Source organism: Megalops cyprinoides, chromosome 7 (assembly GCF_013368585.1).
Source record: "Megalops cyprinoides isolate fMegCyp1 chromosome 7, fMegCyp1.pri, whole genome shotgun sequence".
In the NCBI taxonomy this organism is placed as follows: domain Eukaryota; kingdom Metazoa; phylum Chordata; class Actinopteri; order Elopiformes; family Megalopidae; genus Megalops; species Megalops cyprinoides.
The window spans coordinates 14,709,598-14,781,686 of NC_050589.1; the positions used below are offsets into that span (position 1 = coordinate 14,709,598).

Sequence of the window (72,089 nt, forward strand, 5' to 3'; positions counted from 1 at the left end):
AATAAATCTTTGAATTTATTTGACTAATAGGATCCTTGCTATGTGAAACGTTACTTTACTTTTAAATGGACTGGTTTGCAATTATTAATAACACACTGGCATAGCTAGCTATTGTGTCAATATGTTTGATGCACAAATTATCCATGGAATGAAAATAATATTTTTGCTTACAAGGTAATATTACAACACTAATTATGATTTGAACAGCAAAGCTTGAAAAATGTCTTGCGATTTTTAAATTAATTTAATCTAGTATATAATACTTCACCTATTTTGCATTTTCAAGTAACTGAATGAGACTCATTTTAAACTCTGCATTCATACATATTTAACATTTATGGATATTTCATGTAAGCATTTCTTCAAAGAATACTGTAGAAGATTTCTTCAATACTATGCATTGTATGCTATCAATAAAGGCATTGATAAAATTACTGAACTTTGGTTCACTATGTTTTATTTTCTATGTAAAAATAACTCTGACTCTCGGTGTTGTGTCTACTTCACTGTCAACAAACCGTACTAATCCACATATTTGATTTATATATTTGAAACTGTTATTGTAGCGTAAACCTACACTCCAAGGCAACCGCGATGCTGACACAAGAGAAGTACAAAGCACATTTTCTGTGCTCAAACTAAAGCATGTGTACAAGTGATTGCTCTGAAATATTTGTGGAAATGTATGGAATTATAATTCCACAACTTTGAATTTGTTGCTAGAAAAAAATTTAAATTAATCCCTTGCATTATAGGTTGACTATATTGAATATTTGAATTGCTACATGAGACCTATCCTGACACCTGACACCTATATTTCTATCCTGGTAGCCAATATAGTATTTTTGTCCAAACACATTTTAAAAACTACTATGCTCTAAAATACAAAAGACTTGCAGTACATATTTCAGGATGCTCCTGAGAACACATTCGTTTACGTCAGTTTTATAAATGGATTCTCTGGCCTTGCAGGGAAACTGCCTCCAATTCATATGGAATGAACAGAGTCACCATGACTGGCAAGGACGTAAGTTACAATGCACAAGGTATTTGAGCAGCCCATGTAAATGCGCGTTTCAAGATCATTTCAAGACTACAGTGCCTCTCGCAAGAAGAGAGTGAATGAATGTAAGTGAAAACAGTCAAATCCAGCAGAGGCAATCTACATTGAGATTGCGTTCACCTTCTCCTTTAACTGAAAGGAATTTTGGTAGAATCTTTGTGTTAGTTAATCTACTTCAATCTTTGACATACAGGTAAAATCTCAACAAGGGCCACAAAAAGAGCCTGTTCACCGGCAAAGGTGTTTGGATGAACGCAAAAACATGAAGAAAATATTGTTGCCAAAAAATTCATATAGGATGAGGAACCAACCAAAGCCAAGAACACTAGATAGCATTACAGAGCGAGAGAGCTAATCCAGAAGTCTATATGAAGCATGTACATGTACTTATTCGGGTCAAGTATGACATTTCAGTTGGATAGAACAGTAAACAATGATCCCAAAATCATAAGCGAAGAGAAAAGAGATTAAAGAACAATATAAAACTGCTTCAAGATTGGTCTTCGAGGACACTGACAATGTATGATCACAGGTCCCGACATCATTCAAAGCCTGGTACTGCCTGGACGTCTCAAACTTGGGAACTTTTTATACACAACACTGTCCCTGAAGTTCCCATTTCAGAATGTCAGCTGGGAGAGGCATAATAGCTGCTCTTTTCTGGTAACCAGCCTTTTTTATGCCTTGGTTTCCTTGAATCAGTCAAGTCGACAAAGATGAGGAAGTATGCGATTTTTTTTCTACGATCGGTGTTTGAGAAGCGTTAAAACCAAGCGAGTATTTCGAATTCACACAGCGGAATTGCCTTCGTTTCGGTTCCTTATTTCACCTCATTGGCAATGTTATCTCACCTGGCACAACGTTCTTTATTTTCATGCCCTGCATGGGTATGCCATCACGGACTGCAAAAGCACCAAGGATCTACAAGAAACAAACAGATATATATATGTTTTATCCCTGCAGGAATGCTGAAGAAAAATGAATACAGTCAATATATGGAAATGTATTAAAACATTTTTAAAGCCCAAGTATAAGAGAAGGGGAAAACATTTTCTAGAGATGTCAAATTACACAGGCCATGTCATTCATACCTGCTCCATTGTGGCGGTTTTCGGAATTCCTGTAATGGAGATCGTGTTCGAGACCTTCTCCTTCACAGATGCACTTCTGTAATCTTGATCCTTTGTTAGAAAATTCATATAAGAATATAAAATTAATCAACAGGGTTTTAGTCTGCTAAAAACTTATTGTTCTACAACATATTACATAATGCATTACGAGTTAAGCACTTTACTATAAAAAAAAGGACAGAAATTTACACTAAAGATGCTAGTTTGTCCACAAACTTTGTTTATAAACATCAGGATGACCTACCTGAGCAGCAGGGTCATTGAATCTCTGGGCTGGAACTGGCTTGGGTTCTTTTGGAGCTTTTTCTGTTCCTTGTGGATCCCTACACTCATACTCATAGGCACGACCTGAGCCTGTCCTGTAATCAATGTCCCTGTAGTCCTGGTCTCTACAGTCGCTACCGCTGCTCTCTAGGAACTCCTCCTGCCCTCCCTCTTGTCCCAATTTGGGCATTGGGTCTTTCTGCTCTCCATAGGGAGCTCGATCCTCTCCACCGCCATGTTCTTGGGCTGCCTGGCCTTTCCCTTGGAGAGAATCCGGACCTCGTAGGTAGGGAGGCCTGCCTCGGAGTGACGCATTCAGGTTGTGTTTTGGGTCCCGGTCCCTGGACCAGCGCTTTGACTCGTTCTCTCGGCTCGGGGCATTTAGCGGCGGGGGCTCCGTGTGCAGACGCGGGGGTTCCTGAGAACCTTTGCGGCCAAACGGGGCTAAATCCCGTCCATGGAAGTGATCTGGGGGTCCGTTCCTCTCCCAGCTGTGGGAGTCTAAAGGCTCTCTTCCTGGACGAGGAAAGCCGAACGCCCCTTCTTTATCCCCAGGGAACTCCGCTGGAGGTCTGTCTCTTCCCGGGAATTCGGCAAGCTCCCCAGAGGCACCTTCTCTGCCTCTGGCTGCGGGGAATCTCTCCCTGCCCTTTTGGAAAGGAGGACCTCCCTTCATATGCGGCACAAAAGGCCCTCGTTCCCTCATGTCACGGCCATGCCACTCATCAGAATGCGGCCTCTCTTCTCTGCCCCGGAAACCCATAGGCGGTTCCCTTTGTTCTGGAAATTCCATTTCTCTGAAGTTCCCTTCACCTGCCCTGAAATTGGGTCTATTCATGCCCCCAAAATCTGGGGGTAAATCAGGTCTCCCCCTGACATCCATCGGAACCCCATCATTGTCTCCGAAGTTCAGGGGTGACCTCTCTCTTTCCCTGAACTCAGAGGAGGGTCGCATACGGTTTCTGAAGTCCATATCAGACTCAAATCTTCCCCTGGAATTCAGTGGAGCTGCACCTCTCCTATCAAAGTCCATGATATCTCGCTGTCTTGGTGGCATATCCATGTTCATCCCATCTATGTCATCCATGCCCATAGGAGGTCTTTCCCTCTCATGCATGTCTCTAAACCCCTCATCTCTACCCAGAAGGTCTACTGGAAGCCGTCTCCTAGAATCCATGGGAGGGTCATTGAACCCAGGCATATCCATGCGAAACCTTTCCCGTTCCCTCATACCCATGAAGCCCTCTTCCGGCTCTCTCAGACCTCTCTGATTCATGTCCCTTCCACCAACATCTAAAGGGTGCCTGCCAGGCCCCATAAAGTCTGAAGGGCCTGGCGGCTTGTTGCGCATTTCCTTTTCATATTGCCTTCTCATACCCACATCCGCCTCATCTCCTGGTCTGAAGAAGTTCCTGTGTGGCTCTCTTCCTCGTATGTCTAAAGGCTCCATTTCCCTGGCTCTCACGTCTGCGGGACGATCAAATCGCCTCATGTCCATAGGGGGCCGGTCAGGAGGCCTGTGACCCATAGGCTTTGCATCTCTCCCTCTGAATTCAGGGACAGGACCTTCTCTGCCTTCAAACATCTCCCCACTGCAAGAAAACAACCACCGTTATGCATAAGTCAACATAAAAGCCAATATCTGCTCTCCCCGTATTCAGGTCATTCATTACAAGCATGCTTGTGCTTGTTCAGCCAATGAGGGGTCTTACCGAAAGGGGGGCCCTCCACGTGGGCCTGGTCGAGGACCGTCCCACATGATTGCCTCTCTACCAGGAAGTCACCTACACCGGCAGGTTGCTTCTATGACCTAGGTATCTGAAAGAGTATGGAGCAATAAAAACAACCTTAGATCAAGTAGTTTGCACAACAGACGAGCAGTATAAAGACACATCATGAGTAAGACTAAATTACATTACATTAATTTAGCAGATGCTCTTATCCAGAGCGACTGCCAGCACAAAAGAACAGAAGAGTATCCATTAAAGCTGAAATGAGCAACAGCGTCAGATCAGGCTAACAACACTCCCAGTCCAGTGGGGACCATAACACTATTCAAGCCCTGCAAGTTAACTTGTCCAACCTGACTAAACAAGGGATGCAAAGTATATTACCATACATCAATCACTAGATCACAGAGTCCAAAACATAATGCGACACTACATCTACAATAAACAGGAAGTAATACAAGTAGCAGTTGTTAGGAGGCAGGGATTAAGGTGGAACTGAGATGCAATCTGAAGAGGTGGGTCTTCAGTCTGCGTCGGAAGATGGCCAGTGATTCTGCTGCCCTGCCCCCCAAGAGGAGTTCATTGCACCACTGAGGGACCAGTACAGACAGGGATCGCGTCCGAGAGGAGCGACCCCGTCGGGAAGGGACAGTCAGTTGCCCCATGGTCGCAGAGCGCAGCGATTTTGGCGGAACATACGGTTTGAAGACTGTAGGTATGAGAGGGCTGGCCCATTCACTGCCGTGAATGCCAGCACGAAGGTTTTCACCTTTGATGCGAACGTTAACAGAAAGCCAACGAACAGACAGCAAGCCAAAATAACAGACTCCACAGTGCAGCACAATCATTTATCACTAAATATTCCATCCTGGAAGTATACATGACAGGGGTACCACTGTTAAATTGGCCAATCGAATGCTTGGATTGTCATTCTTTGCTCACGTTATCCGAGTGTATGTACAAAGTGGCTTGCTACAATGACAACTGTAATACAGTGTGTCGCAGTGCATTATGTCGGCGTACTACTAGAGGTTGTTACCTAGCATGCAACTGACAGTGCACAAGCTAAAAATATGCAGTCAAATCAAACTGTTGTCCGTAAAACATTGACGATTGCTAGCAAAAAAGACAGGTGGCCTGCCTTGGACTAGCTAGCAGCGAGCCAGCTAACATGTTAGCAAGCTAGCTCGTAGGCCATTGCCCTTTACGTTGACCCAACCTTACCTAGCCCAAAACGTAGCCGCAAACTAGCTTGTTGCTCGCTATATAGCTAGCTAAGCCTCCCATTTCTTTTACCCTTTTAGAGGCTGAATACATTAACTCCCCTATCACACAGTGATATTCGTGGTATTAAATTTTACAAATTTCCGGGAAAATATCGATTGCAATTAACATCACGGAATTGCTTACAAGTCGGCTGTGCATTTGGTTAGCTACCTCGCACCAACCTCATTATCTTTCTGCATCTTTAGCTGGTTATATTAGGTTTGAGATAGCTAAAAACGGATTTAAAATAATATTTAATATACTCTGAAACTTTGTTCAGAATACACGATTTCAATTAACAAACGTATAACGAACGTACCTTTTCCTTTCTTCAAACACCCAGCCTTTTCCTCTAATCAAAAATGGAGTGCTGATTTAAAAAAAATCAAAAATGGAGGGCGGCGGAAATCCGGTGTGTCACTTCCAGGGAAGTGGGTGCTGGAGACTGTAGTTCAGTACTGTCTCAATTTCCGAACTGCTCGCCGTGTAACCCGAGCCAGATCAGAATACGCTGTTACGTTGTTCTTTACATTTTAGTTCACTTTCTGGCAAAGTCACATGAGACGTGAGCCAGTGAGAAACAGTGAATGTTTAATGTCAGCTAACTCCATGATTCATTATCGTTCATTGTTCAGCATTCATTCCTTTCAGCACTATACTAGTTGTAAAGAAATAATAATCTGCAATAATTCATATAGTTACAGTTCAGTAAACTCTCTGACTAACCACACAACAACTATGATGTTATTACTAAAACTAGGAGATCTACGTCTTTTACAACTAGCAATGACAACATAGCCACTACTACTAATACAACTACTACTACTACTACTAATAATAATAATAATAATAATAATATACAAAGGCCAAGGATCTTGAGACTGAGATCAAAAGGATGTGGGGAATGTCCACAGAGATTATAGCAGTAGTTATACGAGCTCTAGGACTTGAAAAAAAAAGGCTTGGAAATTTTTATCGGATTCCAAGCAAAATCAACATCCAAGAAGTACAGAAGATAACTCTCCTAGGAGTAGTGCATATTTTGCAGACAGTGATCTCCATTACGTGAAAGACAATCTTTCCTATAGCATCCAAGGACCATTGTTTGGACCCGGTTCTATAAATGTATTAAAAGATGTAAGAAAGAAAGTAGTAGTAATAATAATAATAATAATAATAATAAATAATAATGTAATTCCTTTTAAATAGGTAATTTTCATGCGTGAAGGATAATGAAAGGTGAGAAATTTGACTGAATCAGCACACAAACATTTAAATGAAGAAACTTTTATTACCATCAAATTGATCAGTTCAGTCAGGGAATACATAGCTTACAAATGAGAAACAGGGTCCAAGGGTCCCAGAGACAAGTACATTTATAACACATAAATAAATACATGAAGAAATGAATACATTTGATTACATGTATGACTTAATAAAGTGTATGCATTTAATAAAATTGCTTTACAAAGTAGTAAAACACAGTCATTTCCTATGGTCATAACTGTGTATGAGCACTGTAAAATTAGGTTTTAATCAATAACATAACTTAGAAAATATTGCATTTTTTTCTCCCAGCCACGATTAACTTTTTGTTCATGTCTACAATCTCTATGAACACATATACTATGAGCCTAAGCAGGCAAATATTAACTAAAACAGAAACTGAATATTCACAAAGTTTTTCCCCTTTGTTACCAACTTGCTCCAGCACATCAGACAACTTTGACTGAAAACAGCAAATGTATGGCAAAATCATACAACAGAGAACAAAGAATGACTGTGGACAAGAATTTTGTAGAAGAATCTGGGTCCCTTAGACTGCACAAAGTAAATGGATGGATGGAAATTAAAAAGTAGCCTTTTAATTTGTCTTGAGATGGACAGCCTTGCATACAGTTGTTTGGCTGCTCTTGAGAATGCATTGTGGGAAATTATAGAAAGTGAGTATAGACAAGAGCCAAGAGCATAGCTAATGTGACCTGAATGTGAGAGATCATCTGGACAGACACTGTCCTCTGGTTTAAGGGACCATGGCAACATTAGTAGCTATGCTCTGGAAATGAATAGGCTCATGTGTGCTAAAGAGTACAATAAGCAGCATCACAGTTTCATAGCAATAAGAATATTGCTCAAATCATATGATAATAGTAGACTTTGGCACCACCTAAATAATGTTTTTTCCCGTTTCTTTTTCATTAAAAAAAAGGGAACTGGAGAAAAGACAATATTATCTATGTAATCATTGATGTCATTTAGGTGAGAACAAACTTGAATTGCAAATTAATAAATGCATAAATAGCTACAAATTAAACAATCAGAACATAGAACACATTCAGGGTATCATATCGGTTGAATCTCACAAGCCAAGACAAATAACCAAATATATATATATACTTTTTTTTACAACAGAAAGTGTGAACAAAGAAGACAAGGAAACGAAGATGGCTTTCAGTATCATTATTCACATGGTAGTCAGCTAGTGTGCGACAGCAAGATTAAAGGAATGCATTTTCCTTTTGTAAATTGCGTTATTTTCTCAGGAGTAAGATCAAAGGAGCTGCTAATAAAGATCTAAAAATGTGTGAGAATGATTGACTTTCGGGATAAGCAGGTTTTGGGTTTCAGGAGGCACAGAGAACAGAATACACGCTCAACACATTGAGTTGAAAGCGTTGTACCGAGGAGAGGAGAGAGACATCTGCTGGATAAGGATTTGCAGGTTTGGCAACACCCATCCAATGTGGCATAGCATTTACACTATGTTGCTGTGGCTTTGCAGCAACGTCTGTGTTTTTAATCACTGCAGTTATCCTCTCTTAATTGGAGTGCCACACATTAAAGTAGAGAGGTATTGTAGGATGCAACAAAAAAGCATAAAAGTCTCGAATGACAAAGGATGACTTCATATTTTGAATGTGTAACTTTGAATGAGTTTTTAATTGATACTGTCCCAGGATATGGGCCGTATGTTTTACAAATAATTCTCAAATCATCAATCCACGAAGAAGGATGTGTGAAATACATTCTAAGGAATGTTTTGCATGCTACCTAGAAATAAGGAGTATTTTTCTGTGGAAAAGTCTAAAAAACAAGACAAAATATTTTACATGCAAGGACAGGGAGAGGAGAGCTTTTGTCCTTATTAGCATGAGCATTAAACCTTGCTCACAGATAGCAATGGAAAAAGTTAAAACACCTAATGTGAAAGTGCTGTACCAATAGATATTCCATAATTGAAACATTTATTGATAAATTGCTCTGTTGACATTGCATAAAGACATGATCACGTGGATGTGTAGTTATATTAGAAATAATTTCTCTGGCACCATGAAAAAATACAAAAAATTGCAACACTTGTGTCAATTTTATCTACGTATCTACTATGTGATGGACGTGTAAGGCAAGAAGTAAGTTTAAATCCTTATCCATCAGATGCTTAATAACAATGTGAAATCAACAAGAAAGGTCACAGCACATGCCATTTTGGCTACTTCTACAGAAGTTTCTATTTACAGCAGTTTGACACTAAGAGCCATGTGTGTTTTCCCAAGGAGCCCTCAGCACAGACGTGCCTGGAGATGGTAAAGCTCAGCAGGTAAACAGCTGTACCACAGGGCAAAACATCAAAAGCACACACTATGAAGTAACCATTGTCAAGCCCATGAGAGAAGAAATACCAATATACGAAATAAATATGTCTGAAAAAGAAAAAATCTCCTTCTCTCTCTCCTTTTTAGTGAAAGACTGTATATCACAGTGGGGTATGTGAGGACAATATTGAAGTTTCCATATGGAGCTGGTCCTGTGAAATGGTAATCCCTGTTCTGGGTAAATATTAATGCAAAACCTCCAGTTCTGTGGGCACGTCAGGATTTTCTGGCTAATATTGCTATTGTTTTTCATGTAATTTCATTCATTTGTTATGGGTAGTTTGCGTTGATCACATGTATAAGTATTATACATTATTGCACACCAACTTTTATTTGATCTGGGTGGAAAATTAGCATAAAACAGAGAAAAATACAAGACCTGGGCAAACTGTATTTTTTCCTCAAACTGCATGTAAAGAACAATTTCACAAGGAAACACCATATGACTTTGTTATCTAAGTGACAGGATTACCATTAAAATAGATTAGCAATGGAAAGTTGTGAAAAATAACAGGATCCTTCCTCATGTATAAAGTGTGCGTTGGGATGGGAATTTCAAAAATAAGGTATTCAGAGAACAGTGTGTATTTTCCATTTAATATTGGGATGCATATCAAATTAAACATGAGACAGATGAGAGCATTAATTCATGCTTGGGCAAATGACACATTCAAGAGAGACCAATTAAAGATCAGACCACAGCTCAGGAAAGAACACAGGCTCTGTGAGATCATACTGTACTAACGCTGCAAGTGAGGAGTTAAGCAGATTCAGCATCACCATGCTAGCAGCTAATATACAGGAAGCAGGGATGTGTTGGCAAAGCGGAAGGGTGGGCTGGAGGGTGCTGGGTGTTTAACCATTCTGCTCATCCCGGGCTTCTGTGGCTGATTGGAGGGGCACGGGGGCCTCTCCGTTACACCGTGATGAGGGGTCCTCCATCTCAGGCTCATCGTTTGCCTTTGAGCTGGCAGCTGGCTCAATGGGAGGGTCTGTGCCAGCTGCAGTGCTTTGAGAGGCCTCGGCAGGGGGCCCGGGGGCATCGCTCGGAGTCACGGGGCCGCCCGGCGCCGCAGACGAGGGGCTGGCAGCCGCCGAATCACTCTGTTCTGGGGCTCTCAGCCTCTTCATGATTGTCGTGACCCTTACCGCTTTCTGCAGGTGACAATCAGAGAACACACATTGGGCCGTGGCAAGGGATGAGTGCAGGTAACACAAAAGTCGATAACACCAAATGAGACAAGGATGTGTCTAGACATTTTAAAACAACTTTATGTATTTATACAATCTACTGTCTATGTCACCCACATCAACCAGCATGTCTTTTGTGAGGCCACTTTGTAATTTTATAAATTCTGAATTGCTTCCCACGCATACAGACCTGCAGTGATCCACCTAGCCTATTGCCTAAACCAGAGCACCACTCTGTCCTCTGCCAATTTCTGTGAAACACACGATGTGGGGGCTGGGGGGAATGGGGCATTTATGAATTGATTTCCTCCTTAAGGCATGCTATCCAGAACACTGCCTTTCAGAGTCTGTACTGCACCATTTCTCAGCAGGCAGCTCATTTGATTTTTGCCAGCAGAGGGTGCAAGTGCATATGCAATAAAGCATTTTACTTCTCTGCATAAAAAAATGTAGAAGAGAGAGAAAACAATAAGGAAAAACCAATCACCTTCCACTTGGCCTTGGCAAAGTTCTTTTCAATTTGTGCGCAGACACCGTCCTTGATGTTCTTGTCAGAAGCTGCATTTCCAGATATCCTGAAGTAAGAGAATTAAGCCTGTTTTAAATGGAAGGACAACCTAAAACATGCATGCTATTGAAAATAAAGACGGAAACATGCAAGGATAACATGTTATGACAACTCCTGTCCTTATAATGCCAAGCATACAATGAAAGACTTTAGCTATCCTTAGATTCTACAACCCAACACATACCAAAGAGTGGTAAATGTTAGGCTCCAGCCTGGCAACTGGGAAGGTACACATACTGTGTAATTTATTCCCCTACTCTTAAAGACTACATTTGTCACTAAATAGGAGCCAGGTCAGAAAGTAGGAGCTGAGAGGATTAAAACATGATCTTTTAGCTGTGAGCACAATTCACCATGTATATTTCAGATAGGTAATTGATGTTAGTAAAGATCATAACAAGCAAAGATGATTTTAAAATTTTAATTGTATACCTCTATAAAAAAGAGAGAGCAAGAATGACCATTTTATCAGTGTGACAATTAATTGTGCAATATGAAAGTGCATGCCTGTAATGATATCACTGAGCACCTTAGTTAAGGTTCCATGTAAAATTTTTCAGACACCATATACGAACACCTGTTTCCAATATACTACAAGAACAAAGAGCCCATCCAGGACGTATTGCTTGTGACGAATATGCTTGTGTGTAAAAACCTTAACACATCCAAATGCAAAAGTCAGCAATCATACTGCAACATATGTGGAGTGCTAAGTGACAGTTAATACACAACTTATTCACCTAATAGACAGATGAAGCTACTGAGCAATGTCCCTCCAACTCAGCTCTTCTTGCGTGTGGTCCTTATATGACTCAGCAGCACTGATGTCAAACAGACTGTCCTGCTCCTTCCACAGCTGAACAATCTCCACTGATCTGACTAAGGGCAGCAGTTTAGCATGGGAGCAGGGCTCATGACTGCCTCAGTAAATATCCAGCTGTATAAATGGATAATAGGTAACAATTGTAACCTATGTAAGTCACTCTGGATAAGAGCATCTGCTAAAAGACAATAATGTAATATAATGATCTAAGTACATGTCCTATGAGGCTCACAGCTAAACAAGGTTCTCCACACTAGGCTGAGTCTGTGTGCTATGAGGCTCAGCCACCTCCCTTTGTGGTCTTTCTCTTTATTTTGATCAGCTTGTCATTTGTCACGATGATCCTTGCTGTTAGCTCGTGAGACGTTCACCTTGTAAGGACCTAACGCTTCACAATTATGTCAGGGACAGATTGTTTTTAATTATTGAGTCAGAGCATTTCAGATGCACTAGATTTTGTCGGGATGGTCAAGAGCTCGCAAGGACAATTATGAGCAGGATGCTTACTGCTGACTGACCACACACATGAATGTCCACAATTCACTTCTATTTCAAACAATGGTCGAGAGGTTGTATGGTGAGGAAAAATCATGGCTTGATGGTACAGTATAAGCTCAGAATAAGGACATGGACATTTGCAGAAACAAATTAGACGGGTAGGAATGATCCGAAGGGTTAAAACTTGTCCGAAGGGTTAAAACTTTGTGATAAGGTTATGTCCTGTTTATAACCTCCATTAAATACAACATTATAAAATGTATTGCTATAGTTATAACTGCATGATTTTAAAGGAAAAGCAGGGGTGATAGGGAACAGACTGACCATGAACAAACATGGGTTGATGGATGCGTTTTGAGGAATGATTGAATCTACTGTGTTTTTCAGGAATGATTCACAGCTTTAAGCCATAAATATTTCAGTACCACTCATGGTTGATGGCTTCCTGTGCAGTAAGCCTCTGGTCCTGGTCCACTTCCATTAGACATGCCACCAGCCCTTTCGCTACAAAACAACCAACACGGAAACTGTGACACAGGAGCAACTTTGAACTACATTTAACTTTTAGCAGCTGAGACATTAGGGTTTCTCAGGTTGATGATGTCAGGAGATGCACTCTGCAGCTGAACAGATCATGTAAAAGGTGAACCTGTGTGTCACAATCATTTACATGCATCTACTGTCCCACCTATTTAGCAGTCTCTGTGCACTACCTGAGTCAGAAATGTCATCCCAATATGGAGAGTCAAACTCATAGTCTCCCGACAGGATTTTCCGGAAGAGGTTCTTGTCGTGGTTCTCGTAGTCATCATCGTCAGTTTCATCATAAAATGGGGGGTTTCCTGACAGCCTGGACACAGAGAAAAGGCAGGTGAGTGTGGCTACCTTTGTATTGTGCTTATCCTCAATTCAGCCTCTTGCCACACTGCGTCTTCAGTGAGCATAACAACCTCAAATGCATGGAGAGCCTGTTCTACATTTAACACATTAAATCTATTTAAACTCTTCAGGGATAATGACTGACTTCTGCTTATTAACCAAGAGATACTCACAGTATGTACATGATGACCCCAATGGCCCAACAATCGACTGGCCTTCCATACCTCTGCCTTCCAACCACCTCAGGAGCTAGGGGATGAGAAACAGGTTCCCGGACATCAATCACCACCACTATGAACCAACCTCCTCACACCTGCTGTAAGCACACCTCCCTCCCATCCCTGCTGTAAGTCTGACCCCCTAATTCTTTCCCCGCCCCCAGCTATAAGGTTCTCCCCAATTCCTTGGGCAGCAGTGTAGAATAGTGGTAAAGGAGGAGAACTTGTAACCAAAAGGTTCCTAGTTAGTTGAGGCACTGCTGCTATACCCTTGGGCAAGGTGCTTAACCCACAACTGCCTCAGTAAATATCCACCTGCATATATGGATAATATGTGAAACTGTAACCGTTAGTGGCTCTGGATAAGAGTGTCTGCTAAATAATAATAATGTAATGTAATCAAAGCCCTTCCTGCAGCAGACATTTTAACTCCGCTCACCCAGGTACTCAGGGGTTCCACAGGGCTCTTTGATGAGTCCATTCTCAAGCTTGGCCAGGTGGAAATCACTTATCACAATTTTGGAGTGCTTCAGACGGTTGTAGTATACCAGGTTCTCCAGCTGAAGGAAACAGCAAGACATGTAACACCTTACTTTTCCTGTCCAGTAATATAATAGACAGTCTTCCTGGTGTGACAACAACACATATTCAAGCACGGCTAATACAACAAGATCAAATGCATGTATCCAAGCAAAAGACATGGGACAGGGGTAGTTTTGAGTAAAGCGTGTCTTTATTCCAAGAAATTTAGGGTGCGTTAGCCTTAATGACTGCTTCAATGCAAAGTGGAGAACTGTCTACTAATTTCTGTTAGAAGGCTGGCGATACTGTCCTTCACTCATTTAAAGCATTAGTAAGCCCCAACACTGAAGAGGTCCTTTTTGGCCTTGTGTTGTTTTTGTTCTCAAATGCATCTCAAAAATATTCTGTTGGGTTGAGGTTGGGACTTTGTGCTGGCCACTGAAAAGATTCAATGTTATTTTCTTCAAAACACATGTAGTCCCACCCATTTTCCTATAATGACATAGTATGTCAAATGACTTTTGGTAAGACAGTGCACTTTCAAAAGAAGCTATTCCAGCAAGCTCATTTTAAAATGATGCATTCAGACTATTCACACAATACAAGTGGTTTTTGTTCTGGGTTTTTCAATGAAATTCTATCAATCACCACCAGAGAGCACATAGTGTCCAGTACCTTGAGGTTCCTGTGGACAATGCGCAGGGAGTGTAGGTAGGCTACTGCTTCCATCACCTGTCGGATAACATTGCTGGTGTCTCGCTCCGAGTAGTAGCCCTGATCAAGGATCCAGTCAAAGACCTCTCTGCCTGTAGCACTGTGGGGTAAACATTACTGCATGACTTCCTTTCATTGACTGATGCTTACACAATAAAGTGGCCTTTATTGTCCAAGAGCAAAAGAACCATAACTAAATTTTCTATAAGTAACAATCTTTCAATAATAAAGAACATAAGTGAAACTGGGAAATCACTTTCTTTTATGATTTTGTGCTGAATTTAGCTCTGTGTTTTCATGCTCTGACCTAGTAATCAGTAGTCATGTACTGAAGACCATTTTCTGTGACATATTTCTGCAATGAGACATTTTTCCTGTTATTGTAAGTAAATAGACTCACAATTCTATATTCAGAGTGTGTGACATTTTAAAGTATGTGAAATGAACTGCAAGGCACATAAAAACAAACAGATGAGAATCTTGGATGTCTGTAAATGAATAATAAAAAGCATTGTTGCAGGCATATTGGTCAGGCCTCAAGCTACATCATCACATTTGTTTCCCACAAATGTATAACAAAGACTCAAGGAGGCTGTACAAGGAGAGAACATTTTTTTCAAAGCCTGTGACAAGAGGCAGACTTACAGTTCAAGAAAGAGGAAGTACTCTTTCCTGGTCTCATAGACATCCACCAGCTGGAGAATATTAGGGTGCTTCACCCTGAGAGCGAGAAATGAAAGGCAGAAAGAGAGGGAGAGAGACAGAGAGAATGAATAGGTTAGTGGAGCAGATATGGTATGTTCTGTATCTACAGAGGCATTATTTACATGTCCATTAACTCACCACCACAGTCAATATTGAATGTAATGCAAATCAGTTAATATAAATGTGATTAATTAGAGTGCATTTTTTGTTGAGCCACTGCATCTCTGTAAAGGTTACCCATAATTCAATGCAGTGTTTGTTCTTCATCAGGGATTTGTTTCACTTTTAGGTTACCAACCACATTTTATGTAAGTATAATGTTGCCTTTGAGTTAACATTATCAACATGTATAGTATATCAAATAGTATGTCATAAGTCTGATTTTATTTTTTGTTATGTGAAAATACAGGCGTTCAATACAATTTGACTGCTGTAAATCTCCATTCAAATCTATATATGAACATATGAATTCAAAAAATCAGAATTTGTAACATGTACAACATGAAAATTTTGGATAATAATCTAATTTTGTTAATAATATTATATATTATATTTTAGGTCATTAGAAACCTGGAAATGAAAATATAGTTAAAATCCTAAAACAGGCTACATCTTGTGCCCTTGTTTTTGAGCACTTTTTGCCAATACATGAGATTTCTGAGAAATCTGACAAGGCTAAATCTAGCTAAAGCTAAGAAGGCTAAAAGTAGCTTTACACACGCAGAGTAAAATTTACTACAAAAATTTCTCCATCCAAAAGCATTCATTTAGTGATAAATGTATATCAAAGACATGCCACTTGATACAAATATGCAATAAAAGCTGCTGCTTAACTGTGGATCACTTAGTGTATAGCTATTGACATGTACTGAAATGTATTACTTTGGAAAACATTAATTTCAAAATTTCCTTTTATATTTTATATTTTCAACAATTTTAGTTAGACTTTTTTTCATCTTAGAAATGATAAAAATCAAAGCCAATTTCATGTCATCAGAATATGCATGGTATACCTTAACCATGATAGCTTTGTAACTGGCTAAGGATAAGAATGTGTGTCAAAAATAATACATAAATAAATACAAATCTAACAGCAATATAATACAACAATCAACATACTGTATCACATATTGGCATACACAATGTTTTCCATAAGAGTACAAACCTGCCATTTTTTTAAGGATTTTACAAGAGTTAACATGGCTCAATTTTGATTGTTGAAAAGCACACAATCGCCATATTGTCTGTCACACACTTGTTATCTGCAGTAGAGAAGATGGAGATAGAATCTGACCCTTTGAGCTGGGAAGGACTTCTAACAATCCCCATGTAATCAGTGAAGTATTGAGGTTTAGTTCACTCTTTTACATCTTTATGAGAAAATCTGCTACCTCACCTCGTGCTGAAAATTTCAATTTGCTTTTTTCTTTTGTATTTCTAGCTGCCAGTAATAGATTCTCTGGCAAAGTCTAAGCATGCTAATAGGAAAGCAAGACTTTATGAAAAAAGATGCAAGTGCTTGTGTTAGTAAGCATACTTCAAAGAAATCAGAAAAATGCTGTGATATCAAAATTATATGAGAAAATTTCACCCATTGTAACTATGGAAAGATCCATGCCTTTGCATTAAAACTTTGCTAGAGTAAAGCTCTTTTTTCTGGAGATGTATAACCAGGTTTTTTTTATAAAGTATTTAATGGGGTTTTATCATTTAAAATTAAGTACATTGGTAAACAGACACTGACTCATACAAGAACAGTGTGGCAATAAAGTCAGATTTTGAATCCATTTTAGAATAAAATATTAGTTACAAAAACTTTATTAAAAAATATACATTGTCTACATTAGAAAATGTAATGTGTCAGATCAGTAAAAAATTACTTTAAAAGAAATGTCTGGAATTGCTGCTATCCATAATGAACCGTTTACGATAATATTCTAATCAACGTAAATTAGAACAAATAAATTAAGAATTAAATTAAAGTAAATTAAGAATTTACCAGTTACTCCAAACTGGGCCTAACTGGACTAAAGACATCTATTTAATGTGATTCAGCAAATGCAAAGGAATTTGTCTTTGAATTTTCCAGATCAAATAGGTTTCTTATTTTCCACTCAAGTCATACAAGTTTGATGGAATTATGTTATTCTGTGAAATCCTACTCAGTGGAATTAATCTTATTAAGTTATATATTTGTTTTCATTATGATCTTCCTGCTTTACACACATTTTGATGAAATAATGTCACCTGACACAACTACTGAACAACAATTGCAAATTTGACCCATCTTTGTTTAAATTTGTGGATTTACCTAAACCTTCAATTAGCACCCAAGCTGGGTTTTGGTATCAATATAAGGATATGAACGACAGAGGTAATGTCATTTAATGCTTACACTAAAATATAGTAACATGATTAATGATCATTTCCATATGTTCATATGATGTTCATACGATGTGTTTTCATTTCATGTTCATATGAAGTTTTATATTAAAATGTTCTCCACATTGATGAATATAAAATATTGTTTATTTTAATATACACTCACATTTTTAAAATGAGGATCTCATTCTTGGCAGCTTTCCGTACTTTTCTTCCATCCTTTTTCAGGAATTTTTTACAAGTATACATTTTCAGCGTATTCTTGTCCTTAGCCCGGAAAATCTCACAGAACTCCTCCCTATGCAGGAAACACAAACAGAGTGTTGAATCACACATGCATTCAATATAGCAAAAATACATGCATGCCAGGTATAATTTACAAAAAATTATAACAATATAAGGACCACACAAAGTACTCACGACTTGACAATTTGTCCCAGGTCATACTTGTCAGTCACCTCTGAGGGATTGTTATAATCCTTCTTCTCTCCGAGTGTTAAACAGCCGAATGGCATGGCCACCCCTGCCCTACCACAAAAGAGTATCAAACCATTAAAAAACATGACCACTCCTGCCCTGAACAGACGAGAGAACAGTAAACTGTTACCCACCAACAGATACACACACAAACCACCACAACATCACACATAGATAGCGACATAGCTTGACAGCTTAATTATTGCTCTACCTCACTTATTATTGAGCAGCCCTGTAAGTCTACTTTGTTAGGGCACTACCAAATGAAACTACCATACCATAATATGCCATAACATACCGTATGGCACAATACATTAAGGATCTATGTTCAGTAACTGCTAGCACTTTGCAAGCAGAACCCCCAAATCTCGCCACTTATGGTTAAAAGCTTAATGAATAATCTACCAAGGGAGTCTTATAGGAGTTGCTGGGGCCCAGCATTCATTTGTATGTAATTCGCAACAAAATGACAGGGATTCATTTGGCTCAAGGCATCAGAAGCACTTTACTAGTCTCTCTAAGCTCTCAAGCTAGCCTGTCTCCAGCGGATGAAGGAAGAGAAGCAAGCTGGAAGAGGGGTGGGGGGCAGCAATGAATTCCTACTCCTACAGTGGCACTTGCGGTGGAAATACATGAAGCATTTCAAATTAGGGAAGAAACAATTACAGAGGAAAAAATCCAAGGGAAGGAGACAAACAACACCACTTTATGCACTTTCCATTGCATTTATGTGCACAATAACAATGTTCTAATTTCTCTTAATGGCATATGGAATCAAAAACTTCTCTTTTATTGCTGAGGGGTGCTATTTCTGTAACTGGTCCCATTAGAGTTTGTGGGTTTAGTCTGGCAGGGCACAGAGAGAAGCTGACTGCTGGCTGTGCTCCCTACACAGAATTAATCTGTCTCTTCTGTCTGGGTTTATCGATGAAATTGTGCTGCGTTTCCTGGTAATGACACTCCCTTACGGAACAGCTCATACGTGTCTGCTTCGCAGCCCGGGCTAATGCTGCTCTGTGTACACCAAAGTGGAACCAGCCCTCAGCATGAGACCGAGGTCTGTTGGTAAGTATGTGCATTTTTTTAACTTCAACGCTCTTCAGAAGGAACAACTGAGAAGCTATCAAAGTCACTGCTATGCCATCCCCCACCCACTCTTCCTGCAGCTGGGTAGATAGCTGGTGGTGACCACCATCAAATTGCTAGGTAGCTAGCTGGCTAGCTATGTAATGCAGCTACAGTAGCTTAATAAACGTAATTATATATAATTATGAATAATTTTAAACCTAATAAAATAATCATTAATAGCATAATTAATAACATACCATTTGAAATTAGGTGATCATTTTCTTTCTTTTGTATCCTTTGATAAATGCCGAGATAATTATATGCTCATCTAACCGTGATTCAGTTCATGCTTAGGTTAAAAAAAACTGCACAGTTGTTTCCTGAAACCCTCACTGAAATATATATAATTTCCAGCTCATAATACAGTAACATTCAGTTTTGTAGATCACCTTTTGCCCGTATCCACTTCCAGTTCAACAAAGAGTTAAATGAAAACAGACATAGGTACCAAAACAACTGAGAAAGACATGGATAATCTGTTGGAGGTTGGGGCCACCAGGAGAATTGTCTACATTCAGTCATGATTATTTTTTTTCTGCTTCTTTGGAGAAATGATGCAAAAGGCTTTTTTCTTTTATCCAGTGAGAATAGCTAGGCCACTAGGTTCCTGGCTGATCATGGTATACAGTGGTCCTTCAGTTACAAAAGCAAGCAAGTAATTAGGACAGTCTCTGTTCCATTGGGACAGGCAACATCCCACTGTTGTTATCCTTCCATGTAAAATCTGGTCATTCATCACCGGACTGTTTCATAAACACATCTACCTTGACATTAATGTAAGAGATTATAAACTATCCAAGGATGATATATTCAATAGAACCATGAAAAAACAGCTCAGAATTGATTTTCTCCAATTAACCAGACATTTCAAACACAAAAAAGAAACCCCTGGTTGTGCTCAAGAATTTTTTCCTCATTCGGAACTGAGTCAGTGCTTTATACGACAGTTGCAGCAGTGACCTTTTCTTGCGCTCTCTCTCTCTCTCTGTAAAACACTGCTGTTCTGAAAATCTGTGGTGCAAAAAAAAAACCTTACAGCAGCTGCATTTTAATGAACCAAGAGCTGGCAAACAGTACTATGAGAGAAACAGTTTGAAAAAAGACCAATCTTCAGCATATAGTTCTTTGAGATAAAAGGTCTTGCATCTGGTTCTGTATCATTCAGCCTGCTGCCAACTGCCAATTGGGACAGAAAGTGAAGAAACATATCCATTGACTCACTTGATAGATGGCTTAATGTTTATGACTTTATCAGGAGCAGCCAAGGTGAAATTCATATTAATTAAGGTAACAAAAGTGCTCCAACTAAAAATAAAAACATTAAATAAAAAATGTTCTGTATTCAGAACTCTCAGAAGTCCTTCCAAAGTCATCTTAAAGTCCTTTTATGTTTTTGGCATGTGTTACTTCCTCTTGAATGTAAACTAAGGAAGGTTCAAACATGCATTGTAGGCCCAGCAGGGAAAGGAACAGACATCACTGATCATGCCTGCAAGAAATATGTATGGATGTGTCCCCTCGAAATAACAGTTACAGAGAGAGGTCTGGACTGTTACTGCAGCTATGCTGTTTCATGCAGGCCCCTGTAGAAGGCAGCTGCAGTGCTTGTTATAACTGATGACTTCAAGTACTGTGACACGGACCAATAAAACAATAATATATAAGATTATCGGCAGTAATTGACAATTATGAATTAGATTTGATGATTATGAATTAGATTAAATCTAATGAATTAGATTTAACTTCCCAACACTTGGTAAAATTAATGTAGGGATCCTTCTGTGGGATATCTGGGATTAGGCAACAAAATCTTGTACTAAAATTAATAATATTCTAATATATGTAACATATGTTATAATGGTAGTTAATACAATATTCATAAGGTGTCATGGAAAGAGACTGCCAATGAAGTGGGCAAAAGGTTTCATTGTTGTTCATGTCATTGACATTGTAATGTTTGCTGAAGTACACACTGGACACAGCTTCGCTGACAAGAGCGTGTTGCTAACTGCCATTTCTGTTTTCTCTTAAATCCCCTTCCCTCTTTCCTCAAAATATGATGTTTCAAAGACACATAAACATCGTTCTCTTGTGAGATAAACACCTCTGGTCATTACTCTTTTTTTTCCAGAGCGATCCAAAAGGTCTGTTTTTCACACAGTTAAAAGCGGAGGCCATGCTGTATGTCTTTTCGCAGCAGCTGAATAGCAGTGACAGGGTCACAAACAAGGGAGCGGGAATAAAATGGTATTGATGGAGGCGAATACAGTGCACAAAATGAAGATACGGATTTAATCTACTGCTTGTACCCGTATCGCTCTGTCAGGGCCATGTGAAATAAAGGGTTTCTGGACAGGATGCTACAGCCCTGTACATGACCTATGTCACCCCAGTAGACACCCCTCAATTCTTCAGATGGGATTTTTTTTTATTGAATCTACAAGAGTACGCTGTGTGAGTGAGTGACTGCTGAATGAACACAGATTCCCTGTGGAAGTGGCAAGAAGGCCACTTTTCTTTTGAAAGCCTATTCAACTGCAGTGTCAATAAGAACCAACAACCGACAAGGAAGAAACCAAGACCAAATGTTAGGAGATGGGCTTTAGCAAATGAAGGAAATAAAGGCTTTTCTTGATGATGTCATATTTCATATACGTATCTGTAAAATTGCATGACAAAAGCAAATTGAAAAGTGGGTTATGAAGAGCTTTCCATTTAAAATAGCAAATTTATGGAAATGCAATGTATAGATACATGGAACAGATTTCTATGAACAAATATATATGTGTAACAAAATCACATTAAAATATACTCTAAATATACAATTACTGTCACCAACAGCATCAACAACTGCTAAAATATATGCATATGATAATCTCATATGATATTTCATATGAGATATTATGTCATATATAATTGGAATTGGATTGCATTCATTTACATCTGCATCTACAATATCTGTTTTATTATCCTCTCAGATGCTAATAGGCATATGTATGACAATTACAACATAATTGCATGTTTACAGACTGATACAGATATTGGCTGGTGAATCAGCTATTGTTTCCTGGTGTGGGGACTGCTCTCTGAAGCTATCATCAGTGGTTTTGTCAAAGGTCTTCCCCTGTGCCACTAAAGTTAAGTGGAGTAAGTGCTTTAATCCCAAAAAAATCCCATCCATTTATAGAATACGACACAGTATTCAACATCCTTTAGATGTCCTCTCTTAAACCTTAATTAAAATAGCAGTTTAGCCTTTATCTATTGTTATTTGTCTGACCCTTATTACTTTAATTAGAACGTCACTGACGAGACATCTTCATAAACATCCAATCTGGCTCCATTCAATCCAATGTCATAGCACTACAGTGTCACTGGACACCAATTAACCAGTGTCACAATTAAGCAAAGACCACGACTTATCGTTACGTAACAAGGGACTACATAAAGAGCGGCCACAGACAGACTGACCCTATGACACAAATGACAGGAGTGGGCTGAAAGTAAGAGGGGCACAGGCTGTATAAAGGCCACAAAGAGGGTCTGATAAGTGTTCAGTGTGTAAGAAAGAGTAACAGGAGGTAAGTGAGGACTTAATGAGTGTGTAGTGTGTGAGAGCCAATAACAAAAGGTAAAAGGGGAAATAAGTGAGCAGTGTTTGGGAGAGGGTAATAGAGGGGGTACAAGGAACTTAATGAGTGTGTAGTGTGTGAGAGCTAGTAACAGGAGGTAGAAGGGGACTTGAGTGTACAGTGTTTGAGAGAGGATGATAGTGGGGGTAATAGGGAATTTAAATAGTGTGTAATATGGGAAAGGGGATATGACACAGGTCAAAAGGGACACTGGTAGGCGTGCAATGCATGAGAGGGGGTGAGAGTTGATTGGAAGATCATGTCCTTTTATCAGCAGCACCAGAAATGTGCTAATGTAGGTTCCCTGCTGTGTATCACTGCCAGAATGCAGAAGTCCTTGCTGTAAGTTTGCTAGTAGCGAGGAAGAAGAGGGTATGTTGGAATGTATGGGACTTGTTCTGAATCTCCTCCCTCCCTCCTCCTTTCTTATCAAGGCCCCCCACCCCCCTCATCCCAGCAGAGAAGTCGCTGCTAAGGGTGTGACCTAAATTCACCAATGGTCAAAATTATGGCATTTTCTGCTAATAAACTGCAAAATATCCAACACAATACCAGCAAACACAATAAAGAAAGCTCAACTGGATGCCTCTAAAGAAGGATAAAGGCAGATTTTTATTGCCAATGCAGATGCCATCCTGATAAGGAAGTTGAATGCATAAATAATATATGGTACAGCGAATCAAGTGCAAGTTGGGCAAACACATTATTTCTCCTCAACTGCTGCTGATCCAGTCTCATTTGGTCCACTGTCCCTACTGTTGGTTCATCCAAATAAATAAGAATGAGTGATCCCACAATCAAGTCATCTTCTTGAACACATCCTCTGTGTCAGCTTCTTTGCAGCTGAGGAGTATACCTAACAAACATGACGAAGGACGTTACCAAAAATGCAGCACATTAACTTCACAGAGGCTGCTCTCCATCCATACATGAATCTGTCTTTCTACAGCATTGCCTCAGCAATCCCATTTTCAAACTTGCAATATCTCCTAAAATTACCCATTGGGACATAGAAAAAAAAACATGCATGCATTATCGTGTTTCATTATCGTTTCCAAAAATGATATTTTTAATAAACTCACAAAAAAAGGGGAGGGATGGGTTCCATACCATTTGTTTAAGCAGCTTTTTTTGTTGCTGTTGATCCTGAAAGCTTGCAGGGTTCCAATTAAAATGCTTTCTAAGGGTGGTTTTAGCCAATAAGAGCAGAGAGACAGTTTTTCAAGATGATTCACTCTGGGACAATAATGAGTAGAAGGAGAAAAATAATAACCACAGAGTACAAACAGGTGGTGGAGTGAGGAAAATGAGATGGCTTATCCATACAAGGAATCAATCATCAGAACAAGCTGCCAGCCATTAGAATTAAGACAGAGAGAACGGAGGGATGGTGCGGGGCACAATGGGACTTATTATTGAACAATTGAGTCTCAGGAGATCCTCCTGTGGTGCATATCAGATGCAATCAGTGCACCCCAGTACCCCTCAGCACTGTAGGTATAGTAACTAACTCAACACACGCTCTCAGTTGTCTGCGTAAAAAAATTAAAATCCTTACCATACTCTGTTTCAAACTATGAGCCCTGTGTGGGTTTGATTTAGATAAACTCTGCTTCTGCATGATGAAACAGTTTAAATTATCAGTAAAGCCAGTAGAGCCAAATAGAATACAACAGAAGAAAAGAGGACTATATTGCTGCTAGGGAGCAGAACTGGTTTTGCTGCATTTACTAAAATACAAGACGTTGAAATGCATGTACAAAAATACATGGAAAACACTGGACAAATGCTTTCAGTCTAGGTGTCATGTGAAAATGCTGCAAAAGTACAGCGGAAAGCATGTGTGATTCTATATAGCTCCAATAATGCAGGCCATTTAGATGCATGTGTAAATGCTGCCCAGTTAGCGCAACTAGACAGGTACCAGACCAGTACATGTAATATTACCCATAATGTTTGCATATAAAATGCTAACTTAGAGTTGACGGCAAGATGGCTAGATGATGCTATAGGATGAATATGATAAAGTTCAGGCTATCCATACAAATCACGAAAGAAGAATTGTTACAGGCACTGGAAGACTTGCGATGATGCAATGAACTTGAGGTCAAACAGCAATGTATACGTTGGTTGCTGTTGTGCTGTTGTGGTTGTTCTATCCAGCAAAGTCACAGCTTGTTTTTTCTCCTCTGTTGCCGAGAATGGAAGTTGTTGTTGTTCATTCAATTTGGTGGTATAAACCATGTTCAAACAAGCTATACCAGTCTCAATACTCAGGATAATAGAACAACCCCATCTAGTCAAAGCAGCAAGCAAAGGTCAGAGTAAAGAGGCACAGGGACAAATAATCTGCAGAATGATTTGGCTGCCTTCGCATATTAAGGTAAAGCTTGGCATATCTTGCCCTCTGCACTTTATCTCCCCCATTTCCTCACTCTCACCCCTCTAAAAACTATTCACAGGTGTGCTTTAAATCGGCTATGAATTAAAGTACAGGGGGGAGTAAGAGCGCTAGACAGCTTTATGAGACAAATCTGAGGTGTCAGATTCGTCAGCTTCTCAGACACTGAGAATCCCTCCTCCCCCCTGCAGCTGAATGCCAGAGCTGCACAGCTACCTCACTTTTGCATCTATAATCTCCTGACAGCTTAGCGAGCAGCAACTTACTATTCATATTCCATATTCAAGATGGTTGTGTAACTAAAATAACCTGATGCCTGTGGGGCTTTGCTGCATTTTATAGCATGCCTATATTCCTACCTTCCTGTATTCATTCTTTTTTTCCACGTAAGATAAGTAGTTAACATACAAAAACTGAGCAACAACTCACATGTTGCATGCAGGACACTGTAATACAGGCACTTGTACCCAGGTGGTTAAGGCAAAATGAGAAATATTTTTCATGTCACAACATTCCGGTAACAATCTTGTCCACGTTGCTGCTGTCATGACTGCTGTCATGGCTAGAACATACCACATGTTTGTCCATTTTCAGGCACGGTAGTATTTCTCTGTTCAGGTGTTAAATTTTACACCTTGTGTCACTCTACTTATACTTTGCAATTATGGTGTCAGGTGGCTTAGTAGTTTCTTTCTGATTGAACACTGCCACTGATCTTCCTCAGTAACAAGCTTTGGACACAAAATTACCTCTGAGATATGTTTTAACATTGAAATCACAAGGAATTATACATGGGCATTGCAATTCACCATGGGGGTTGAGCACTTATAGGAACATCTGCCTTAATTTGGAACACAATTGGGAATATCTGAGGCCCATTTACACGTATAGAATCCTCATTCCTCAATAAAACACTGAAAGGAGCAGTAGGATTATTCTGCCTGGATACCTACAGCTAGCTTATGTAGTTTTTTTTCCTGCTGCTATCTACTCGCACTGTTTCATCATCTGTGCTTTCATGCTCGATGCATAATTTGGTTATTGAAGAGTTTGGTTGAACATGTGCTGAGCTGTATCTTATGCAATGAGAAGCAAAGATTAACAAATTAGTAACAGAGCAGGTTTAAATATCAGGGATACCAACAGCAGACAAGGAAATTTGACAAGCACAAAATCAAAAAAAAAAAAAAAACATTTTTTTTGTATTTCCTATGATATTCCAATATTTAGTCATAGATTTGTGGGTTAAAACATGTTTCATTGTTTATAACTGACAATTACCTTTGATATGAGAGTGATAGCTGATGTAGTTTCAGAAGTCACTCAGCAAAGGCAATAAAATGTCTTTTTTTTGTCCAGTGAAGATTGAATTAGACTAGCCATCCTCAACTGTCTGTAAATGGAGACACATGTATATATGATCTCATTGTATTTCAATTCTATGGAGATTCTTAAGTAACTGACCTTTTAATAGTATTGCTCAAAACTGGCATGGTGTATTACTGGCCTGCACAGATAAGTAATAGCATGCTCAGGTTTAATGTTAGCCGTCCGCTAATTGAAGAGTCAATCAGATTGCTGAAAGGAAGATGAAGAAAGTGCAACAAGAGGACAAGTCATAAATCCAGCAAAGCACATGGGCAATGCTGAGAGACGGTTCCAAAAATATAATCAAGCAAATGATGATGAATGTTTTCCATTACCCTGGAGATAGGTCATTGACAATGACTGTAAAGTTTACCTCAGAGAACTTACTTCAGGTTTTTTGACTGCTATCTGTTTCTGCAAGACTGTTTCTGACACACAGTGACCTCAACAACAATAATTGGTGAAATACTTTCTGAAGGCAGTCAATGTTAAGTGTGAGCACAGGGAAATTAAAAGTCTGTACTTATGTGTTCAAACAGTGGTATTGGAAAGGAAAAAAACACAAATGAATCTGCACCTTGGCTGAACAGTAGTACTATGAACGCTGTCTGCAGGACTGTTTTGCACTTGTTTGTACAACTATTATATTATATTAGCAGCTATTACAGATAGCTTCTACAGTTAAGCAAGCTGAGAGTTGAATTAGGTATGTTTTAATACTTTACATGACAAAACACTCATGATATAATAATAACACCAATAATATATATAACAGTCACTTCAATGTAAAGAACTCGTGTCCCCTTTATCTTTGAACTAAAGCTCAGTGTTCTTTGTCATAAGAAAATTTTAAAAAGTCATACTGTGTGGTGCAGAGAAAGATGGTTCCAAAAATTCCAAAATAGCAGCCTTTTGCTGCTATGGGTACACTAAAGACCGACCCCTGTGAATACAGTTTCACAAGGCAGTCAAATCACGTTAGTGTAGATATTAACACATTATGCACTATCCTACTTCATCTTATCGGGTTTTTTCACATGTTAAAAACCTTAATTTAACATGGAAACCCACAAATAAGAGTTTTTTCTCTCTTCTGTCTTTATTAAGGGTTCAATCATTCTGAACAAATTCTTAAGATACAGTATATAGAGCTAATCAGTGCATAGTCAGTCAAGTGTGAGCTGGTGTTGTCAAGAATAAGAATAAGCTGTAAAACTGTAAGCTCAAAAAAAAAAAAAAACACGGTTAGAAATGAGAATTAAAGAAAATCTTACACCCTATTTATGCACAGTTGTGTCACCTCAGTGCTGTATACAGTATAAGTACAGTAAGTCAGACTTTAGGAATGAGTCGTTTTGGGATTTAGTTAACGACAGAGGGAGGCAGCTGCAGGTGCAAAAAAGAAAGAGCACACATACAAGCACAGCACCACTGCTGCAGTACTGCACCCAGCATCCTCCCTCCCAGCTCCGGAGGGAGTGTGAGTCAGAACCCAGGTACACTCTGTAGGTGGGATAAAAATCAAATCAAACTCAGCAAACACGGAGGCAAATATGTACATTCCATACCACTGTAAACACATCGTAATGTGAGTTACAGTGTAAAACAAGCTAATTTTCCTATTGCTATCAAATAACAATTTTTTTAGCCAACAAATTGCAGTATGAATTATATTACTATCACTGACTCCCACCATGTCTGAACAGTTTGTATAAGCACTGAGGAAAAAGGGGAAAGTATGAACACAACCTCTGAAGAGGGCTGCATGGCTGAAAGGAGCAGAAATATCTTTTCTGATCATAATTGTGAAGTTTTCCCCCACTGAGTTGTAATTGCTCTCATTTGAGAGGCAACATTCATGTATGTGTGCCTAGTGTGTGTAAATAGTGTGAGTGTGTGTGTGTGTGTATGTGTGTGTGCGTGTGCGTGTGTGTGTATGGGGTGTGTACATGCAAATGTTTAAATTAAATAATGTCTGCTTGTGTAAATGCAAGATGTGCGCCTACCTTTTCCTGTGTGTGTTCTTGTGTGTGAATGCCTGTGTGTTTTGGGTCCCGTTGTGTCTCATTTCTCTGGAAGCTTCCTGCAGAGTTTACAGTGGCTCCCCAGTTTTATGTGACAGGAGATTTTGAAGTCTCCAACGCTGTCTGCCTTTCTCTCCCTCTGCAGAGATCTGTTTCCATCCAGAAATCCTGGAGGAGTTGCTCCCAAGGTGCCGACTGTCTCTCACCTGTGTGGATTTGAAACAGCCTTTTCCCCGTGTGCTGTCTTAGCCTGCCTATTCCTCTCCTCATCTTCTCACCAGCACCTGATGAATCTCAACCACAAAGCTCCCTACTGATCGACACATCAAAGTGAGAGCTCAGGCTTTCATTATTTACTTCCCACCCTACTGTAAAAAAAAAAATAGACTTTTGCCTTTGAGTCAACATAAACTGTGGAAATGACATCTTACAACAGACACTGAATCCTCTGGACCAGTTTGACCCCTGGTTAATTCGTGGATTTATTGCATTCACTGACTGAAAGGTACCAGAAAGGTCAATATAGAATGTCAGCTCACTACAGGTGCACTGGGTAAATTTGGCACAGACCTGCACCCAACCTGAAATATTTTGATAACTGAAGAAATAATTTAACTTTGTTCCACATCACTCCCACCCATAATACTTAGCATTAATTAAGCACAGAAGATGACTCAACAGTTTGTAAATATATATTTTACAGTGCTTACATTTTTCACCATGATAACTGTATATCAGTAGGCAACTGCATATAACTGCTTGTAATGGCAGAAGAAAAACTAATTCTTGTGCTTTTGTTCTTCCTGTTTAGATGCAACACAGCAAATGCCACTGACTGCATGCAGATCCAGCATCTGATCTGAATATTTCTTCCCTTTCCAGCATGAATTGTCAATGACACGTGAATAAGACCATGCTAGAGCAAGAAGTCAGCAAAGGAATTTCTTCTGGCAGTATTTTATACGGGACAAACATGGCCACTTTGGCCATGTGGCCACTATTTTGAGGACAAGCCTATTGTATCTGTGTTTGGCAAATATCAGCTCCAATCAGTTTGCTGAGGAGATGCCTATGGCTCCCCTCAGGGCTAGCTGACCTACAGCTAAGTCACGTCTGTGGAAATGTAGCTGAAACTGTAGCACAAGTCCACACATAAGCACAAGTAGTGCCACATGTAAAATAGTCATTTTTCTTATTATGGCGATTTCTCAAAGAATAAGTTAAATAATTATGTAATTTACAGATACTATCAACATAAATGCAATTGTTGATTTTGTGATGTGTATCCTAAAAATAAATTACAGATATGACAACAGAAATAATGGATAGAGGATGAAATAAGTTAGTTTGACAAAATCATTTAGTGAAACTCATTTATCTCCATCTTTCAGCTTATCATTTATGACAGTAAGTTCTTTTAATATCAGGCTGTTACATGTTACAACATTTGAACTTCTCATCGAGGGAAATGTATTATAGTGTTAATTACATATTTAGACTTGCACAATAAAAATCATTATGCCCTTGTGTGCACACTGTAAAATAGTTAAGTGGTTGCTTTTTTGTTTATTTCCTTTTTTCATTATCTAAACATACCCCACATATAATTATTTATATTGCTCAATTTGTCATATGATTATGCTTTCCTTTGCTGTTGTCCGATGAATGTTGATGTTGTTGTGATGTCAAATTAAAATGAGAAATTAAAATGTATGATGATTTCATCTGTAGGCATGCCTACCATTAACGTACTTATGCAAATCTGATGCCCTTTTATTTGTTCCAGCTGTTGTTGAAGATTTTTTTTTTCAATTCCTGAGAATGCAAGGCCACATTACCTTTCTCGGTGCATACAGACTTTCTCATTGTCTCTCCTCACCTTCCTCTGCCTCACCATTCCACTAGTTGCCTCTTCAAATGTGTCTGTTCCAAGGTTTAAAGCCTTTAATATCTGAAGTTTGTGGAGTCCTGAATGTAAAGTGCACTAACAGACCCATCAAAATGGAGTAAACATGTGCTGCTTCAAGCCCAAAGACTGAAGTCCTCATCAAGCTGAAATCCCATTCCAGAGCAGATTATTGGCCACTGTGCATGCTGACACTTCACTCAGACATATTTCTGCACGCGAGAAAGTGACAAATGCTATACCGCCACATAACGATACCTCCCCTGGTGATACATTGTCCTATAATCCCATTATTTTCAGCTACACAGCTTTTGTACAGATACTGAAGGGGTGGCTGAGTGATCATTTTTCAACATGATTTAATAACCAAATCAGCTGAGGCAAACAGTGCCTCTACGGTTTATCTCTGTTGGAAACACTAATCAGGAGAGATAACATCAATTAACAGTGGTACAGCTGAAGGGAAGATTGCTTAAAGCAAGATAAACATCCAAGATATGTATTTTTCAACTGTAGATTGTTGAAATAAGATCTGATATTGGTCGGGAGTAGCCACCGAGTTGCATGGATATATTCCTTGCATAATGCAGGAATCAGATGTCGAAAGCTGAACTGCATACACTAGCCTGTAGCCTTAAAGCAAATGCTCCTAACCTTTCCCTCAAGACCACATAATGTTGCAGTTGTTGAATATTCTATGACCCCAAAGTGGGGCAAACAAGATAGACATTTGCTTATAACTCTTTTGCATTGTAACTTATGAATAAAGATGAGAACACTATAACTATTCATATAAAGCCAGTCAATAAAATGGAAATGCATTTCAAACCAGGCTAACAACAAAGAATAAGCAACAAGCAACATTATAACTGTACTTAACATTACCCTTCAATTCTCCATATTTTTAAAGTGTATCTATCTCATATAGCTATGGACCCTGATTTTAAACTTGGAATCCCCAAAGGACTCCCGTCCCTGGAGTAGGTCATTAATATTAATGTCTTACAGTGACATGAATTTCTGGTACAGGGTGACAAGGTGCCACTGAGGAGGGCTCCTCTTTTTAAGTGTAGTATTCAAGCATTAAAATCTGTCATCTTTTTAATGCTTTAACTTCAATCAATCTCTTGTACCCCTTGTTTGCAGTGAGATGACTCTTTTCATCAGTTAAGCAGATCATAATTAAAGCTCATCCTCATCAGAAGAAATCAAAGCCATCTGGACCACTGCCACAAATTTCATCTTTAAGCTTTCCTTTGCATTTCCTTTTTTAAAATTGAGAAGATCTCCTCTTGCACTGTATGCAAACTCGCACTGGGAACTCAGCTTGGCAGATGGTGTCCAGTATTACAGCACTCTAAGCAGAATGCTCCAGTATAAGAGGTCAGAGTTGAGGACTCAGTAAGAGTCAATCTTGAGTGTTTGGGACAACACCAGTGGCTCAGTGCTGAATTCTCCAGTGTGATGTGCTGGGTGCTCTGTGACTACGAACAAATACAGGATTATCTCTGTTTTGTATTGCATTTCTTAAAGATGTTAACAAAGATCATTTTATTTGTAATGAGTAAGAAAAGTTACATCGCTTCTTGACTGAATAGTTTCTGTGTGCACAAAGGCACACCCTCTGTCAAATGTACATCCTCAGAATCTTTTCTGTGAAGATACTTCCCTAAGAGTACAACAGGTCTGAATCAGTGGGACTTGGACTGCAATGCCTTGATCTCCTCTTCATGCTGAACAAGAATTGCCCATCACTGATCCTTACACCTCTCACAGTGGATTACAGATTCAGTCATGTTAAAGGCCGCACACCGGACAACTGTACCCCTCAGGGGTGCTGAGTAAGGACTGTCAGGTGTTGAGAAGTTAACACCTCTCCTTCCTTTAGCTTACTTTCTCATGTCCCCAGCATCCATACCCACCCGCCACTCGCTGTCTCACCCCCGCTGTTCTTGCCGTAACAAAAGCTGGATAAGGGAAGCGGGCTCCAGGAGAGACTCGCTCTGTTATGATAGGGATGCAAATCGTATTTTTTGCTTGGCAACCAGAAGGCTGCAGAAACAAAGAGGCTTAGAGAGCTGGTGAGCTGAGAGCGGCATCGAGAGCCATCTCCCTTAATCCGACCTGTCACTTTGTAGGGCAGGTAAAGCAGGTACACACCCCCCCTTTGACCTCAGAGAGTCTATTTTCAGCACCCAACTGGCACAAGGTGGGCCCAGGGCCTCGGAGGCCACCATCATCACATAAGATAAGATAAGAGAGCTGTATTATCATTGCCCAGGACAATGAAATTATAGTTGTAGAGGCCTAGAGACGTCTAATAAGTCCATTTACATCACCACTTGCTGCACACCACTTCATTTAGATTTGGTGATATCACCGGAGAAATGTTATGTGTGGCTTTGCACACTGCATACTGCATTTTAATACAAAATTCACAGGAACCACATGATGTATTTTCTTTTATGAAAATATATTTATAATGATGGAAACCAAGCTGAGTGGTACATAGGCTCAGGGTTAATCCTGTTTACTATGAGAAAAAAATTACAAGAAAGATATAATAAATGCAGACAAATACAAGGACAATGACAAAAGGAATATGAAAATATGTATTAAAATGATGTTTGTGCATTGATTATGAAATCACATGCAATTCCTTTTACCCATCATAAAATTACAACTGTCACTTTGAACAATGCATCTATAGCAGAAGATGAGTTTATTTACTGTAATATAAAAAGTGGTATATCAGCCTTCCCTCATGTTGACTCCAAAGATGTAAAGTCACCATTTAAATGAGAGATAAAACATTACTTTTTTTAAGGAGCTGTCAGTGGCAGTGTTGTTTATTCTGACTTCATCTTCCTCTCGCATTGAAAAATTGTTCTTTTAAAGCACACCTTTCTCAGATTTTCCACTGAAAGGAATGAATGTATTTTTTTTCTCTCTAATGAAATAATGAAGTCATGCTTCAAAGGCTTACTTTATCTTGGATGAAAATGGTTTGAGTGTTTTGTTGCCTTTCAAAAACATTTCTAGAAAATGGCTACATGAATTGTTCTTGTGAAAATTCAGTTTGGAGTGGGTCTACAACCTAGTTTAAAAAGCCTGCGCTTCACAAAAGCATTAACACCTGCCTCCATACCTAAGTCACTTTTTGATGATGAACTTTGCTGGATTATTCAAAGAAGCCAACTGTTTGAACCTAGATCTGTGTTGCATGTTAGCTGGAGTGTATGTATACCGGATGTGGTAATGGTTGTGGGAGTGAGGAGGTCGCGGGCAGAGGCTGATGGACATGAGGGAGGGGCAAGTGACAGAAAAAGAGAATGTGAGAGAAAGGGAAAGGTTGAAGGGGTGGTGGGGCAGGTAGGGGGTAGGAGGCCTAAAATATGTCAGGCAACCTCAGCCTCAGGTGTACATTGGTCAGTGCAGTGGTCTCAGTAAAACTGAATGACTGATCTGAGACATTGTGTTTCAATTGGAACAAAGGTGTTCCAAATGAAACATAAAAGTGGTGTGCTATTGGCTGTAATTTTTCTCCCATCCCAGTACTAAACAGGCCCAGCCTTGCATAGCTTCAGACACAGCAGAAACAGGTGGTGTAGCTGCTGGTACTGAATACTCATTTCTGTGCGACTGACTGATGGAAACTATCTGAGTGTTACACGCAAGGTGAGAGAAAGCTGCATTTCCTCCAGGGACCAGGGGTGAGTTATGGAAATAAAACACATTAAGCACAAAGAGTACAAAGATGCCATTTGGTTGGAATAAATTAGAATTTTTGCAAAAAGTACAATGCTTTCCTCGCAAAGAGCCGGATCATAATCAGTGCACTAAACAGCCTCGCAGGAGCGTTACTATGGTTATTGGAGGACCATATGCTCTGAATTTTTAATTCCATTTTGTCACTCTACAAGGACATTTACCCAACAGCCATTTCAAAGCATTAACAAAATAAAAATAGCAGGAGTACTTTGCTTTTTTTTCCACAAAATGTCTGAGCAATTGTTCCTGTTTTGACCATTTTCTCTCCTTCAAACATAACAGGGAAGAGCCTCAAATGGAAAGTTAGTTGGATTTGCAGGACAAACAAAAGAACAGCACTTTCAGTTCTGGCATGCTAGCAAACGATTCCTTATCTGTATTGGATGCCCCTAAATGTCACAAAGCACATCTGCTGTGTTACATACACCTACACCTCAGTGTCTGTCACATTTGCTGTCACAAGTCAAACATTCCAAATAAATGCTGGTTAAGTATAATATTCATTTCCATGGCAGTGTGACCTTGTCTAGGGTGATTTGTACAACTCACAGTTCACAAATTATCCACTGAAGCGGCTTAAGCACTTCCGGTTAAGTGGCTTGCTCAAGGGTAAAATAGCAGCCGTCCACCTGGGACTCAAACCTGCAAGATGCATTGCCTCACAATAGTAAGGGAATACAGAAGAATCAGTATGAGAATTTTCAGACAGCTATTTCAAATGGTTAATGCCAATAGCCCATAGGTCTACATTATTATGTAAGTTAAATAAGTGATCATTAGCTCAAAATAACTATCATCGGGTCAGCAGCAGTTGTGAAACACACTACAACATGTGAGCCATGCTAAAGCCGTTATGTTTAGCTGCTATGTTCAGCTGTTCTTTTCTTGTCAAGAGTACCTTTACATCTTGATGGCCTTCAAGTGGTAAAGAGTGATTAAAACTCAGTCATGCTTCCCTCAGCATATCTTTTCTACCAGCCTATAGAGGATAGAGAAAGTACATAGACTTTCCAGGAAATACATCTTCAGCAATAAAAACCTTTTTCCTGTGTGCTGAAGAATTTATTGCAATCTATTGTTTCCACAACAATTATTAAATATATAACACCAGTAGTGCTCACACCGATAAATAAACACTACACATGCATGCCAACATTCATGTTTGGGCACAGAGACAAACACATTCTATGCATTTACACAAAAAAACACAAATGCACACACCAGAATGAAGACAGAAGCAAACCACCACAGGCCAGTTCCATGTCGTCAGTTCAGCAAGAGGGATGTTTTACCCTCTTTTGGCCTAAAGAGTGCTGATTTCATCTTCAGCTGCATGAGCTTAGGAGGCTGCAGATGGCCAAGATCCTCTCTGTAATGTCTGTTCCACTAATATACCACATTTGCTCCTGCAAGATGTGTCTCTACCCTTAAAAAACACCTTCTGCTTCATGGTATCCTGTAGCAACAACACCTATCTAACCAACATTGTCCATGTCACCCCCTGATGACCTGTGATGCTATTAAATTATTGTCATTTAGCTCTCTTACCTGGAGTGACTTACTTAGGTTACTATTCTACATATCCCTTTATACAACACAGTTAAGTATCTTGCCAAAGGGTACGATGGCAGTACCCTTGTGGGGTATTGAACTGGCAACCTTTTGGGTACGAGCCCTACTTGCTACCAATACACCACACTGCTGCCTCTAGACTCACGCTCCCTCCTTCTGATCCGCTTGGTACCGAACCCACATTTTTGCACAAATAACTAAGTGTTTCTTCCAAAACTAGGAGTCAAAAAGCATGCTAAAGACCCAAGATGGGGTCTTGCTCTTGTTTCAGAGAAGAAGGCTTACATTGCACTGGTGAATGGGCAGACAGCGGTACTCGTGTTCCAAGCCAGAAGAACTCACTATGTCACATTTTAGTTGTTAAAAGGTTCCTAACACATTTGGTGCTCCAGGAACAGCAGATTGAATCAAAACAGTCCAATATTTCTTTTAATCAACTGAAAGGGAGAATGATGAATGCTCAGACAGCCTGAGTAATGTTCTTAAAGTCCTCTCTCCTCTCCCAGGCATAGAGTTAGATCACATTTGGAAAAGCCAACAAAATTTGCTCCATTTTCTCATCAATATTAGAGTAGCCTGCCTTTGATATGAACTGTACAGTATAGCATACTGAACTGATTATGATTTCACAGTCACAAAGACTTGCTTTAATGTTGTAAATCTGGGCTAGGCGATAAGATCTTCTGCAAGTGCAATCGTTCAGAAATAAGATACTGTACTATTCCAAGGACAACACAAGACTTCGCCTCCTCTTCGGAGGCATTTAATTACAAAATTTGATTGATAAATGGCTTCACAAGGTACTCGGATAATTACCTCTGTTTCTCCGTGGCAACATAAGAGGCAGATGACCTCCACCTCAAAGTTTAATCTCCTTGCTGCTCCTCCCTTGCTGTCCTTGTACTGTGCCAACACTGCATTCTCAATTCACTCTGCTGTGCAGAACCTGGGCTGTTTTTTTTTTCCACAAACCTGGACTCCTATTCATTATTTGCAGTTTTACAGAAACTGAGCTCACAGCAGTGCGAGAGTATGATACGGGAGCCAGTGATCTACAGCTATACTGACAGAACGAAGATAGTGCTCATTTTAATAAAAACAACCAGAAGTGAAGTCTCATACTATAAAAAGCTAAAAGGCATTACATAGACCATATCTAGATATCTTCTACACATTTGTGACATTTTTGTCAGTGCCTTCAAATGCTCACATGTGCACAGTGCTACATACAATAATGTTTGTTAATATTATTAGATTTCTCTAACCAGCTCCTCCTTTATATTGTCAATAACTGTATTGGGGTGAATCAAAATATCCCTCCTCTCCTTCCTTGGCTAAACAAACATGAGCACTGACACATTTACTACACGGGTACATTTAATATGCATAAAAGAAAGACAAAAAAAAGATAATTCATGTATCTGGTCACATAGGCCATTCCATAAGACTTGGTGACATCAATGACTGAAGCTTAGAGCAATGACAGAATCCACCCCCTCTCTGTAACTGAGGAGAAAGGAGAACCTTAGCCGCCAACCTTGGAACAAGCTGACATCATTGCCTTTGAAAACAATAACAGAAGCATGCGTCCATTCTTAGTCATTGTGAATATGAATGGCACCAGTCACTTCTAGTAACATTCAAGCAACTCTGTGAGAGGTTACAAGATCTTTGAAGAGCCTCACATGAATGCTGATTCTTCAGGAACCTAGATGTACATGGAGGTAAAGGTACATGAAGGTATGGTACAATACTGCACCATACATTCCAGAACAATACTGACAAGAACATTACAGAACAGTAGTGAGCAGAAAACCATAGAACATTCCAGAACCTGGGTGAAATTCCTGAGCATTCCAAAAATCTGGTGAGCAGAGACCCCTAGAACATCCTGAAACACTGGGGAAAAGCCATGAAAATTGCAAGAATAAAGACAACCATGCAGGGAACGCTCCAGAAAACAGCTGAGTGGGGATCCAGAACCCAAATGTGAGAAAGGTGGGCAAGAAAAATCCTACCTGACTGGTCTCCAACCAACAGAAGTGAGTGGACACAGTCCTCCTCTCTCTGCCTGACGTTCTTAGAAACTGAACTGCTTATTCTTCACGCCTCACCACCTAATCTGACCATTCTGTTCTGATGTTGTTTGTTGCCTTGGTTACCCTCGGTACAGTATGCAGTCCTACATATGCATCTTGGTGCTGTGTGATTCCTTTAGAACACAGCCAGCAGCCACATATGGAGTGGGAGGGAGGAGGATGCGCTTTGCACATCTCAGCAGCAATGTATGTGCGCATGGCTTTGTGTGCCAGCGCAGACAAATTTAGGATCTGACTGATCTCATGCTCTTACCTCACAAGGTTCAGAGGAACCAAATGATTCTTTTATCTTGCTTTGTCCGACCAATAGGAATCAATCGTATGTCTGTGCGTTAATAAAAGATGACGCTGTTGATAGCATTACCCAAAGCAGGAGCTGGAGCTGAAACTATCAACACACACAGGAGAAGCAACCACAAAGCATGAAAAAGAATAACAGAGTTAGACAGCACTTTCTGCCATACCACCATTTTCCTATTCATTTTTGATTAATACATGTCAACCTGTTTGTCTTGGTTGCAATTAAAATTGGATTACAGGCTATGTTTGACAAGTGGTCTCGTGCTCTATTACTGCCATTGCAGTCATTTTATGGGAGTAATTAGGTGTGCAGGCCTTGAACAAATACAATTTGGCACATGTTCTCTTGCAGGTCCTTCTCTATGTCACTTTGTTCCTGCTTCATTTTCCTCACAGCAGCACACAGCTGCTGATCCATAAATTCTCAGTGATACTACTCCGCAAAATTACCACCTTTCGCTGCCTTGCCATGAGTGCCCGTGAAGCTGGTATCTGGGGCTAGCAGGCCACTGCCACTCAGCCATACACACAGCATTCTGTCTGTGTGGAACAACTCTGCAGCACACTCACTGGCAGGACACCTTAGAGGGAGAATAAGCCGCTTCCCACCGAGAACCACTCTACCACATGCAGCACACATGCCTGTGAAAGATATGCGATATGCACACACTGGGGTTATGACCTAGGATGTGCATGCAGTGGTGTTAAAGCATTATATGTATATTTGTGTCTCTTTGTGTGTTTGTTTCATATTTGAAGTTTCAGATGAAGTTTTGGGATGACACCTTTCAAACAATCCCTACAAAATTAACCAACCCTTGACAAACCAGTTCAATCTATGACTGAAAAAAACACTTCCTTTCTGTGTCCTCGTGTCAGCTGTTCACAGCATCCCTCCCCCATCCCATCTCCCATGTGTCTTTTCCCTTTTCATCATGACCTATGGCCAAGTGCAATCCCTTTGTAGGACTCAAAGCAAAATATAATTACCATACACATGTCAATCAACAACCTTTACACCATGATTGTATGGAAATTCATATAGTTTCTACTATATGAATTTATGTTGTATGGATACATCTTATTTTTTTTCATAAAGGTTTGTTATAAAACTATATTTCTCACATCAATGACATCAATAAATGGTTATCTTCATCCCATTAACATTGTCCTTTGTCAGAAGTCAGGAAGTGTCTCAGCTGAATTTTTCTAAAAGTCAGGAAACGATTTTCCAATTATCCTCATTTAGCCTAGGTATTCTGTTCTTTTTTATTCCCACTGTGAAGTACAATCTGCAACTCTTGTGACAATTTAGTAGAAAAAAATATGCTATACCAGACACATTTTGATCGATGTATTGACTGAATGACATATATTTTCAGACAGAACAGCAAATTACATTATGCTATCCTTCAGCCAAAGGTCACACCCCACACTACAGCCAGCCGTGAACTATAGTGAATGAACTGACAGTGGCTGTGTTGGCTTTGCCTGCCTTGCATAACGGATGCTTTAGAAGATGAAAATGTGGACTGTGTGGCAGCATGAATCAACCAGAGGTGAAATATTAATCTACTTTCATTTAAAATTCCCCTTTAAATTGTTATTTGTAGATGCGATCAGCCAGAGCAGCTCTTTGAAGTTGGCTGGTGTCACATGGAAGCCTTTCATTGGAGACACGCTGGAGGAGTGCCTCGACAGTCATGCCTGACTCTGTGTTCCTCTCCTCTGAACATTCCTCTCCTCCCTCCATCAAGAGCATTCTACACTCCAGTCTCTGAAAGCACACTCCTCTAAAGTCTTTCTCCACCTACCGCTAACTGGACACCGTCTCTAACAGAACAATCATTCTCTCCTCCCCTCTTTTCTGCAGAAGGGGAATATTACCCTTGACTCTTAAATAGGAGGACAATTCACCTCAGAATTTCCATGCCCCCCCCCCCCCCCCCCCCCTTCCCCGTTGTTCTCTTTTTCTCTCCTCCCCAGAAGGAAATACATCACACCCTGCAGCACCACACTCTAGCCTTCCTCATTGACCTCACAACATCACAGTTAGTTCAGCATAACCTGCAGGTCTGTATCCTGAGACTGGCTGGCAATGGCTCAGAGCAAACTGACTGTATCACATAATTATCAGCACAATGCAGTGTTCAAATCTGAACCCCAAAGATTTTTTAGCTCTTCTTAATGAACATAGTCCAGATGAGGCATCCCTGACCTTCACCTTCCAGTCATCCATTGACTCATTCAATCACCTATTGCTTACTACAAGTATCAAGACCACATAGGGTTGAATTCTCCTCCCAGCTCTTTCAGCCCAGGTAACAGAGGACCATTCAGAATTAATTGGCCTACATTTCATGTTTTCATGAAGAGGGGGAAACCAGACACCACTGAGTAGCAGCAGTTAATGAGAAGCACAAAGCAACGCAATGGAGCCCTTCTGTAGTTGAATGCTACATCTAAACATTCTAGAGCATCTCATTGTGAACAAAAAGTGCATTTGAGAAAAAGCATTGTAAATTACTTTTGTATACGGCTAATGTGTCCTCATTTCAGCATTGTGCTAGCTTACAATGCACACATTTCCTACTTACACAGCTGGGATTTGAACCAGCAGCCTTACAAAGGTTATAAACACAGTTACAAATCCAGCTCTTTATCCGCTATGCCCCAACTTTTACAGACTAAAGGGAAAAAACTACAGTGTTGAATAACAACTTTTGTTCTCTTGTTTCTTCCCATGGTAATAAACACAGAATGAGTAAGTTCAATCCTTAGGCAGTACCATAGCTACAGTAGTCATCCACCCAGATGAGAGGGAAAAATAATAGTTCTCACACTCTGACACACAGATCTGTGTATTTGTACTAATGACACTGAAGATACTGTCCTCAGAAATGGGTGTAAAGCTGATTTAATGTGACAGAAAATGGCTCCAAGAACATGTACAGCAATATGATGTGTCTGAAGCAACATTTATAATGAAACAAATATATTGCAATATCATATTAAAATAACAATGCGGCGATTATGTAGCCCAGAGCAGAACATTCTGTCTTTCAATCCCTTCCCCCCATCCAGTTTTCAGTGCAAACAGAGTCATGACATATAAAATATATTTGAGCTGCAGCTTTAGTACGTATAGATGCTTGCATAATGCTTTCTAATGACATTTACTGACACACTCAGCAGAGAATTTCAAAACTGAACTTGGCAGACCTACAATAGTATGGTACTCAGTGGTGGAAATCAGAAATCAGCCTTTTATTCCTCAAGGTCAGTGGCCTCGGCACAGCAATTTCATCTATTTAGGTTTGTATACAGCAAAGAACAGACCTTAAGTCAGTGTGTAAAAAGGATATGCACTTTACCAAACACAATGCTGAATATACATCTTAGGTGTTCAAAGGAAACCAACCAAAGACATGCTGTCATTCTGAGATACTTCACTTTCATCTGTTGTATTATTTTTTGTGCTGGTCCAAATTTGTTCCATTGTTCTTCGGATGTGTTGACAGTATGGCTTTAACGGCACATTGTGCTTGCCTTTGACAAAAAAACAATAATTCCTTATAGATGCCTAAATAGTCAGAATGTTGATCTCCTAAAAAAGGTTAGAAGAGCTCCTCAACAAGCTCTCAAGAATGAGCTCCTGCAAAGAACATGACAAGAAGAGCAGAAACTTGTCTGGACATGTCTGTCCAAATGCATTTTTTTTGCACCTCTTTGCACCAGTTCTCAATTCAAAGGGTTCCCACCTGAACGCCTTTTGCCACTTATCTGAAATGTTTCAAATGAATAGCGTGATATCATCATCTGCCTCTTCCACTCAGCCACTTTCTCACCAATCACAACATAAAGCGGACACATAGTGAATTTTTCACTCAGTGACAGCACAGCAACATCATTTGGCCATCACATATAGAGCCTGTGTTCTTCATGTAGGGTCTGAAGATTCTGTGAGGAATATCGCACATTGCCTCTGTTGTGCAGTGGTGGCGGGTGAGCTTTGCATGTCAAGCAGAAAAAGCAGTGGTTCATCTTGTCTGCAGGGGCCGCATCCCTCTTCTCTCTGACTGTGTTCCCGATGAGCCCCCCAGGAGGAGCGCAATGATCCGTTCATTAGCAGGGCTCTGCGGCGCTGAGCTGGTGCCTGCGCGCTGTATCACATGCTGAGCATCAAATTGGACATACCCAAATGGAACAAAGCAATTGGAGGGTGATGTAGCATTGTCCTAATGGAAGATGTAAATCACAGGTTCTAAATGGACGACAGCCTTTTGTATGCATCTGCTCAACATCAGTTCCCCTCACCAAAAAGACTTCCTATATCATTAAATTCACTTCATCCAGTGAGAGCTGGCAAAACTGAACTTTGGAGAATACTTTAGTCAGAGCATGGAAAAAAATACTAGTTTGCTGGTAGGGAGAAACATGAAAGCTAAATGCTCAGACAAAACTGTAAAATGCTTCAACATATTCCCCTTTAAGTCTTGACATTTGACACAGTGTCAAAAAAGTTAAAGTCATTGGTGATGAGCTTGAGGGAATGAAGGGGGCTGTGTCGTGGCTGCTGGCAGTTTCTGCAAGCTCATAATGCTTTCATCTCTCTAACATAGCGCCAATTAAACGTTGATTCAAATTCTTGTCAAATAACATAGAATTTAGTAGAGAGACAGGGAGACACTTTTTTGGTTTTCTCCCTTTTTTGGGAGTACAGAGAACTAGGCTTACCAGGCCCTGCTGTAAAAAAATGAAAAAAAAGTAAATGGAATTTGTCTATTGTTATAAACAATTTAAAGTCCTGTATAATTATCCCCAAAAGAAGCTCTATAATCTTGTGCAGGGTTTTTAAAGGAATGGCCTTGAGTCCAGGTTAATAATGAGCTTTTCAAGCTTTGCCTCAGCAGCTCCGCAATGTTACAGAAGAGGAGCTTTGAGCCATTTCTTTTTATAAGAGGCCTTTAAACACAGAAAAAGCCAGGAGGAAATCTAGAGGAATGAAATGATGCACACAAGCTAAATATGTGCGCATGTACATCCAGCTTCTGGAGATTTGGAACATCAAGTGCTTGCACACACATCCTACAAAAAGGTGTCAAGTGGATTATGGTTTTTTGTAAGCACGGTTTTATAATAATTTCTCTTTTTATTGCACTTATTCTGACTCATTATCCTGGACCAAGGGCCAAGAGCTCCAGGGGAGGAGAGAAGAGATGACACACCGAGCCTGTTGTTCAAGATCCACGGCCAGACTGTTAGTTGCACTGACCTGCCATCTGAGCTCTGTGGCACAGCTTTTACAAGCTCTCCTCACACCACCTCAGCAGTGGTTCTCGGTGTTCATCATCACCGAGCCAGAGCAAAAGACTCTGTTTGCAGCTGGCTGAAAACTCGCACAAAAGGCAATGTAGCAAATGACATTCTGATCAGCTGTTACTGACTTGTCACTAACATGGTGCAACTTTAAGGTAAGCGCTCCATCACGCTTTGCCCACAGCTCCTGTTCTCCCACTCGATGCGAGTGTGTGGAAACACACTTAGTCTTTCTTACATCTGCCATTCCACTTAGGTGCATTGCACTTCATCCTGACTATAACACAAGCCTGCGTCTTACGGCACATGTCAGTCGTCGTCAGCCCCCCAGGGCTTCATGCCCTTCATGTGGCGTGCCCCATGATTCACGTCCTAATCATGTGCAAGCATCCACAGCAACCATCCGCTGTCGTCCAACGCCGTTGTATACCTCATCTGATTCTCACAGCATCTACATCAACTGCCCATGTGCAATTCATCTTTGTCTGAGTGGAAGGGGGAGTGACCTTGCATCAGAATCAGTTCCAGGTCACTTTTCTTCCGCCTCTCATTGGACGCACAGGGCCCCTGTCAATTGATGCAGGACCTCAGTGACAGCACTGTCATTGTTTGTACATGCAGAAATGCCCTTAATTAGGTTTTAAAAGGACACAGAACAGAAAGCATACACCTCGAATATTTGAGCATAGTCTCATACTGTCAGCAAGACCTGCTTCTACACCTGCATTTCTAAGCTGAATTGGGCAGGGGAGGTCACATTGCATAAACACATCACTTCTAATATGGTTTATATTTGGACAAATAATGCTGTAGGATTGTGGATGCTAGTCTGCTTAGATTCAGGCAGGATGCACTGATACACCATGTTCAGGCATGCTCACTGTCCACTAGACTTTAGCAGCCAGACATCACTACTGCTGTACCAGCATACGAAGCACTATAAATGACACTATACACCAAACAAGCACCACCAAGCATTGTTACTCTACAAGCACACTGTGGCACACACTGAGTCCTCCTCAACATGTGACAGACAATGGGGGTGATGGCACCTGTGTGGTTACGAGTTAACCGTGCACTGGATGTTGGTTATTGCTGTCTTGTCTCCTCTGTACATCAACCCCATTATGCCACACAGACGTACTGGAAACTGTCTTCTCCTTACACTTGGAGAGGAAGCATTAAACCAAAGCAAAGACCGATACATGACTGCAGCTGAGGACCATGTGCACAAAGATAAACATATCTTTTAGGAGGAAGAAAATAATAAATTAAGAATTCAAGAAAAAAACTACCACCGTTTCCCACCAATGTGATTCTCATAGTAACTGCAAATGGACACAGACACAGACATACAGACACACACACACACACACACACACACACACACATTCTCTCTCATTCTCCTCTTTTTGCAAGTGGGTAAGGAGTGAGGCGTTGCTTGGTTTAATTAGAAGCTGAATGTTACGTAATGAAGTGAGGACACGTACTGTAAAAGCAAGCCAGGGCCACAGTGTCATGGAAACTAGCGCAGTCTGGAAGAGGCTACAGTATATGAGAAATGTGAAACACCGTCTTTACATGTGAATGACAGAAACAGTTGCACACTACTGTTGCACACTATAAAACCATTTGAAAATTAGCTGTACAAAGTAAATGGATTAAAGCCTATAATATATAGTTGTTCAATCACTTCAGAAAGGGTATGTTACATATACTAGTGTATAAGACAGCAGTCTGTGCTTTTGAGACCACACAAATGCAGTGCAAAAATGTCATCCTGTCCTATATGATTCACATTCAGCACACTGCATGATAAAAATTTATTCTGGAAAAAAATCAGGTTTTTTTTGTTTTTATAAGCCTGGATAGATAGTTCCACACTGCAGATGGCTCGTTATGAAACCACTAGGTTATGCATTTCCGATGAGCAAAAATTCACTGATACAAACGCAAAATTCATTAAAAACAATATAATGGGATATTTTGGAGAACAAAAGTCAAAACAAGTGATCAATGAGTTTGCCCATACTAAAAACCTGTATATTTCCATCAAGAGGCACAGCTGTCTTTCAGTTTGGTGGAGACATACGCAGCTGTCTGAATTCCTCTATCCTCTGCGTCACCCGGCTACGCACTCACAACTCCCAGGGCAGTAGGAGAGCAATGAACTCTACCAGCAAATACTTGATTGCTGTTAACACATTAAGATGCTTGCCTTGGAGATCAACACAGAACGTAGGTCTCCCAGGTAAAACCCTGAGATTAACAATCAGTGGCATACAATTTTTAATGTATTGCCCGGAATCCAAAGAAAGCTGAAGGCTCATAAAGTCAGCAGAAAATAATTCATAATTTTTACGAAAAAAACGAAAGACCTTTCAGTGTCTTAAACACAGAGCTGCGAGTCATTTGTCATAGCAACGATTGGCATGGCCACCTGCCGGACTGTCCCTGTTCGCGCGCATCTGGGATGTTTTGGCTCTACCTGTGTGATTCTTTCAACCTGTTTCCTTCGGAAATAGCACTTCAAGTCCTTGTTCCAGGTTAGCTTGTGTAGTGTAAAAATGAAAGAATTATTTTTAAAAAATCGTCATAGCTGGGCGTCCCAGGTTTCACAGGAATGAATGAAAGTGAACTAAAACCGCGAAATCTAAAACTGTCTGTACTGCAACACCGAGCGCAAAGAGGTTGGGGAGCTGCAGTCCACCCGACTAATAAACCCTTGTCTTATCACATAATAGAGCGGACACATTTAGAATTTGCAGATGAAATGATTTGTTAAATGTGGAGATCAAATGATTCATGCAGAGTATACGCATATGACTCAGATGTTTACTTTTACCATGAATCTAAAACTTCAAAGAAAATATTGAACTTAAACTCGCATATCCACTTCTAAAATTGGCAAATGTCAAAAGGAAAATTGTGTCGTGTGTCTATCAAAGAGTGGTGGCGGATTGTGCATCGTGTTGTTGTAAATTCTTTATATCATCCAGTGAGGTGACATGGTTTGATTTTATCCGAATAAGAATAACAACAATTACGTTATCACTGTAACTTCGCCAGTTCAGTCATTTCCCTACAATGCCGCTAACCGCAATGTACACCGAACCCACTATTTCCCATTACTATTCACATCGTATGCTCATCACAGATATTCTGCCGTATTCGTTTTGTATATCTATTACAGTACGGCGGTTACAATTCATGGAAATGTAGAATAAAAATCCAATGTGCATGAACGCGCACTCTGTTTCCGAAGCTTATGCGCAATTGATACTTGAATGCAAGTCTTCAATCCAGAATAACTAAACTTCTGACAAAATTTACACAACAGTTTGTGCACGCATTTTAATGAGAGGAGTTTTGCTGCAGGAGAGCGAACCATGTTATACTTAATAGATATCTCTACTTCAGTGCCATTCAAAAGTGTTAAGCGTACCTTACAAATTGTCAAAGTGCCACGGACACTTTGAAGAGCAGTCACAATATCAGTCATGATGGACATTTTCCGTAATATGTCTCAATCCTACACGCTTTTCAGTTTCACTAATGTTACGCTGCATTAAACATTCACATTTTCCTTGTGTTAAAAATAAAATAAACCTGATGAATTTATGTGCTGATTTAAACAAAGTTTAAATTGCGCATCGTTCGCAGGGGGGCTACGCATAACAGATTATTGTTTAACGCTGTTGGGCATGCATTTTAAGTTTTTTTCGATAGTACACAACCTGTTTCATTTTCTCTTCTGCAATACGACACAAGGAACGGGTGAGATAAAAGACACTAGAAAAAAAAAATTCCAGAACTTATCACAGTTTGGAAGAATTTCCCAAGACAAGCATATGAACGGAGATCAGTGATTCTGTGAAACAATATTTAATCTGAGCTTTAAATGCCATAGAATTATGCGGAAATCAAAAATTACATAGTGGGAATGCTGGAATATTGTGAAATGCCTAAAATGATTAATTTATTGATACCCAAACGACGCACAACATGGTGAAACTGCTAATCGCACGTTACTGCATTCCTTTTCTCGTTATTCACCGCTAAGTACATAAAAACTAACTGCATTGAAACACCCTTAAGATATTTCCAATTCACTGCGCTCACTTACCGATGATGTCAATTGCTCTGTAAATATAGGGTCCACTATGTGTTTTTTCCTGCCGACTCTTCCTCACCGAAAGAATATTTTACGCTTTCAGGTGAGACGAATCTTCTCCTGTCTGTAGTGCTGAGAACCGGCCACTTCTTGCTTTTAAAAAAAAATAGTGGGTATATCCCAACGCAACTATTCCATCCACTATGCGCTTCACGGCTAGCCTGCGATGGAGAGGTGTACACAACGGGAGGGGAGAAAGCCCGCGATGCGGTTTGTGTGTGTGTGTGTGTGTGTGTGTGTGTGTGTGAGTGTGTACGGGTGGGGGGCTTCAAGGACAATTAGGAATTACATGACAAGCGGCTAAGGGGTGTAGTTATCCAATTAGCGGAAGAATGTTGTTTAGAATTCATAGGCTATTCTGATAATCACCGAAATACATATATTAGCCAACTTTTAACTAAGACTTCTACAGTTGCCACAACCTGCGGCACCAAATTTAGTTTGATGGTGATGATGATTATGAATGATGATGACGAAATTATCAACATGTATCACTGTTCATTTTGAGTTGATACTCGCTGACACGTTCTCATCTTTAAAACTAATAGTACTTCACAGGACAATGATACATCTTTCACAAATCATACATTTTATACCAGAAAACATGCTCATCTTTATATAACGATGCAAATAAAAACAACAAAAACTTAGCTATAACAGAATTCTGCTTCTTGGAAGTTTAGTGGAAGCTTCTGGTAAAATATAGACAACTTAAAAGGTTCTCTTTTTCTCGGGAGTGGGTGTAACACCTGTAAGAGTTTCATCACTAACATGCAAGCGTGCATCATCATGGTTAAGGTCAGAGAGTATTCCTTTTTCAGACTGCTGGCAGATGATTATTGATAACAAGTTGAAAGGTGGCTATAAACTAGTTCACAAAACGATGAATCTAACACTTTCTATTGTAGTGTCCATTATTCCTAAATTGAGGGCTATCAGTACAGTGGTAGCCATGCCATATACCATGAATAGGACACAAGAATATACTGCCACCATGAGCTGTGGGACAAGTTGTTCGTGAGGCACCCATCAATCCAAAGCGAACAGTTGAAAATCTGTAAAATACCTTGGCAGAAGCCAGGTGGTTACAGAAGGTCACTGCACAAAAGGTCGCTGTCTGATAAAATCTTGATAAAATATCATTATCTGATACCTTGAAATCAGACAGTCACACCAGTGATATTGACATCAAATATGCCTACTAATGATGATGTATGTATGTAAATGAGCTTGCTTTGCATGCATTAGTGCATGATATAAGCTTGTTGTAATGTATTCAAATGAGCTTTATTTGTATATATCATCATATTGTCTTGAACTTGAGGTGATATATGCAAAGAGGCTTGATTTCCATGAAACACTATGTGGCTTTATGCTTGTGGGGATTCATTCCAATGAGCTTGAAGGGGGTGGCTAAGATGGCATTACATCACATGAATAATTGATGAGTCTTTGTTTTGTCAATGACCCAATAGTAAATTTGAAACAATATACAGTAAAAAAAAATAAACAATAAACAGAAAATATGACTGGATTCCTCATCAGCTTAAATGTGATAATTCAGAGATATTACTATTTAATCTTTAGCCTGTTATCCAACCAAAAAACATCTGTCCAACAAAATTGGTCTGAAGCTGGGGTGATAGCTAGCTACCCTGCCAATAAGATGTTAATAATTATTGGCTTATCACAAAGTAGCCAGATTTTCTGAGCCATCCTTGGCCATGGATGGACTTATGCTAATCCATAACTAGCCCAATATCTGGGCCTGAGTGCCCTGACCAAACCTGTTGATCTAAAACTAATTGACTTGTATATGAAAAAACAATATCCATTTAAGCAAATGAATGACCCCATTATTTTAAATGCCAGTCCCATTTGGGGATCACAACAACAAGGTTGTAAAACACTGCTGGAGATGGCTTGAGAGGCCTCCACAAGAGCTGAACTCAAACACTTTGACACTGGTTTCATGGTGCACTCTCACAGCCAATACTTTCTGAGGTAAATGGATGTTGCCAATGGTAGCAGACCTCAGCTTGGGTCCAGGTGAATCAGGATGAGCATATGTGTGAGCATCCACATAAGTGCCTTCTCATGTTGTCTAAGAGCTGTGGGTGTTCAATGACCAGATGTCATATATACCTCCCTCTCCTTCTCTTTCTTATATTGCATCAGTGTCATGAAACATAAATGTAGTTTGCAGTAGAATGACCAGAGGTACCAGACACCATAGTGATGTACTAAAAGGAATTGACTCTACAGGGATAAATAAACAGAAATATTGATAATGTGATAAAGTAAACCAAAAGGCAGTTTTTGAACAGTTTTCATGACCAACAATGTCATGGTTTTGGACAACCATTATTTATATTGCTGTCCAGAAATGTAGGCATAATTAACTACATTATTGTGAAATTGAATTCATACAAGAAATCTAAGTTTTCATTGGGGTCAGATTGTTTCATTTTTACTGTCTTAGCAATTCCATTCACTGAAGCCATTCTATTATTGCGCTTGTTCAGTTCTTTCCTTGGATAAATCATTCAGTTAACAATAGCAAGCCACCTTATATGCCCAACTCCTTTTTTCTTGAAATACTTGAAAATGTACTCTGTAAATGTTAAATGCCATGAGTAGGTTATTAATGCATTGTATGTGGAGGTTGTTGTTTACTTGTAGTTGTAAATATGAATTTATTTGTCTGTATTCATTGTATATTTGTCAGGACTGCAGCTCCTTAGCCGGATTTGTTTTTGTTTTCCCTGTCCATGTGCTTTTGGTTTTCCCTGTGTTCCAGCCCTGCCCTGCTCTCCGCCCACCTGGTCACCTGACTGGCTCCACCTGCCTACCTGCACACCTGAACCCCATCTTGTCATCTGCCTTGCCCTATATATTCCACGTTTGTTTCATGTCTTGTTGCTAGTTTGTCTCAGTTCATCTGTTGTGCTGCAAGCTGTTTGTCCTGTTTTGTCTGCCTGTTTCCTTGACTTTGACTTTGGATCTGTTTTTTTTGGTTTTGTTTGCTGTGCTCTTCTGGATTGTGACTTCGCCTGTTTTTGACCCTGATTCCTGGACTGCGTTTTGGCTTGATTAAACTACCTTGTGCATCCTGCCTCCCTGTCTGCGTCTGAGTCCCTGCCTGAGCCCTGACAATATTGGAAAAGTTAAAAAAAGTATTGCTTTAGATGCACTTACTCTGTGTGTCACCCAGTAACCAAAATCAAGATAGTGTGTGTCTCCCTCTTGCAACATTTCCACAGTACTTGTGTATTATTAGCAAAGATCATTTTTGGCTAAGCAGGTTTTCCTTAATTAAGGATAAATTAAGGATTAATTGTTTCCATTGCTGACAGAAGCCACTTTGACATGTTACCGAACTGGCAGCCTCTGCAAATCCACACATTTGCTATCATGCCACCTCACAATTCAGAGATGCAGCTGTTTGTTGCAGTCAGACTAAGCCACACCCACAGCAGACAGGCAGAAAAGCATCTCTGGAAAAAAAAAAAACCCGTATTGCCCAGGATGACCATGTTCCTTTATGGAAGTTTGTATTGCAGTGACTTGCTTTAATCCTCACCCCTCAGCTCCACATTAAAGTCCAACCAAAAAAAAGTTCTCCTTAATCACCCCCACACCAGTGGCAAAGCACTATATATCAATGAAGCAGTCATCACAAATATAGCAGCTCTTAATACTAGCCAGCAACTCCTAAGTCTGGCAATCCAAACAAAGAGTTTCAGAACATCAGAACAGCATGTAAAAATATTGAAAATGATGTTCCAAAGAAAACTTGTCCAAGAGTATTGTTTTTCTGTAGTGTCTTTTTTTTTTTGCATCACAATCGAATATCAACAGTCAACACAGGCTATTGCTGTCTTCTTCAGGGTATTTACTTTTACACTCAGGGTATTTTATAACATATCTGAAAGTTAAGAACAGTATGTCCTGGCTGACTATTTGACTATTTGTTAGCTTACTATATATATATATATATATATATATACAGTATATATATATATATATATATATATATATATATATATATATATATATATATATCTGAGCTTAAACACCCAAAGACCCATTCAGACTTTTGGCTGAGCACAACAAACTACTTGTCATGTTTTTATGGCGAAGTTTATTAGAACATAATAGAAGACAATTACTGTAATAACTAAAGAGTAATGGACCTTAAAAAGATCCCCATTCTACTCTCATTAAATGCAGACTTGACAATCACCACACTCTGATCCCTATTCTTTAAATAGGATTACAACTACCCCCTAATGTTTAGGTCTAAAAACACGAACCCAACAGCATTCCCAACCATTTTGTCATGTCAGGAGAGAGTTTTGGTCTAAAACAAAACTGTGTCAGTACACGTGGTTTGTGTCCAGATAAGTGATTAATGGCTCTTCCACTATTTTTTTCAAGAACCTTAGAGAAGACAAGAGGAATAGCAATTGATTGGTAATTACATGCAAGATTTGACTGCTCTGATTTGAAAATTGGCATATCCTGGCCTGTTCCTGATGTGGCTGATAAATGACGTCTAATGAGTGAATCATTGAAATAATATGGTTCTGTATTTCTTCGAAAAGGCTGTCCAGATAGTACACATTGGTCGGTTCATCCATGACTCTCTCAGCTTTGTTGTGATCAGTCTCCCTTAATGATAGTAATGTTAAATGTTACATTTCTGCCATTTTCTACACATTATTGTCTGTATATTTGTGTACATCATTTTCAGGGATTGCTGTCTTGCATGCCCTGGAGGATGTCCCATAAGTATTAATTGGATATAACATGACTGCATAGAAATTTTAAACCAAACCCCTCACCCCAACCCCACAGGACCCTCCTGTATTGTGAGACCTGGACTAACTATTCTAATTTTATCAGTACATAAAAAGAGTGTCCTGATTTCAACAGTGCCAACACATTAAACTTTAGGCCTTTTAATCAAAGCAGTAGTCACACAGTGCGCAGTCTGGCATTACTTTCTAACTTTAGGGTCTTGAAAGTCCCAACAACTTGGGTATAACACACAAGTGCTCCTTCCCATTCCTCACACCCTCAGTCCCACTGGATTCTTCACCCTCTGGTTTCACATGCTGTCTCCTTCATCTCCCTCATCTCCCTCCTGCCCTTCATGCTGCTCTTCTACTCCTGCATCCCTCTCATATTGGTGCATCCTGGCCTATCAGAACCAATGAGCTGACTCACTCCTTCACAGGGACACCAGAGACTCCTTTCTCTACCACCCTTTCTCCTCCAATCGAAAAGCACACTTACTTGGCCTGAGCAGCAGGTTCAGTTCTTACTCGGCTGATGTCAGTGCTTGCCGTATTCTTACAGAGCAAGTGTCAATCAGTGTAAATTTTCCAACTGACACAAAATAGCTGTTGCTTATTGTTTTTTAAAAAAAGGGATGAAAACATACACATACCAAATGTAATACCAGCGGCCTATGATTGAGACGCTAAGAACTGAGGTCTTGTATATTAAGCCACACATGCTTAGAGTAGATGGGTTAAAGACATTTACAGGAAAATTTTCTAGACTAAGCCTGATGTTCTTTATCACAGCAGCACAGGAGTGCAGGCCCAGCTTTCCGGTAGCTGAGGCTTTGAAACCTTTATGAACAGAAAACTCAGGATGCACTGGGAGATATTTTAAAATACAAACTCCTACAAAAGGGCGCTGAATGTAAAACAATCTTATTCTCTCTGTCTGCTGTGAAAATGTAGTCTCAGTCTATATTGTAAATCGATAATTCCCCTGGTCACATTGGAGAAGCATGGAAGATCAAGATATGGCAAAGGTACGAGTGTTTTTTAAATGCAGTGAGTTTGACACAGGAGCAATAGTCAGGCAAATGTAAAGAGTACTGAATACAATATGATTTCATCTTACACAGCACACGTTAACCTGTTGTCTCCAGAAAACCAGTGTTTCCTTCTCTCTCATTTGGTGGCTGTCGCATCCTAAAATATATTCACTATATAGACAAGCAGGCCAGGTGGACAGCCACTATGTCCAGTAAAGGGAGCGTTAGAGTGCTTTGAGACCAAGGATATTGCCTAGTCAGCGTCTGTCGTACCACAGCCCTGATGCTCAAGATAAAAGGCTAGTTAGATTACATTATTCATTTGCTAGGCAGAGGGTTCAATCAAGGGCAATTTAGACTGCATTCTACTTTACGTGTAACACATGCAGTCATCCAAATGTATCCAAGTCCAAGTGGACATTTTCTGTATTAGCTGAAGGAAAATGCACAGGAGCAGAACACCCACAGAACAACAGTGGTGGCTAACCCAGAGTTAGCTTCTATCTGTGCAACCCACAGGTCTAGAGCACAAATAACTATCAACCTATTGAACGACCAAGAAATTTAACAAAACAGCAATGAATCCTCTGCTACAGATGGCTGTATGAAAGCAATGAAACATCTCCCAACACTATAGTTTGAATGTGTGCCACTTTTTGATTATGTGCAACTCTTCACTGAAAAGTAATTATACAGTTGGGTTGGCACCTCTCTTAGTTTGTTTATGGCAATTTATTTAATCATATAATCACACCACATTTTGTAACACAGTGAATTTGCTGCCTTAAGGAACGTCAGAAAACAGTTTCCTTGTGATGCTTAGGGTTTGAAGTAATGTCTCCATATAACCACATTATCCCCCTCCCCCAAATACTTCTGAATAGTGAATACATTTGGTGATGCTCAGAGAATATCACCATGGTGCAGATAGAAAGTCTTCCCTGTGATTAACACAGCTGTTCTAGTATTTCAAAAGAGTGTGAGGATTCAATTAATGGCTTAACCAGGTGTCACATATTTATGCCAAACATTTAGAATTCTGACACAAAAGGTATGTTACAAGCCATATAATGTCTGATCTGTTCCTACCAAGTACACAACATAGTATGTAAGTATGTGATATGCACAGCCTAAGTGCCATTTTCCATTCAGTATGGCTAAAAAGTGAATAGGGTCCATTCAGTAATTGTGATTGGACCTTGGCCCTATAGCAATCATCCGATCACAGACAAGCAGTGCCTTAGGCTGAACCATTATGATGTGTTAACCAAGTCTGAAACAAAATAGAACAACCCAAAATAAATATCTTATATCATGTATCTCTCTGCTGGGCAAGCGACATCTGCACCACATAGAGAATTAACATTGTGCAACACAGTATCAGCTAGGGGGTTATCTAAGTGCCCTTATTAAACACAACAGCCCTCAGACATCAGCTTCCTTGGTATCTGCAGTGACAGAGGAAACAGCTATCTCTTCACTCAGTGGTGAGAGATGCAGTTCTAAGATATGAAGGTCAGCATCGAAAATGCAGAGAAAATGCACAACATAAAATGATAATAAACAGACAGCATCATCAGCTAATCTAGAAGACGTTTGCACAGAGCAGCATTTCAGTTTGTCAGTGGGCAGAATAATAAATGAACACATAGATAAATAAATAATAAAATACATTAATAAATAATAGAATATTTAAAGTGAACTAGAAAGTGTAGATTCTCAGCTCTGCGGGGTCTGATATCCATTCTAAATAGCTTGATCCTGAAGAGTAGAATCCAATGTTGAATTCAACCTCCCTAAGCACGTGAACTTGAATTAGAATCCTTAATGAAGCAATGGAATGATGGGTTGGAGAATGAGAAAGAGGAAGATATTTCAGGAGCGGCCCACACTGACGGGTCTACAAGAGAAGGTCATTAATGCCCCAGCTTCAGCTGAGAGATACCTTCGTCATTAGGGCTTTTATTGTGTTTATACGAGGAACATTGTAAAGCAGCTTGTATCTGAAGGCTATGGAAAAAGTTAATAAAATGTGCATTCACTGATTGTAATTCTATTTAAGGACAGCATTGTCATAAAGGATTCAGGCCTCAGGGACAATGGGTGGCCACTATATGCTGTTATTCCAGTGATGCTGAAAAGAAATAACTTAGCTAAAGATGTTCATAACACATGAAAAATAATTACAAACCTATTGGCTTGGCATTGGTATGTGCTGATTGTTTCAGCCAGGGAAGAACCATAAACACAGAGGCTTGATGTGAATGAATCTGGATTAAGTCATTTATGACAATGACAGTGAGAAAAAAGGGCCAGAAGATGTGTCTGTTAACAGTGACAAGTCTGCTACAAGCCCTCGCTGTCCACATAACATGTCAAGGCATACAATTAGCTCGCTGAGTTAAAGAGCAAGTTCTCAGCGAAGGGAACTGCTCTCTTGCACTGACTCTGTAGGGTGTCACTTATGTTGTGGATGTTCACTTCCTCACTCAGACATCCAAGGGTTGCTACAGGACTGATCAGGCATTTCAAGGTGCAATTTAATAATCAAAGTCAAACTGAGAATTCACCTGAATTATTGAGTTACACCCAATTACCCAAGCATTATATGAATCATGTACATTTTCTCTATCATTATTTCAGAACTGTTTGACACTGACAAATGTTTGAATATGTTGTGTCCTTGTCTTGTGGAACATTTTATGCTGTTTTGTTAAATACACTTTGTACTTGCACTTTGGAAGTCACTCTGGATAAGAGTGTCTGCTAAATGATGAAATGCACTGTACTATGCTAATAAAGCAACATTTATTGCCAATTATTGTCTAATCTTAGACAATATTATGTATTTTCAAGTCAGCAGAGCAGGCATTCTCTACACATTGATTCACAACATTTGATTAACAAAGTCCATGTGACCCACCTTTGTCATGTGATTACTGCTGCCACTCCCTTTACTGTTGACATGATTTGAGATATGAATGCAGGACATATTGCGGTTTGATGGCACATATTTTAAGGGTATAATGCTTTTTTTTTTCCTCCTGCTGGTTCAGACTATATTCAGTGCAACAGAGGCCCCAGAGATAGCTTTAATTCCAGATGCACAAGCCAAGAGGAGCGCAGACTAAACAGCAGCACAACGCAGAATGGCATCAAGAAAGGATCAGGGAACAGGCTATAGGCATGCTAATGGCAGGAGTGGAAATGTCATGAGTGGCAAGATACTCACTGGTGTCACTAGCTCGGGTCTACACATGCACTATGATGAGCAACAATGTTCAACTCAGCTCTCTGGATCGCAGCGTGCAGTATGCTTTGCGTATGCTGGGAAAAACACTGAACTACACATCGCTCTTGTGGAGGAGTGGAACATCATTCCTTGTGACATTTATTTGAAACTGTGCATGAGCATTGCTAGACTCATTAGGAGGAAAAAGTATTGTTAAAACACAGAAAACATTACTCTTCTAGCTTTTGTTTATGGCCAGTGTAATTGCTAACTGATGTCAGATGCGACAATGAAAATATACACATACAAGCAGGAGTTTGGTTCAGAATTCAGTTATGACATGATAGTGGCAGCTGGTCTGCCTCGTAGTGGTTACCATGGCAGCAGAGTTTGTCGCCTAGAGCACCAACTGCTCTGTGGGAGGTGTGAGGCCATCACCCAGTGTGCTGCACCCACCCCCCTTCAGGGTGACAAGGAGCACCATGGCGGGTGTCACGATCTGATCACATCTAGAGAGGAGGCCCCGCGGAGATCCGCCCTCTGAGACCATTGGTGGGTAACTTCGACCCGCTCTACTCCACTGACATAATGTCTCTTTCCCTCTCTCTCACTCTATTCCCTCCTCCCCCTCCCTCTCTCTCCCAAGGCCACAAGCGTGTTTGTGGCCCACTTACCCCCAGGGGAGGACCGCTTTCCATGGGCCTGTGAAGAAGGAGGAAGAGCTGCCCCCCTCCCCGCCAAAACCATCCACCCATCCGGGGGAGACATGTATTGGCAGGTCAGGAGCTGTGACTTGAGGGACCCTCTGTGTGAAACGAGGTGCGACAGTCTGATGTATGGTGCAGACCATCTGTGCGCCCCCCCCAACCCCCCCCCCCCCCCCCACTCCCCTCACCCTCCCAGGAAGAGGCAGGTCACGCATGCACTGTAGTGCACACGCCACCACTGCTCATTCTGGAAAATGAGCGTAAAGCCATCTAGATCACAAAGCAACATGCCAGAACAGAGGAACAAACACAGTGTTTGGCTCATGTAGTACCCACAGGGAGAGGAGACATCTTACAGCCTGACGTAAAAAAGCCTACAAAAAAATCTCTGTGGATATTTATTATCCTTCCTCACAAGCCCAGTCTAAATTCATCTTCACTATACTCCTCAATCTGAAGTAACTATTATGTCAAGGATTATATAAGGAATTATTTGAGATATATATAATCCTGCTAAAGCAGATGTACATACGGAGAGTTGCTGGTCCATTTTTAAACCCAAAGGTTTTAAAACCCCATCAGAAATAGCCTCAATAGGATTTGGAACTGCCATTCATGCTAGTCTTTCAAAACATAGCACACACAGACAAAGTTTTGCATTATAGTCACTGTTAAAGACTGCTGGTTTCCTTGACAACAGCTGATATGTCCTCTGAAAGCATCATAACAGTCAGAAGAAAAAATCTTTTTAATAAATAACAAGCCTCAGCTCAGTAAGCATGGCCTTTCTCTTCTTTGAGCAGTTTGTTAATAAGTCAACTACAATCACCAGTATGGATTTATTCATAGCAAAGGGCATTGCGTCATTATATGCTATGATTCAGTTTTCAGGCTGTTATAACCTTTTTTGCTGTGAATTTTAACAAGGGGGGTGATGTATGAAGGAGATGATTTGAGAAAATTTTTGAGATTTGAGAAATCTCACTGTAGCATTTCCAGGGATCCCAGTATTCCACATCAAAATAAGGAAGCTCTCATCTCACACCGTCTCTACCACCACTTTTCAAATGAGTGAATTAGAAATGAAATAACAAAGTTGGAAACATAGCTGTTGCAGGTAGGTTTAAGCAAGCACCATATTTATTAAATGAATGTATCTCATACTTAGGCACAATTTATCTTACTTCTGTGGTGGTTAAAAAACCACCCTTCTTTTCTGAAGTGCTGGAACACATCCCTATACCACATTATCTTTGTCTTTAGTAACAACATTCCTAATAACACACAGTAATATGCTCAATAAATATTTGAAGGCAGGGGTTGGAGCAGCACTCTGCAGCCTGGAAACAGAGTGAAACCAGGAATACTCAAAATCACCAACAGAGTACCTGCACATTATTACAGCCTCCTGTAATTGTGCTTGATCATCTCATGCTCTGTTTCATCCACACTTTCCAAAATGATAAACTACTTGCACACTGTCATGTTCTTGTCCCTCAACAGCTGTGCAGTGTAAACCAAATGTAATAAGTTTTCAAAGCAACTTTAGGTCACCTCAGCCTTTCATGTCTTTGTGTCTTTATTGAAGTGCATTTGTGATTTGTGGCAGATAAAAAGCAGTGAGCTGTTGCATTCAGACTCCAATTGTTTGATTACAGATATATATATATATATATATATATATATATATATATATATATATATATTTATATGTATATATATATATAACACTGACGTTAAACAAGCTATAATCTCCAAAACAGGGCATACTCCATTTTCTCAGTTCTTTTCTTCTATCTTCAACAGGACTTCAAATGTCATTAAAATGATAGGAAACTTTCAACTGTGCTGTTACAAGAGGGGAAAAGATAAATACTCTAAGAGTATTAAAGTGGCTCCAGCTCCAGCAATTCAGAGGCACAGGGGTTAGTGCAGTATAGAAAGAAGATTAGTGTAAATACAACCACATACTCCATGCCAAGTTGGTGAAGCAGATAAAGAAAAAAGAATTATAGAATTAAATTATGTTGAAATGGCCTGAACAGATTAAGTGCACTTTTTGTCAATATGTTTTCCTCTGGGGAAATCTGATACAGATTTACTGTTCTTCTGGCATGTTCTTTTTTGCACTGTCACCAGGATACAGTGATCTATATGGCATGAGGTTCAGTCTATATTCTATATTGTCTTTGCTGCCAGTGTTTGAGGTGTCTGTGTTCACTTCAGTAATGAGCATTACAAACAGAACACAACCCCAATGGAATCTATTTTAGTAGTTCCGCCTGAACTGTCCCAAATAGCCTTAACATTACCCTGTCCAACAAACTGACCTATACTCAAAAAGAGGGGCCTTTCAAACCTCACTCTTATGTTTCCAAATTCCTCTGTACTTACTTAACATATAGAACCTTTGTTAAACTTTTATTGGCTTGCAAATTCTTACACATTATTTTGAGATATCAACACAGATGGACATACAGTACCTGCAGTTTGATTACAATGAGCTGGACTGAGAGAGATGAAGAGAGCAGGCACCCTGTGCACAGAATGACAAACACCCCACTCAGAGGTATAAAAGAAAGTCAATCAAAACAACAGTGGAGGACGCCTAATCCGATTTGCTTCGTACGCCATTTAACACATCAGCCAGAGTTACGCATTCAGCAGAGTCTTCAGGAAGACAGGCGAAACAAACTTTAATTAGAAAATTATATTGAATCAAATTAAATTAATTGGGACATTAATTAGCAGATCAGTGACAGTACCGATTGAACACGACAGGGTTTATTCAGCGAGCACAATCAAAGGCATTTGACATCAAAGGAAGCTAAGAGGATTTTTTTTCAACCAACTTCACTATACAGATGAGATATTTTCAGCCATTCATTCTTTTGTTTTGGATACCAGACAGCAAATATTTTCAAATACATGGTGCATCTGCTTGCATTTCATGCTGAGGTACAAAATTTGTTCCAGTTGATGTTGGAGTAGAATCAAAGATAGAGAAATTAAGGCTTTATTACATTACATTATTTAAATGACAGGGAACTTCATAAGATCACAGTGCTTACACTAAACAGTGTGGGTGTGAGCTCAATGATGACAATCTACAGTATAAAGTATTGTAAAGGATGATGGTGTAAATAAGAGGTAACACACGCAGTGTATTATTTATCAGTGTTATTATTTATCAACTAAGACTCCATGGTAGGATGTTGTAAATTGCATAAAAGTCACAAGTGTTTTGGGGAGGCAAATGCCTTTCAGAATGAGTGGGAATAACTAAAGTTCAAAATAAATAATAAATAAATTATGCTTGAAAAAAGTTGCTAAACTCAAGTACCTTTTCCAAGCATACGACAGCATGGCTCACCTGGAAAGGCAGCAACCTTTTGAGTTACAAGCACAAAGATACGTATACACTACAGTGTTGCCCTTTAATGAGTGTGCTTGGGCGGCAGTGTAGCATAGTGGTTAAGGAGCAGGACTTGTAACCGAAAGGTTGCCGGATTAATCCCCGCTGGGACACTGCTACTGTACCCTTGGGCAAGGTACTTAACCCACAACTACCTCAGTAAATATCCAGCTGTATAAATGGATAATTGTAAAGAACTGTAACCTATGTAAGTCGCTTTGGATAAAAGCATCTGCCAAATGAATAAATGTAAGTGCTTATGAGGTACATTAATCATCTTTTGTTTCTAAAATTCTCATTGAGAAACAACAAAAATAACAGTTAGGATTGTGATGGATGTGCTAAAATAACAGTAAAGTACATATTTTGCAACCCAAACAATGGCTTTCAGTATTTCAAAAGAAGTAACTTCAGACTCAGGGAAACCTGATGTTTACCAAAAATTGTTTCAAAAGGAAAATATGGGTAATTTATAAATTATTTAAGGTGAATATAAAGTTAGCATCTACAGTCTTCAATAAATCTTCAGTGAATACTAGCTATACTGTGGGAGACACAACCAACTAATAGAATTGTGATTTTTGTCAACAGTGAAATAATTTTAATATTTACCCAAGTTACAGTCTTCTGATACTTGTCACAACTGTTAACACTCCTGCAGCTCTAAGGAAGTCATGTCAAGGGTTACATTAAGTGACAGGGTGTTTGCAACCACAGCAATATTGTTTTAATTCTCAGCTGTTTCAGAATGTAGTCGATACAAGCCACATGCCTAATGTTTCAGTTTTGGAATGTAAATCAAAGGAGAACCATAATGGCTGAATAAGTCATTGAAGGTTGACAAAGGGATAATGGATTATTACAGTCCGAGTAGGTATAGTGAGATAGTGGCTATATTTTGCTGTATACCAAGTTGTAGCTCATATTTGCTTCTGGTGGCTAATTAAAGTGGATATACAGTACACCCCATTAAAGAAAGTACACCATGCGATATTGATGGAGATTAAATTCCCAGAGAGAATAAGAGAGCAAGGCATACTATCTGATTTAATGAGATTTTTTAACTCTCCAAGGAAACCCATTGGTGTACAAAAACAACATCACTTGAAGCCCATACACAGCACACACCAAAGAGACATATGCTTTTACAGCCATCACTATAAAGACATTCATTTAAGCTTGGATTCTATTCATCCATTAATTTTAAATACTGCTATGAACAGTGAGAATAAAATTGAAATGAACTATTATTTTTTACAGTGAGGCCATTAAACAAGGGGGTAATAACTCTGTAGGTGCTCACAAAGAGAGCAGCCCAGTCTCCAGTGATCACTCCAGCACGATTGTAACAATGCTCAGTCAATTGGGTGCCTGGAAATCTGATACCATTTCCGTATTTCCACCCCACATGTTCAGACTGGGAGATACACAGTTTCTGGGGTGTCAGCTTCTCCACTTATATGTGTGGTTTACTGGATAACCTGTCAAGATGCTGCTGCTGCATGCATTATTTTATCTTAAAAAGATAAAATAATTTCAAAACACATTCATCATATTTCCATGATATTTCAGGAACAAAAACATATACAAGTACTTAATTGCATAAATATAAAAAAATTCCAATGTACAGTGTATATATGCAAAGTGTATTATATATACACCTTCTTAGTTCTCCCACTTGACTTCTGTCCCTATCTGTGGCGGTGTCTGGGAACAGGGAAGATGCATTGTATTCATCTGGTTGTTAGCAGCGCAGAATTTGAAGGGGAAGTGCTTTGCTTTCAGGTTGTGCTGGCACGGTGTGCATAGATACTGTCACTTTCCTCTGTGTCATCCTCATTATTTTAAATAATGAAATGCTTTGAATTTTTAGTGGGGTAGAATTCAATCTTTAAAATGAGTTTTGTTCCTTTTCCTGGGTTTGGGCCAGGGCAGCTTAGTCCTCTTGGACTTGCAATAAAACACTTTAATTGAAATGGGCCACTTGATGTTTGTGAATGTTGTCTGGCACTGACTATGACTTAGAAGGGACCTCACACACTGAAAGCACATTTTACAGTAGCACAGCCACTTCCGTTTTCACATCACGGCTGTGAGGCTGGAAAGGAGGGAAGGAGGCAGGTGAAGACAATGCCTTCTGTACCTCACTGTGGTGTAGATTTACATACAGCATGTTTGCCTTTACATTGATTTGTTAGTAAGCTGAGCAATGTGAATCTTGCATTTTTTTTCTTTGATGGTTATATACATGAATTTTAGACCAAGAAGTTAACATGTGACAAAAAAATATACAAAATTGATAAAATTGGAAATACATATTGCATGCACAAAAGTAATTTTCAACATTTGTGAAAGTGAATGATGTTGGTGTGTAGCGATGGTGGAGAGGCTGTGAATAAGCCATCTGACTCTTGGTGCATTGGATGCGTAGATCATCTAGTCCAGTGAGTTTTAGTATTCACCTATTAAGAAGAGTGATGTGACACATGGACTATCAGATGCCAGTTACTGCTGACACTAGCAGAACATTTAAGAGACAAATCTGAAAAGTAAGCAACTTCCCCATTTACATAGTCCTGCTCTGTAGAGTGTCTCTGACATTATTAAATAAGAGTCATGCTTGAAGTAGGGATTTCTCAGTGTTTGAAAAGTCTCAGAAGACCAGTAGTAATGAAACAGTAGAAATAAAATCACACCCAAAGGCTTCATTTAAAAAAGAAAGCTTTGATGTTTACATCATATATCTGGTTCAGAACATAAAAACATGGGTACTCTTTGAAGAACGCTCTACCACAGTCAGATGTAATTGAAAGCGGTCAGCATTCTTGACAACACTTTACTACATCAATACTACTTTAACTGGAATTGAAATTGATTGTAGTGTTCAGGGTGTATCAGGGTTAATCTACTTAGCAGAAAATGATCTGACAACTGTAAGGTAATGATTAGCTGGACATTCTCTAGAATAAAAGACTCACACTCATCAAAAGAATTGGAAATGCAGGGGTCTCTTGTGAAATGCTGATGTCTGCCTAACTTATGCTTTGATAATACAAAAAGAACCTACAAATAGCCCCTTTACTGTTGGAAGGAGTTGTCCATTCTGGGTTGGATAACTGCAAATCCTGCAGTTTTTAACTTCTAGTTTTGCATTTCACTTAAAATAAGGGGTATGGAATATAAATGCAATGAGCATTCCTGTAAAGTCCATGCATCCAATAAAGAAGCTGGAATCTGAGGACATAAAAAGAAATAAAAATTACAAGGAAATTAATAAGCATTAGCTTGAAGACAATTCACTAGCAAGTGAGAGAATTTGAAAGGGTTGCCAAGGAGGTAAACATTATGATCAAAATTGAATTTATTTAATGTCTACTGTGAAGTTTAGCTGGGTCCCCAGGATGGTGATAGAAGTCTCTTATTCAACAGAACATATTCAAACAACCTGACATCGCTTTGATCCATTAGTGATACAAACCACCACTTGACCACTTGTCACACATTAATTACTTGCCCCATCGGACAGAGGAAGGTGATAAAGGGAACATCTTTTCCAGCTTCCTGATTTCATCCTTATCAGCTGAGGGAAGGGAGGATCCACAGTGTTGTCCTGAAACAAAGTGACAAGTGTAGTAATTGAATTAAAGTCTTGTCCTAATTAAAGAGGCCTGGAGTATTACTGTCATATGATTGGTCCTGACAAGATGAGAAAGAGACCAGAGGTCCAAGGTCACGTTGTTGTGTGGTACCTGTTGAGGTAATGTATATTAACATCAGCAATAACAAATCAGCTAGATGAAGGGACCTAGCTGTATTCTTGAACAGAGAACAAGTAACTATACCAAATGTTTTATTTTTGGTTCAAATGTTCAAGAGGGTATTGTTTTCTGCTTTTATGTCACAATTTTATTTTTCCAAGATTATAACAATACAGAGGATAGCAAGAATTTGTGTACTGCAGCCATGTAAAAAATGTGTGCATCTTTCTAACCTTCCTTTCTGTGCTGCAGCAACAGCAAAGAAACAAAAGAAGAATCTTTGGAATAATATTTTTATATATTCTATTTGCAATATAATAATCATTGCTAGCTAGTAACATTCTATAAACCATTAAAAACTGCAAAATTGATGCAGAGATGAATACATAATATAAACACAAAGCGCTAAAAAAGAACTGTTAGAAAAGAAAAGATGAAGAAGTTTATCTGCAGTTGAAAATAAGAGTAACATTATGCAATAATGTTATACTTTAAAAAAATGTAACATTATGCAATAATGTTATTCTTTTAAAAAAAAAACTGTCAGATACCATATCCTGTGTTGGCATTTTTATCAGCTGATTCAGTTTCACTGCACTGTACCAACAATAAAAGTGAAATTAAGCACACATTGCTGTTGCGGTGCTCCCACAGTGAGCGGTGCTCCAATGTGACCTCATTTACTGCAGCATCAGTGCCCCTCATCTCTCTTTATACTTACTTGACTGTTAATCAAACTGTACATGCATATTAATCTGTCTTCTATAACTTGCATTTAAGCAGAAACAGCTCTCCTATTCTTTTTTTGTTCTTTTAGAGCGCCCTGCTCCATTATTTAGGGGAAGAATCACATTGAGAGTGTGAAAACAGTGTGTCACTGTGCCAGGTGCTGTGTAGGGAGTAATTAGAGCCTGTCGTTCCTCTGTGTGTTTGCTCTAATGACTTTCAGCCTCCACAGCCAGGGTGGGAGGGGCAGATAAGGAGCAGGAGAAAAGCCAAAGATGCCAGCTTCTTGGGGGACCCTTTTTCCTGAGTTAATTACTGAAAAGACCTCTGAGAGAGAGGTCCAAGGGAGGCAGAGAGACGGGCCGCAGTGAATTTGCTCGCTCTCCATGCATCTTGTTTCGTCACCCACTTCCCTCCCCGCCTGTTAATGAAGCTGCTTGGGCTAAAAAGTGGGATTTTCCATCAGGGCACCTCATGAATGATGCATATCCCAGCTGAGGAGGTTCTTAATGACAGAATATACACTTGGAGACTCCTCCTGAGGGCTCCTCCTTGCCCTTGTGACTGCACTGGAGAGGACAAACACAATCCGCACCTTTGACATATCCATAATATCTGTTCAGTGTCTTCTGAACACCTCTGCTGCAGCTCTCCAACTCCCCAATAACAGCTTTCCAACATCTCTGCTTGCACCAGGGGTTGGCCGTATCTTTAAATACAATCAGCACGCATCAACATTAAAAGTTACCCATGCTAGGGTGGCAATAATGTTTTCCACCTCACTCCACCAAAGAAGGCATATATATGTATAAGCAAAAAAAAAAAAACATTTCATTTATCTTTTATTACTTTGTTGTGTCTCCATCATTTAATACCAACCAATTACTGTATTTAACCCAAGCAGTGGGTATTTGTTCCACCCTCAGGTACATTATATTACATTACAAGCTTACCTGGCATCCTTAATCAGACCAACTTACACAGCTTACAATTTCTACATGTTTTCCATTTATGCAGCTGGATATTTACCAAGGAAATTCAGACTAAGTTCCTTAGCCAAGGTACAACAGCAGTTCCCAATGAAGAAATCGAACATGAAACTTTTGGGATCCCGGCTCCTTAATGGTGTATGACGTATTGTGGTAATATTGCTTTCCAGGGGCAGTAACCATGGAAACATTCCTCAGGTATCATAACCAATAAATGATATTCTCACAAGGCTTCCTCATTGTTGTAACACCTTGATTCTCTTGTAATACACTCTGCAAAAGTTGTCAGTGTGTTATCTGAATGTATCTAAACTCTGTGCAAGAACCTGTAGAGAATCAGATGGTCAGGAACAGCATTTTAAAAGGTTTCTGTGCATACAGTCTCTGCCCATGAACAACTAATCAAATGTGTTAATGTAATTAATGCAGTATGCCTGGAAACCAACTTTGTGTGCTCCTGCCAAAATATTACCAAGGGGTTAAAAATTAGGACAATTTTCAGCATGGGCAAAAAACAGCACACCAGTTTGTGTCATATAAATTACAGTCCTTCAACATACTTAAGGAAACTAATAAGGTCAGCTTTTACAGGCAGCAACTAAAAGTATGGCAACAAAAACATGGTAATCCACTTACAAGAATAATCAGGGACCCCTGTTTTAAAACCTCAGGTTTGCTGTCAATAATTTCAATAAAACTTTGCCTACATTTTACCAACGCCTAACCCTAACATTAATGTAAACACATATCCCTAAGACTGACACATAGTTGATCCAATCTGTTCACTTCATGAGTCATGTGGTAATTAATTTTGTTTAATCAGTATTTGGACAGGTGGTCATTGCTTTCATGGTCATTACAGAGGTATCTCACAGTCACGAGTGAAAAACACCACTTTGCTTCCTGTTCTTATTTTTTAAAGCAGAGAGAGGAAAGGATAGAGAAATAATATTGTAGGTGTGGCTCTGCCATTCAGAGTATAAAAGAATAAAGCAAAGCCAAAAGGTTACTGACATTCACAGCCCAGCAGACAGAACAGTCATGGAAAATGATCCATGGCCCATTTGTAATCGGTCTGAGCAAGAAAGTGACTTTAGCTTCTGAACTTCATTCACATCACATCCTGTCCTTCGAATTGTCTATCCATTCCACATGTTGTGCCTAATGCATCCCTTTTAAGCCCTTTTAATTTTTAGTGATTTACAGTTAAAGATCAAATGTTTGGAGATACAGGTAAATTTGCAGTAAAGCACAGTTTACAAAGTTTATATAACTTTTTAATATATGTATATAACTTTAAAACATTCAAATCCATGCTCTCTTATTTTGTCATCTAATGAATGCTATTCATTCTTTTCTTTCTAATGGGCATTCAGATGCATATTGTTTGATGCTGGGTGCTAAATGATGTTGCAGTAATTGGTGATGTATCTGAAAGCTCATTTCTAGCTAAAAAATTTAATTTGAGTATGTATTTTTGTTAATGGTGTTAACTAAATTTAATTTAAGCAGTATTAATGGTGAATTTTGTTTGCCAGAATCTTTTTAAATCTTTCATATGTGAAATTGGCAGCAAACAAGGTTCACAAAATGCAACTGGTTATAAATCTTAACATCAAATATCGATTGGCTTTAAAAGGTCCAGTTGTTCTACACAGTCTCCTGGTAGTTCCCCAGCCGGCCACATTTGTTGTAATTGAAAGGATAAGGTGGTAGTTGATTTAAAACTGTGTGTTATGCCCTTGAGACTCAGGGATACAATAAATCATAGATTCACAAGGATCTGGGCTGGTCATGGTCAGCAGGCAAATCCAATCAGCAGCCAAGCATAAACAGTAGCCCAAAATAACTTTAAAGCATATTTTCTGTCCAGCCAGTCCTCTGGAGGCCATCCATGCCTGTCAGGAAAAGAGCTCTAAGAAATACTGATAATTATTTAATTAGTGAGGAAAAAAGCCAGAGTAGATCCAAAGCATTTTAAAGAGAGATTTCTGAGTCAAGAGCACAGCACAGAATAAGTAAAAAAATAAACATTAAATCTAGGAATAATATCATAGCACATATACATGTAGTATCTGAAATACTCAAAATCTACACCTGACAACTAATATTTATTGTGTACGTGTATATGTGTACTCAGGCCAAGCATGTACACGTGCATGTGTGTGTCTGTTTCAGTGATTGTGCTTGCTCCATGAGCTCTATGAAGTAAGACTGGTTGCTTTCAGAATCTACTGAACTTAAATGGAATGTGTCCATGCATCTGGGGCTTTTCCTCTGTAATACCTTCACACCAAATATGTAATTGCACTCAAAAACATGACATTATTTCCAGTGTTGAGCGAGCCCAGGTGTACGAGAGCTGTGGTGACAACTATACGCACCAAATTTTCATGATTGTGCTGAGTCATATAGACATGGTCAACAAATTGCTGCTGAATAAAAAGTCACAGATGAATTTGAAAGGTTATTATGGAGAATATCATCCTCCTTAATATTCCAACCATCAAAACCATTTGCTACTATTAAATGGAATCTTTCAACATGAAAAGGGAAGTCATTTATTGGCTCCATCAAATTAACCAGTTGAACCTTTTTTGCCTTTATCGCCAGTAATTGAAGTCTTTTCATCACACATTTTAGCAGCAGCCTTGCCTTGATATGTCTAAGGTGGAATCCAGTAGCACTGTCAAAAGCCTTGGTGAAAGATTTGACAGTCAACTGTCCTTCTGCTATGAGGTTGCAGCGGTGAGTCGGGCAAGCAGATTCATTTTTGTGCAACATCCGAAGGATCTGGCCCTACCTCACTATGTATTCTGTGCAGCTCCTAGCTCCAGCCCTGGTCTTCTCATGCCTGGACTACTGTAATTCCCTCTTGGCTTGTCTTCCTCCCTGTCCCGTCAAACTCCCTAAAACTACTCCAGAATGCAGCTGCAGAACTTGTCTACAATCTCCCTAAACACAGTGAAGTTACTCCCCTCCTCACCTCACTTCATAGGCTTCCTGTTATTGCTTGCATCAAGTTCAAATCCTTGGTGCTGGCATACAGGACAGTAAATGTGACTCCCCACAGGGGTCAGGACAGAGGAATCGCCCACCTCTTCAGACTGCATCTCGGTTCCATCGCAATTCCTGCCCCCTAGCACCTGCTACTTGTAGCACTGTTTATTTTACATGTAGTTTCGTGATGTGTTTTGGATTTTGTGATCTAGTGACTGATGTATGGTAGCACACCTGGCTTCCCTTTTCTTGTCAGGTTGCACAAAATAACTTAGGGTAGGGCTTCAATAGTGTTCTGCTCACACTTACTGGTGTGGTCTGACACTATTGCTCATTTGACTTCAATGGATACATGTTTGTGTTTTTGTGCTGGAAACTACTCTAAATGAGCAACTGCTAAATGAATGTAATGTGTTGTAATCAGAGACATGTGCTGAAATCCTTCTAAAAATACCCTTTGAGAGTAGGTAGCTATTATTCCTTTCCTAGTCAATGAAAAATGAACAAATAAAGTGAAACACAGCATAATTCCAAAGCAGGACTGTGTACATTCGCCAGTATATTTGAATGCTCCCGAAATCTAAACCATTAACCGTTTGCAGTTGAATTTCATAGCCTATTCTTCTATAATGTTACCTTGCTAGCTAGTAATAAGTTTTTAAATTTTCAATTAGGATGGAGAATCTGCTAAATGGCTACATGTAAACATAGGACGCCCCAATCAGGATGGGGACTGTGTGGGAAGTCCTCCTTTGCAGGTCCTGTCATGCCTTCCAAGAAAACTGGAGACTGAAGTGATGACCTTTTTTAGCTGTCCTGAAAGACACCAGCAAGGCCTGGTAAGAGCCATATACTCATACTTATTACTTTTACTTTCACACTTACACTTGTCTGTTTTCTCCATACAGTAATACTCTGCTTTCATTTTGCAGGTTTTGATGACATCACTGCGAATGACCAATCAAAGTGTAGGGTAGTGCAGCAAAATAACACTGTGGGGACATCATCAGCTAAACTTTGGCAAACTAGCTTGATATAGCCTCTCCATAATATGTCCGCATATGCACTCAGCTCAGAGCCTTTTTAGAATGATGTCAAATTTCAGCCAATTCACTTTCTGAACTTGCTAACATTAGCGTGCAAAATATGCTGTTGCCAGTGTTACTTTCTGTTGTTGCTGTCTGCTGCAAAAAAAGTTTGCTAACATGTGCTATTTGGAAACAGGTGTACTACACAACCAGCAGTTGCTGATCGCACATCTTGCAGATCCACAGTGACGCAACACGGTTCATTAGGGCAGTTTTGGACATTGTGTTATTGTAATGCCTTTGTGTTCTGCAATGAAACAAATGTGAGAGGATGAGTACATAAAAGAATGAAGTCCCATTAACCACTATTTTTCCTGTGTAGAAATTCATAGAATTTTCCTTGAATAATATATCTGTAGACAGCTATAATGAAAAGCATTGCATTTATTTTTAAAACCTTTTCACAGCAAATAAAAAATGATATGAGCTAATGTCAATATCCCGTACTGGTTCCATACCAAATATTCTGTCAGAAAACAGGATAATTTATTGAATTACATTGATGATTATATTATGTAGTCCATACTGTAGCCTGCTGTGTCAAATATTTTCTCTGCTGCCAAAATATGATGCATGTGGGGGATGATCTATTTAATCCTCCTTCTTTCTTTTTGCTGACAGTCAATCTGCTTTTCAGCTCATGGGTCACATTTTCTCACACCGCAGTGGTTGTGCAATGCTCTGTCTACAGTAAGCTCTCCGCAGTACAGCCTCAAGATCATTGGTTTGCTGGTCTGCTTCGTGAAGTGAGGCCGCAGAGGAGGGATGGAGAAGGACCTGCACATTTCCAGACAGAGAGGGAAAAACACGCTCGCACAGCAGTGACAATGAGCAGTGACAAACCCGGTGAGTGAGACTGACGGAGAGAGCTCACTCTGAGCTCAAAGATGAACAAGAATAGTGATCGACAAAGATGCAACAGATCAGATGATTCAAGCCTAACCATATGGGTGCTACCTAGTTGTGGTATATATGCTATGTGTTGTATATTTTAGTATATATATTTTTTTACACACATATATACATACACACACACACACATACACACACACACATATATATATATATATATATATATATATATATATATATATATATATATATATATATATATATATATATATATAGATTGCGCTCCAAAATTGTCATTTAGCAAGGCTCCCACTCAGCTGAAATCACACCTCCTGGAGATACACATTCAGGACAAAAATGGACTCTAGGATTTATTTTTGTACTGTTCACTAAGGATGAAGCGTCTGTTCCTGGAACAACGGGAAGGGTTTCATCCCCTAATGTCAATTCTTTCAAAAGCACAGTGTGTCCTTCCAGTTTGTACCACAGAATGCTGCCGCCAGTTTGACACTCATTTATTCCCTCATGAATATTTACGGCGTATAAACAAGGCAATGATTTTATCACAGAGTGACCTCTGGATTTGAAAAAATTAAGAAAAGTTCTTAAACTCTTAAATTCCAAACATGGTGTTGTTCATTTAAAATGCATAGTGGCAACTGGTAATGCATTGCTGTCGTAGCCAAAATAGAATTATGATTTTAGTAAC

The 72,089-nt window shown here is 39.6% G+C and overlaps 2 protein-coding genes across 5 annotated transcripts in view; both read right to left on the reverse strand.

The window, feature by feature from the left end:
• The window catches only part of LOC118780482 (RNA-binding protein 10), an 18,709-nt gene extending 12,883 nt beyond the window's left edge, over positions 1-5,826 (reverse strand). For both annotated transcript variants that reach the window (XM_036533001.1, XM_036533000.1), the window contains exons 1-5: positions 5,773-5,826; positions 4,170-4,275; positions 2,438-4,049; positions 2,155-2,244; positions 1,915-1,984 (exon numbers count right to left, since the gene is read on the reverse strand). In XM_036533001.1, the coding sequence (XP_036388894.1) occupies positions 1,915-1,984; positions 2,155-2,244; positions 2,438-4,049; positions 4,170-4,216 (1,819 nt within the window). In that variant the 5' untranslated portion in view covers positions 4,217-4,275; positions 5,773-5,826. The remainder of the gene's footprint in view (positions 1-1,914; positions 1,985-2,154; positions 2,245-2,437; positions 4,050-4,169; positions 4,276-5,772) is intronic.
• Positions 5,827-7,803: 1,977 nt separating this feature from the next.
• Positions 7,804-47,956, reverse strand: camkva (CaM kinase-like vesicle-associated a). Of its 3 annotated transcripts, none has more exons than XM_036533382.1 (11): positions 47,730-47,956; positions 18,027-18,134; positions 17,773-17,904; positions 15,165-15,239; positions 14,481-14,619; positions 13,723-13,843; positions 13,239-13,314; positions 12,900-13,036; positions 12,612-12,690; positions 10,785-10,872; positions 7,804-10,261 (listed from the first exon to the last, which is right to left on the reverse strand). In XM_036533382.1, exons 2-11 carry the CDS (start codon positions 18,119-18,121, stop codon positions 9,962-9,964), a joined length of 1,242 nt encoding a protein of 413 aa, XP_036389275.1. In that variant the 5' UTR covers positions 18,122-18,134; positions 47,730-47,956; the 3' UTR covers positions 7,804-9,961. The 3 variants fall into 3 exon arrangements, with proteins under 3 accessions (XP_036389275.1, XP_036389277.1, XP_036389276.1); XM_036533384.1 differs by lacking the exon at positions 47,730-47,956 and adding an exon at positions 37,904-38,059 and having other exon boundaries at positions 18,027-18,129; XM_036533383.1 differs by lacking the exon at positions 47,730-47,956 and adding an exon at positions 37,904-38,059.
• Positions 47,957-72,089: the final 24,133 nt, after the last annotated feature.

Excerpts from the sequence above, each read along its gene's own strand:
- camkva (XM_036533382.1), bottom strand. The coding sequence starts at position 18,121 with ATGCCATTCGGCTGTTTAACACTCGGAGAGAAGAAGGATTATAACAAT. Across the intron at positions 14,620-15,164 it reads TACTTCCTCTTTCTTGAACT|TGCTACAGGCAGAGAGGTCT; the intron begins GTAAGTCTGCCT and ends TTTACCCCACAG. Across the intron at positions 10,873-12,611 it reads GAAGCCATCAACCATGAGTG|GATATCTGGAAATGCAGCTT; the intron begins GTACTGAAATAT and ends CTCTTACTTCAG.